General features: G+C 35.8%; 5 protein-coding genes across 6 annotated transcripts; 3 read left to right on the top strand and 2 right to left on the bottom strand.

Annotated features, from left to right (window-relative positions):
• The first annotated feature begins 717 nt into the window (after nucleotides 1-717).
• LOC144964718 (adipose-secreted signaling protein-like) lies at nucleotides 718-18719 on the top strand. The gene is made up of 5 exons (XM_078899258.1): nucleotides 718-845; nucleotides 10280-10402; nucleotides 11293-11490; nucleotides 11720-11848; nucleotides 13518-18719. Exons 2-5 carry the CDS (start codon nucleotides 10297-10299, stop codon nucleotides 13613-13615), a joined length of 531 nt encoding a protein of 176 aa, XP_078755384.1. The 5' UTR covers nucleotides 718-845; nucleotides 10280-10296; the 3' UTR covers nucleotides 13616-18719.
• An 8335-nt stretch (nucleotides 18720-27054) lies between these two features.
• Nucleotides 27055-33739, bottom strand: LOC144964717 (iron-sulfur cluster co-chaperone protein HscB-like). The gene is made up of 2 exons (XM_078899257.1): nucleotides 32773-33739; nucleotides 27055-30866 (listed from the first exon to the last, which is right to left on the bottom strand). Exons 1-2 carry the CDS (start codon nucleotides 33208-33210, stop codon nucleotides 30489-30491), a joined length of 816 nt encoding a protein of 271 aa, XP_078755383.1. The 5' UTR covers nucleotides 33211-33739; the 3' UTR covers nucleotides 27055-30488.
• A 2329-nt stretch (nucleotides 33740-36068) lies between these two features.
• LOC144964715 (uncharacterized) lies at nucleotides 36069-70837 on the top strand. The gene is made up of 19 exons (XM_078899256.1): nucleotides 36069-36154; nucleotides 42470-42593; nucleotides 42912-42977; nucleotides 43491-43668; nucleotides 44224-44357; nucleotides 53653-53992; nucleotides 55075-55405; nucleotides 58045-58106; nucleotides 58605-58665; nucleotides 59520-59582; nucleotides 60678-60883; nucleotides 61383-61552; nucleotides 61739-61876; nucleotides 62600-62751; nucleotides 63261-63417; nucleotides 64148-64339; nucleotides 64848-65075; nucleotides 68504-68649; nucleotides 69582-70837. The coding sequence occupies exons 3-19, from the start codon at nucleotides 42918-42920 to the stop codon at nucleotides 70708-70710; spliced, it is 3747 nt and encodes a 1248-aa protein (XP_078755382.1). The 5' UTR covers nucleotides 36069-36154; nucleotides 42470-42593; nucleotides 42912-42917; the 3' UTR covers nucleotides 70711-70837.
• Nucleotides 37461-41274, bottom strand: LOC144963922 (uncharacterized). The gene is made up of 2 exons (XM_078897867.1): nucleotides 40515-41274; nucleotides 37461-40297 (listed from the first exon to the last, which is right to left on the bottom strand). The coding sequence occupies exons 1-2, from the start codon at nucleotides 41272-41274 to the stop codon at nucleotides 37461-37463; spliced, it is 3597 nt and encodes a 1198-aa protein (XP_078753993.1).
• LOC144964714 (uncharacterized) lies at nucleotides 45528-51716 on the top strand. 2 transcript variants are annotated; one of them, XM_078899255.1, is made up of 3 exons: nucleotides 45528-46234; nucleotides 47244-47385; nucleotides 48045-48204. In XM_078899255.1, the coding sequence occupies exons 1-3, from the start codon at nucleotides 46207-46209 to the stop codon at nucleotides 48067-48069; spliced, it is 195 nt and encodes a 64-aa protein (XP_078755381.1). In that variant the 5' UTR covers nucleotides 45528-46206; the 3' UTR covers nucleotides 48070-48204. The 2 variants fall into 2 exon arrangements, with proteins under 2 accessions (XP_078755381.1, XP_078755380.1); XM_078899254.1 differs by lacking the exon at nucleotides 45528-46234 and having other exon boundaries at nucleotides 47029-47385; nucleotides 48045-51716.
• Nucleotides 70838-72089: the final 1252 nt, after the last annotated feature.

The raw sequence follows: 72089 nt of genomic DNA, 5'->3' as shown, positions 1-72089 counted from the left end.
ATATCTGTATGAAGTAGAAGTATTCTGGACAAAGGGGAAAAAAGTGTTTTATCATTGTGTATAAGTAAAAAAAAAAGAGAGCATTTATATAGCGCAAATTCCACTAAACATGTTCAAAGGCCAGGTACTCATTTTACACATGAGTACCGTGAGAGAATATATGCGAAAAGCTTTTTCCAAGGACTCAACAATGCACCGTTCAGAGCTGGACTCGAGCCCTGGACCTTCCGATCCTAGGGCGAGTGTCAAACCACTAAACAACATAGCCCCACAAAGCAATAAATGTGACCAATAATCTCAAAACGGTATTATGTTGGGGTAACACGGTGTCACAAAGTGGTTTTATAGTAGAATTACATAAAAAAAAAAAAAGGTGAGATTTTGAGCGTTGTCACATGAAGAAACTATGTCTGTTGTCACCACTACTCTCTCTCTCTCTCTCTCTCTCTCTCTCTCTCTCTCTCTCTCTCTCTCTCTCTCTCTCTCTCTCTCTCTCTCTCTCTTTCTCTCTCTCTCTCTCTCTCTCTCTCTAAAACAGTCGCCTTTCCAAACTGGATTTCTCTTTTGTGCACCAATTCACCCCCCCCTCCCCCCCCCCCCCTTACCCATCCCTTTTCCAAATTATGTTCTTTTAGCCCGTCGTGAAACTATCTAACCAAAATTGAGCTAATCACTGTTCAGCACTGCTAAATTTGGCAACATTATTTTTCCGTTTCCGTTCTAATCATTATTTTCGATTTTCCAGTTCATAATTCATTTAGAAAAGTAGGCTGAAATTGGTAAAATACATTAGGTTATAAGCCATTCTAGAGGAGAGAGGACGATTTTTCGTATTTTATTCACAGGTAACTTTAAAATATCGTTAATTACATAAGTTATGTAGATCATATCAATTTGATGGCTGTTTAACTCTCAAACGTTCCACAAATAGAAACCACGATCACCGGTGATCGTGACAACGCCCCCTTTTTCATAATCCCATTTTGCGGTAAAAAATCGCCAGATTATGTGTTGAAACTATTATTTTATTATAAAAGAATGATTTTCATTTAATAATTCATCACAATTATGTTAAAAATGTAAAAAAATGTTACGAAATAATGAGAGATACGAAAGCTAGGTTGCTAACGACTCCATCCGTTACCTTCGATCCGCCATTTTGTTTCGGGAAATCTTTCTACAACTCCAACTCACAATTTATCAAATTTATATTATTTAAACTTTTTGCACCATGGCAAATCTCAAAGAGTCTGAAATTTATGACATCCTCTTCAACGTGGATGTAAGTGATGACGAGGATGATGATGAAATTGAGTCCGAATGGTCTCAAGAATTCGACCTGCCGTACTCGCCAAATATGGGATCTGACAGCGAGAACGACGAGTAAGTATTTTTCAGAAATCTTCTCAAAGTAACATCAAACGATCACATAATGCCCATGATATGTATATTTTATTCAACTTTATTATCTATTTCATTAATATAGTACAAAAAGTTTTTTTTTTTGTTTATAATTGTATTTATGAAGTGCTTGAGTTTGACTAGGACGAGTGAAGTGTTGTGTGTTGAAAATGTAAACAAACACGGAGGTCAGAAGACGGTTAGTTCGGCCACTTGAATGAGATATAGAAATGATTTGTATGTCTTGATTTGATGTGTCGACAATTTGTATAATAAAATATTGTTCTTTTTTCTTTCTTCTAGCGAGATTCGTATTCCGTGTGAGGACTGTGGGAATGAAACTGGGAGACATGCACAAGTCCCTACTCCTACTGATGATACTGACACTGCCACTGCCACAACTAGTTCTGCTTGTCAAAGAAAAAGGTGAGAACTGACCTGATATTTAGTTGTTCTTATAGAGCATTTATATTCATATTGACTGTTTTGTGTTTTCTGATGTATTATTGTTGATATTATGTTATATATTCAGTTTTGGGTCTACAGGAAGATTATTTATAGTATTTTTACTCTACTCAACTCTATGTCAAGAAATATTATTCCAGAACTAGTGTGTGATGTAAAAAAGGGAGAGTGATAAAATATTTTGATATTTTATATTTATATGTGTAATTAATTGCTTTCTCCTTTCAGAATTATTTTTCATTTCCTTTGTTTTCAAAGTACTTCTTTTTATTTTAATTCTTGTTATTATTATTTTCTTCAGGCGTTCGGATCATGATGAAATCCCTGGCCCATCACAGCCGAAGAAACTATGTGTGGATGGTGGTCCCGAGAACAAAGTGCCACCTTTTCTCCCTGAGCGAGTCCCTGGTCCACGCCTGCCTGATACGGTGACTCGCTTAGATCACCGAAAATTTTTAACGCCTTTAGATTTTTTTCGTTTGTTTTTTACTCAAGAACTGTTGTCTTTGTTTTGTGAGTGGACGAATGATTATGCGAGTATGTGTGCGGATTCGAAACCGACGTTGCATAAGAGGTGGAAGGATGAACCTGTGAATGTGGATGAAATGTATAGATTTATTGGTTTGTTGATGTACATGAGTTGTGTGAAAGTGGAGCGTGTTACTTTATATTGGTGTGAGGAGACATTGTTGAATGGTTTGTGGGCGCGTCGGTTTTTGTCAATTTGGCGTTATAAATGTCTTATGAGTTTTTTAAAAATAAGTAATTTTAGAACAGAAAATAGAGATGATAAATTATGTAAAGCTAGATTTATGATGGATTATATTCGTAGAAAATGTATGAAATTGTTTCAACCTTATCAGAATATTTCAATAGATGAGAGGATGGTTAAAAATAAGGGAAGGTATAGCTTTAGAATGTATATGAAGGACAAGCCAACAAAGTGGGGAATGAAATTGTGGGTTTTAGCAGATTCAAAGGCAGGGTATACACACAATTTTGATGTTTATTTGGGTAAGGTAGGGGGTAATACAACAAATGGTTTAGCTTATAATGTGGTTATGCAGTTGCTTGTTGGCTTGTTCAATCAAGGATATCATTTATATGTGGATAATTTTTATACTAGTGTTCAACTTTTTAAAGATTTGGTTGTGAAGAATGTGAGAGCTTGTGGGACAATAATAGTTAATCGAAAAGGATTTCCAGTTAGTCTAAAGAACGTTAGAGAATGGGAAAAGAGGGTTAAGAGGGGGGAGTTTAGATGGCATAGGGATGGTGATATTTTAGCTTTACAGTGGAAAGATAATAAGACAGTTTCATTTATATCTACAATACATGATGCAAATAAGGAGGCAGTAGTACAACGTAGGAGTAAAGATAATGGGGTTTTCAGAAAATTAGATGTTGCACAGCCTGAATTAGTTAAAGATTACAATAAGAATATGAATGAGGTAGATTTGTCTGATCAACTTATTGGGAAATATAATAGTCTTAGAAAAACACACAAGTGGTGGAAAAGTTTATTTTTTCATTTTATTGACATTGCTAGGGTTAATAGTTATATTCTGTTCAAAGAATATAGAGCTAGGCATAGTGATATTGAAGAATTACAGAGACCAAAACAGTATAATCAGTTAGATTTTACTCTGGAGTTAGCCAGGCAGTTAGGCGGGATAGATGATCTAGAGGGTCCACCACTTGCTTTAAATACAAATTGTAATTGTAAATGTAAAAGTAAATCTAAAGCAAATAGCAGGAATAGTGATAATAATGATATAGATGAAGAAATTAAGTTAATCCATCCAATTTTACCAGATGCTTCTTCAAATTCAAGGGGTGATTGTAGGTTATGCTTAGATAGGGGGAAAGTACAGAAAACTAGACATAGGTGTTTATATTGTAAAAAATGGTTTTGTTTACAGCCGGATAGAAAATGTATGTTGTGGTATCATACAGTTCTTGAGTAAATTATTTGATTTATTATTGTATTTTAAAATGCTCTTTGTTTTTTAAATGTTAAATTGTCTGTATATTTTTATTTTATTTTGTTAAGGTACTGTTACTGTGAAATTAAAATATTTTCGCACTCTGCGAATAATCATTCGTTTTCGCTCTTTGCGGAAAAAAAAATACTATTCGCTCTCTGCGAATACATTTACATATATAAATAAATATATATGTATACTGAAGTCCTTTATTATATTTATCCATGTATTATCAATTGTATCAGTAAGAAGGAACTTGTGTATATTTTTGGTGTGTATAGTTCAGTCTTTGCACTAAACAAGTGACACACAAGTGAATTTTAAAATAATTATATAATTTTACTTTTGTAATGGAATTATTACCCCAAAACCTTTTCACCATGTTGAAATGTCTTCTTGTATCATGTGTTTAGGTCTGTTGACCAAGATATATCCAAAATATGCCAAAGAAATGCTGACATAAGCAATTTAGAGACATTTTTGTGAACATGTAAAAATTATTGGATTATGCCCCTTGTTTGAGTAAATGTGTGGATACATTTGAGACCCCACCAGATGCTCAATTTATGCATTACATACTTGAGTTTTGCATAAAAGTTGTAAGACATGATGTATTTTTAGAAAATAAACTTGTTTTGATCATAATTTTGAACAGTTATTTTTTTCCTTCTTGGCATTTGCAGAAAATGCAGTTTTTACTTGAAAATTTGAGACCCTACCTTGACACATAAATCATATTTGTGTCCAGGAAAGTGCCTTGAAATTATAAAAAACTTTAAGAATGTGAAACTAAAACATCTGACGAGCAAATTGATATATAACATGCCAGCATTAGCGCACAGTGAGTGAGTTCAGGGTATCCTAATGTACCTGCACCCCCTCCATTCACAATTTTTGCTCAAAACAGTGGAACGTTTGAGAGTTAAATAGGCACTTTGATAACTCTAGTCCAGTGGCCGCCGATAGGCTCACTGTGTAGTAACTGAACTGTAAGTGTAAGGTGAAACTCGTTTTTTGGAACTTTATTTTTGACCCTTTAGTACTGTGTTGTCGTTATTTGTGAACCTATGTGACTAATATTGGTATCATTATAAAGGGCTCAAAAAAAGCTTTCTAACAGTGTATTTCATTCTTAATTCCTGATTGTATTTCTCAGAAAGCTTTAACTTATGTAATAATATAAAAATTTATAAATTTTTGAATTATAAGAACTTTTTAAATGGATACATTTTAATTATATGATACATCGATAGACAATTAATTGAAGAATATCTCTGCCAAATTTCATCAAAATTGATACACTCGCTCATTATTTTATTTTTCCCCCCACCAACCCCACTTTTTAGGACAAAAACCTCATATTTTTTTCCATTTTAATTTATCCTTAATTTTTTCCATACTTTCCATACATGAAAATGATTTATATGAAAATAAAGCTTATTTTCTGACCAGTTAAAATGATATCTAACACTTGCCATTTATGTTTTTAATTGAAACAAAATTACTGAAAACAATAAGTGGGCCATGTTGACTGCAAGACTCAAGATGCTGTTTTTGAGGCAGCGGTGAGATCACAGATTCTCTCTGTAAAAAAATTGACAAAAAATGTCAGTAGAAAAATATAAATAACTCTGGAACCGTAGGTCGTAGAGAAACAAATAAGGTATCAAATTTTATGTTTTTTCAAGTCCCATCCCCCTGACTGAGTCAAATCAAGATATTTTGAGTTTGAAAATTTTATCACAGTGCCTATAAAAATGCGTAGTGTTTTTATGCACCTCCATTGACAGTATATCTTAACGGATCGTTTTTATACACCTCTGTCACGCATGCGCATCCCACCCAATTTCATCAGCGATGTGTTTCTGTATTTGGACACCTGTCTGGGGATAACAAAATTTCGTTATCCCCAGACACTTGAAACTCCACTCTTTTAAAAAAATTATCCACATTCCAGAATTGGAATGTTTCCAAATGCAAATAGAAATCAGGAAAGTTAATAAAATATCTATAAAAACATAACATTTACCAACATTAAATCAGTTGTTACTACATATACACAATATGCGTCGACTTCGAAGTGGGTGTCATGGCCGAATGGTTTAGTCGTCTGCCCTGGAAGTTTTACCAGAATCGATGTTGTGGGTTCGAATCCTGGTTCCGCAACTTAAAAAAAAACAAAAACTTTCCTTATTTCTATGTGCATTCGGAAACATTCGATATTCTGAAATGTAGATAACTATTTAAAAGAGTGGAGTTTCAAATATGTGTCTGGGGATAACGAAATTTCATAAGAGACCTGTCTGGGGATAATGACAGCCATAAAAATAATAATAAAATAAAAATCGAAATATAAAACCAGAAAATAGAAGTTGCTTTGAAGGTAAAATAATGTTTTAGAAAAACCTTATTAAATGTGATGAACAGTCAGGTGGCTCCGTAGCGCAGTGGACAAGCTGTCAGACTCTAACCTTGAAAGTACCGGGTTCGATTCCCATTGTAGTTGTAGACATTTTTTTTTGTTGTTTTTAAATTTACTTTGTTTTTGTTTGCTTTTTATTTTGTCTTTCTTTCTTTTTTTTTTTTTTTTTTTTTAAAAACTTTTTATCATGTTTTTAAAAAATTTCGATTTTAATTTTCTAAGATTATTTATTAATTTGAGATCAGTATTTGTGCCATGTTTCTTTTTACTTTAGATTTTTAAAATTATTGTTATTATTCTTTAATTTATGGTCATTGTAAGCATATATCGGTAATCACTAAGCAGCGTGCTAAACTACAATCTAAAACTATTTAAACCTCATGGACGTTTGCAGCAACATTTTCATTAATTTACCATTACCACCAACGGAGGTGCATAAAAACTGTGCGTTTTTGTACACCTCCAACGGAGGAGCATAAAAACGCCACCTTAAAAATGGGTTGATGTTATCCACAGTCCACACTACTGGTTTCTGTTCGCAGAATTTAGTTGCACGTTGAGTCTGAATTGTTTAGTATGTTATTGAGGTCTGCATATTATTTTTGCATATTTTCTTCTTTTTTGAATGCATATTCACCTAACCTTGATGAATATTTTTCATTTTTAAAATGCATGAAACTGCGGGGCCAGATATGGTGGGAGAATTTAAAAAAACGGAAAAAATCATGATGCTATTATTTTAATACGAAGTGGAATTCAGAGATACAAGTATAAGGACAAGCAAGAAGAACAAAACCTTGAGATAATTACTGTCAAGTTTGTTTTTAAAAAATGCTCTATTGGTTACAGAAACTATGCCGGTTACACCAAAGTTATATAAAAATCACGATAATACGAGTATCAGTCTTGTGTTATTTAATATTAGATAACAATGCATGCGGAGCCCTCTTTAATACGGAGAGAAAATTATAAACTGGTGATGGAGTAATGGGGGGGGGAGTGGTGACCCACAAACAAATCGAGATGTTGGGCGCAAGGGAGACCATGATACGAGATCAAAAAAGAAAAAGCCGCCGACAATTCCATAAATGAAACCACGGCTTTACTCGGGAGGCCAAAATCATGGTCTATCTTGCCAGAATTGAATTTTAAGAAGAAGAGTACAAAAATAAATTTCATTTGAGGGGGGGGGGGGGGGGGTAGGGGTATGATAATAATGTTAGCTACAAGGCCCAAAAACAAACCAATAAATAAAAAAAAAACAAAAAAACCTTAAAGCAATCCACAACATGAACAGGCCTGTAAATCTTCCGTCTATTGTCGGATTTCCGACAGTACGATTTTGCTCTATAAGTGCTAATATTTTAAAAAAAAAAATAATAGTAAAAATAAAATTCGTAACGTCAAAGAACAGAACCAATAAAAAAGAAAACAAAAAATTTTTTTCCTTGTCGCATCAGAGACAAAACAAAACTTGCCGTCTATCAGTTAGCTATAATATTATCATGCCACCTACACGCTCCGCTAGAGGTGGATGTATTCACTGCCTGGCTACTGTGCCACAGCCAGCAAAAGAGGGTCGCGAAGTTCGCTCGAGTCGTCTTCACACACACACCTAGTCAGTAAATAACGCACGCACAGAAGTGTGTCGAACCGGACCGGAAGGTTTCTCTCTATTTTGCTACGGAGACACATGCATATCTCCTGTTCTCATATCTTTTTCTCTATATTTTATGTTCCGTCCGGATGTAGACGGAAAAAAAATAATGCGAAATAATTATTTTTCTTCGAAATATATATTCTTCTTCGAAAGCTCTCACACGACCGCACCACCTCCTCCTCTTCTTCTTCTTCTTCTTCTTCTTCTTCTTCTTCTTCTTCTTCTTCTTCTTCTTCTTCTTCTTCTTCTTCTTCTTCTTCTTTTTCTTCTTCTTCTATAAGAATTAATGCAAATAAACGAAAGAATCAGTGTAAGCATTTAACACAAACAGGAGCAAAGATACGCAGCTTCCCGTGTCAAACACGAGATACACATCCTTCAAAAGGGTAGGAATTGTTCTCTTCCTTTCATTTTACAACTAGACTCAGACCTGGGTCCTCAAATAATTGGGATTTTTTTTTTTGGTACCATAAAATAAGGACCTCGTTATAAATAAGTAGGGGAAAGTGACATGATTTGACTAGTCAATTAACGTGTCATATCTGTGTGGTGTCCATATGTTTGTCCTGTTGTGTCTATTTTCACATGTTCAAAATGTTCCGACAATTTTTTCACCAACCATTTACAGGCCTGCATGAAGAAGCAGTTCTATAAAAGATGAAAAAGTCGCTGCTTTTCTGACACTATTGGTGTGGGGTGGGGGTGGAGGGGGGCGTGATTATTACCTTAAAAAGAACCATCTCCCCCCCCCCCCCCAACCAAAAAAAAACAAAGTAAGAACAGCAACAGCAACAAACAGGCTAGCAATAAGTAAATAGAATAAAAAACTCGCCTCTTCAACATAAAGAAACAGATCCATTAATGAAAATACAGTTTTACGCCAAGAGACCAAAATCTTGGTCTCCCTAGACACTTCCTTAATTTTTACATAGACAGATAGGCCTTTACAACCTATTTAATATGATACCTTACTTTCAGATCTGGGATAAATGGTTCCAAACTTACGATGATTTTATAACTACTAAAAATTTACGATTGCAAAAAGCTCAAAATCTGTGACTGAGAATTCCCCCACTGGACAACCTCTCGATAAGCTGACTACTGATTGAAACGAGACTTTAGCATGGAGAAAAGAGGGTTGGTCACTTGTGGCCAAAATTAAACACTGTGCTGCCTTCAATCTTGATGTAATTTGACATAGACATAGTTAAATGAATTATCTAGATGCATTTTCTTTTATTTTTTTGCTATCTCAATTTTGAAAAAAATTACAACAGTTTTAAAATGACGTAATTTTCATCAAATCATAATTTTTGACCTAATGTGCCAACATTGATTACATTAAAAGAAAGCTTGATCTCTGCTCTTTAAAATGATACCAGAACCATTCGGACACTGTGAAAAATTATGCAACAGTGGTTATATGGATTTGTGTTCTTCAAAATTTAACCCAAACTAGTGCTTCACTTTTCCAATGGCTAATCGGCACCTGTCTACAGGCTGATATCAGACTACCTAATTTATATTATATTTTAAAAATATAAGATAGAATTAGAATTAAATTAAGGTGGCGTTTTTATGCACCTCCGCCTCCGCTGGAGGTGTACAAAAAAGCACTATTTTTATGCAGTTCCATTGGAGGTGTAAAAAAACGCACATCTTGAAGCTCGAAGGAAAAAATAACGATTTAATTGTTGATTTGTAAGCATCAATTTAGACGGAGACAGATACTGTGGACGTTTTGAGTTTCCCCTTTATCAACAAAACACGATGAAAAAACCACTAAGGACTTATGAGATAGGTGTGAAAGGATTAGTTAAGGTGAATAAACAAAAACAATGATGGGACAGGAAATAGAATACCCCTTTGTAAGGAAGTGCGAATTAAAATATGACAATAAATATTAATAAAATTAATTAACGCACCATTTTTATGTACAGCTGTTGGGGGTGTAGATGCGTAGAGTTGTGTGGCCATTGGAGCACAAGTTCATACAAGTTCTGTAGCATCATGAAATTGATGATAACTGATGCTTGTAACGGAGTAGGACGCTGGTTCATCTCAAACAATAGTAGGAGACAAAAGTTATTGTCTGATAAGGTTATGTTGGTTTAATGCTTCTGAATAAAATCAGGCTCTTCTTCATCATATCTGACTGACTCAGTTAGACTGAGTTTACCGTGTATGCATGAATCGGCAAACTCTAAAAAGTAAAAGACAAAAGTAGTATTCATGGAATACGTATGTTTTATTTAAATTTATTTATTTTAAAAAATTATAATTTTTTTTACAAGAGAATTATAATTGCAATAATAATGTTCTTTTACTTTTCCTGTTAAATTCTAGGTGTTTCAATCTAAACCATGTCCAGTGACAACAACAGTAATGACATTGACATGATGAATGATGCGAATGGGGGACAACATGGCCATCACCATGATCTTCATGCTCATTTCAAAGAGGAAGATGGTACACTTGTCCTCTTTAGATAATAATTTGCAGATTCATGAGTTGCGAAGTTTGATATTTTAAGTGGAAGAGTCATCACAAGATATGATATGATTTAATCTTTTCTCATATGTTTTATTATTGATTTTTTTTCTAATTTGAGGATAAAGTTTGACATTTATGCGGCTTTCAAAATTACCAAGTTTCCCCCATGTACAGTTAAAAAATATGCTTAAAATGACATCGCATTTATAATGTCACATCTCATCCTATTTTTTCCTTGTATATCATAAACAAGGATTGTTGATATCAAGTCATAAGTTTTGACAATCTCTTTCTTTACAAAATTCCAAATCAGGCAGACTCATTGATAACAACAACAACAACAAAAATAATAGTCCCATGAAAACATTAATTTAGCAACCAGTAAATTTAACATTCCTTCTAAGATATCTTGACTGCCGGTGGAGAATCAACTTCTGTTTATACAACTTGTTTGGAAAACTTAGAAAAGACAGCCATTAACTCTCAAGTCCAGTAAGACTAAGATCAAAATGAAAGAAGACTTTGTGATTACACAAATAAGACAAGATATGTAAAGATTTCTTACTTGTCAACAAGCTAGAATCATAAACCAGATCTCAACCTCTAAACTTGCTAAACATTAGTTCCTTGTGTTGCTTTACAATTAAGTCTCCCTTTGTTATCAATTCTAATTATTGATAATTACCCACCTTAAAAAAAAGTTTTAACTATATTTTCCCATCAGTTTATGTATTGATTGGTCATAAAATGACTCTTGGCTCCAACAATATCATTTTGATGATCGTGTCCATGCCATAAGTAGGTTGTACTGTATGTTTTATGTTCCATATTGGATATATGTTATTTTAAAAAATGTTATTCAACAGATGTTCTGGATGCACATGACTCCATTGTTCTTGTCGAGCAATGTGGTGAAAACTGCCTAAATGTCCGTCTTGGATTTCTTCAGGTTCGACACGTTTATGAAATCATGTTCACTGTAGAGGATCAACTTGGAGAAGCAACTTTTGACCCACTAGAAAATCTTAACGTCAAGATTGAATCTACCAATCTCTCAGCAAGTGGTTAGTAAATGATGATATTCATGCTATACTTTTGTTTTGTCTCTGTATTTATCTCTTTTTTTTTCTTTCTTTTTTTCACCTCTTATAAGACATTGATATGATCTAAAAGTGTTGCAAAATTATGATAGAAAGCCTTCCTTTGGTGATGTTTTATTCGTTTGTCTGTTTCTATTTTTAAGGCCATGAAATTTTACATTGTTTATTTCCTTCTCTATTTTGATCCTCCAAGGTCAAGGACATGACATAGTTCTGGTATTTAACGCAGTCAAAGAGAAACTCATGACAGAAACTGTGACGCTGAGAAGCTGTCAAGATGATTCTAAAATGTTGAAGTTGGTTTTGTGTGCCAGAGTTTTAGGTAGGACACAATGCTGCTGCTGCTGTTGCTATTACTACTACTACTAGTACTACTAATACTATTAAACAAATAAACAACCTTGAGCTTTTATATATTGAAAGATCCACTAAATATGCTCAAAGCATTACAAGGGGTCCTTAGCCAACAATAACACTTAACCCTTTCACACGTTCCTCACTGTTATAACGGCGACGCCTTTTATAGTCCATTGCTTGGTTGTATACCAGCGATCAATCGTACTGTAACAATGAAGATATCTAAACAGAGGAACTGTATTGTATGGAGTTATGTATGATCGTAGCCTAACAGGGGAAATATTCTACTTTCAGTTTTAGTTTGTTTTGTTGTTGTATTCATTCCTGTGGCCAAGCTTCAAAGTTTGAAAGCTAGTAATTTTGAGTGAAGAACAAGTAAAAAGTGGAGGTAAAGAGAGTGATAGTTCTATGAAATTGTGTCCATGAAGAGGAGTGGGAGCCTGACAATAGTAAAAGTGACGATGAAAGTGGACTTTCAGTTTCAGTGAATGATGGTGGTGCTAGTGATGTTTTGACCAGTGGGGTGGGTGGTCAAAGTATTCTTTATTTTTAAAAATTCTTTTGAAATCACAACTCATGTGAGCTCTTCATTTTCATCAATTATACTTCTAACCATGCTGATAATGCATAGAATTTATTCCTCTTTAAGAAAATGTAATTTTTTTTGGGTTTACTTCTTTAAACAAAAAATTGAGAATAAAGTGACATTTTGACTGCTGTCTTCTGGGAGGGCCCCATTCTAGAGGGGTGAAATTTTGTGGTTGGCTTCCATCCGAAAGGGTTAATGTAGAATGCATTAATGTAGGAGACATGATACCTGTAAAGCGATATTACATATTTTCTGAGACAACACTGTTTTCCATCCGAGTACGGTGAGAGAATGCCACAAAACCACAGAGCTGTACCACTTCTACTCCTACCACTACCACACTACTACTTCTTTCACGACTAGTACTACAACTACTACCATTACTACTACTACCCTCTACTACTACTTTTGTGTTTACAACTACTACTACTACTACTACTACTTTTCAATGGCTATGTAAACTACTTTTTAAAGTAATATTTGTTTATTTATTTCTCTGAAACAAAATCTAGTAATTATTGTTGGCTATTAAGGTGCTAAATTTATGCAACTCGTATGATAATAAACTAGTGGTTATTGAAGGACAGAATAGCAGACTAAAATTGACATCAGTTTTTTTGGCATTATTTGATTTTTTGTTATGTTTTTACACGTTCAATTGATAAGAACTGATGCATTTTTTGGTATCAGGATAGGCTTTTGCTTTTAATAGACATTAATGTCATCCTTGCTAGCCTGATCCATAATCAAAATTCGGACTCTTATTGCTAACTTAGTTTTTGTGTCATGGCTGTCTAAATGAATTTATATTGAATTTTTTTTTTCCAGGTCAAAAATATGCAAAAATTATAAATTGCCCCACTCTGGGGAAAAATTGATAACATAAAGTTACATGATGGTTGTTAGTTGACAAGTCAGCAATATATACGTCCAAAAATAAAAAAAAAACAAAAATCAGAAGAAAAAAATCAAATTCTAATGTACGTGATTTGTCGACCCATTTCCACACCGATGCTGATATTACACATTGTTTTTTTTTCCATAGGTAAAGGAAAGGGGACCCCTGCCATAAAGAAAGGAATTCGATTGTTGAGGATTGAGGGAGATGAGGAATCCGAGGCCAGTGATTGGCAAGGTTTCTAGCATCAACTACAAGTCTCAGTCCATACCCAATGGCTCATATTACAATACAAATGCCTTAAACAGTAAAAAGATGTTTAAGGGAGGGATGAGGTTTATTTCATCAGTGGGGTTTAAGTTATATAAAATATGGAAGAAGCTGACAGTTTATTCAAATGTTAATTAACTTTCGACATCTTAACCTTATGGCTGTGTTCTTTCATAACTAATGTATAACATCCCTCCTCCACTCTGCAGCGCCTTCCCAAATATTTGAATGTGGAACATTTTAACGTTCTAGAATAACATACAGCTTTAAAATTGCATAGATTAAGCATAGCTTAACACAATGATTTTATTTTTAGAATAGACACCATTAATTAATTTTTTTTTTACTATTAATCTTCATGACATTCTCTGATGTTTCACCCAACTCACTGACATGCATTTTTAAAGAAGATGCTTTTTTTTGGATGATACTTATATATTTCAAAACTTATTTTCATATCCAAATTAATGAAACATTGGTTTCTGATTATGTTTTGCAGCAGACCTAACTATTTACACCTAAGGAGCACTAATTTCAATAACAGTGATGCTTGTACTTAAATTAAAGCTCCAGTTGTAATGCATCTCTTGGTAAAAACAGTAAGGCATGATTTCAAGCTATGACTAAAATTAAAACCTTCCTGTGAAAGAATTTATTTTACAACTGAGAGCCTTGTATGTAAAGTTAGACATTTTAGAAATCACCATACCAAATCCTGCTTATTGACTCCAGGAAACTCTTGAAGGTTGATGTCCTGTACTGTCACCCTGACACTATTCATTATTAGAGCCAAAGTCCCTGTTTCCACCTCATATACAATTTTTATTTGTCTCAGGATATTGACGCTTGAGCCAAAGCTTTTCATTGTGCGCAATATATTCAAACAAATGTGTGATGGTCTGACAAAAGGTGTGGGATGTCGAGACTGTTTCCAAGATTTAGGCAACACAAGGAAAAAATAATACTTGTAAATGAGGGTTTTGTGTACTGAAATAACCTGTAACTGTAAGTTTGTCTCCTTTTATTTTTCAAGACATTACAAAGTTCTTTCCATAAGATCTAACATACCCAGCTACCCAATCGTTGCTGGGTGGACAGGAAGCAGGGGCTCTGGAAAGAAATCTCGACATCAATCTATCTCAGTAGCTTTGCATATGAAGTGCTGTACCAACTGAGCTATCAGGACTCCCACATTTTGTAAGGCCAACACACGAATGTGGCCTATCGTTTACAAATGGTATTATGCCAAAAAGAGATTATAAGGTTAAATTGTAACATTATAGACCTTGTCAGTTGAAGAATTCGTGCTCATTCTCCCCTATAAAACAAAACTTAACCAAAATCTCATATTTTTTACCTTTGAGGCGTTGGGTCACAAATTGTTGTCGGTATATTGGTAACAAACAGTTCTGTCAAAATTCTTGGAAGTGGAAAAGGCAGAGGAAATCCTACCTGTTTCTCCCTTCAGTCATCAGAGATTATCTTTCTTATGCTTCATCATTTTTATGCATGGATTTGATGTTGGTTGTAATTTTCTCTTGATGCACACCCTAATTATCTTCTAAATTGACCCTACTGGTTGTCATTAATCTTGATAATGATAGTTTACTATAATGATAATATTCATAATGGTAATAATAATGATAATTATGATAACAATACATATTATTATTGTTATTATATTAATCATTATTATTATTAGTGTTATTATCACTGTTATTGTTACTATTTTTATGATCATCATCGTAGTTATTTTCATCACAACTATTGCTATTATTACTTTTTAACAAATAATTGTTAACTTTCTAGGTTGTGTATTATTTAACAACGATTTTAGTGAAGACCAGGTCAGTTTGATGGCAAAACCCAATAGATTTTCATTCAACAGAGTCCGGCCAACCCATCATGTACTTCATGGTCAAATTAGAGCTAGAAGTTATGCATCTTCAAGTAACCATTTTTTTATTACAAAGTTGATAATTAACTACTTTGCTGCTGTCAACATGAATTAAGATCAAATATATGTTGTTTGATCACGGGAACATGAGAGTTAACTTGTTTTGTCAGGAGAGTTGTAGAGTGAGGTCGACTTACAAAGACTTAGCTAGGACCATAATATGTCGATTAATCAGATTAACTATTGATGCAAAGGCTCACAGATTATATTATAAATAAGCCCAGAGCTTTAATATTTTGAGATATGACATGTTGTTGTTGTTATAATAATAATAATAATTATTATTATTATATTATAATTATTATCATTAACTAAAATAATTAATAGGAGTATTCCAATATAGGTTAGGTGGCCCATTAAATTGTGTAGAACATTCACACAATTGTTTTGAGATACAGACAATAAAGATATGAAAAATGTGTCATTGTCAGACAAATCTTTACCTTAACAATGTTATATATCAATATCTGTAACCAATAAAGCGAGAACAAGAGGAAACAGTGTCAAACTGCTTGTTATTATTATTATTAATTATTATAGTGCAATTATTATCATTAACTAATAGTTTTTAGGAGAATTCAGAAGGATAACTCAGTTTATTGGATAAAGGTGATTGTGCCAAGAACTTAAATACTTAAAAAAAAAACATATTGACAAATTATTGGAGAAACAAGGAATTGTGTGCATCGGGCCACAATCACCTCACACTATACAAAAGATAACCAGGATTGTGGTTCTTGCAAAGAGTGTCATCAGAACCTGCTATGGAAATCAATGCTGCTAAGGAATGTAACAAGAACTGATACTTTTTTTTTTCAGCTTAGAATTCTATGAGCTCAGACAAAAATAATGTTTCCCTTTCAGTTGTCCTTCATCAATTTGCATTGTTGGTGTTAAGTGGTGCAACAAAGGAAAGTGAACTAGATCAAATGTAAAGCTATGTAAAGTTTCCATAAAAAGCAAAACTCTTATCGGGCAGCATTTGTAGAGAATAAGGGAGCCAATTTTATTGTGATGTAAAATAGAATATCCTGTTATAATAATCGAAGATGATAGACGATTCTGGTGTCGCAGCTATTGTTGTTGTGGAGTTTGGTGATGATCCAGTGTCATAAAACCAAAAAAAAAAAGAGATCTGATATTAGCGCCAAATGTCATTGTTTGGATTCGATTTTTTGATAATCAATTGTTTTTTATGAATTGATTGATAATTGGATTCCTTCATTCGTGTCACAGTCGATGTAATGTGTATTTATTAATCAGGCCACGAAATAAGAATGATGTTTTAAAAATTGAATAGGTTTCCTGTATGTTTGTGTTAATTGCGACACTACTAGGTCATTCCAGCGCAGTAAAATGGAAAGTATTAGAATTGTCAATAGGTTTTGCTATCATCAGTGCCGATGGTGCCAAAAACTGAAAAGGGAGGATAATTTTGAATGATTGCCTTTAAGAACCCTTTATTTTTACAGCATTCACCCCCCCCCCCCCCCCTGGGTGGGGATCCTGACCTCCCATAGTGGGCAGGGGGGTACATACTGTGTCTTCTATCCCCTTATATCTGTTTTCCAACTTGCTTTCTTCTTTGTCTTGGCATGAGATTACTTGGTTTTGTCCTGGCCGGAGGCCTAGATGGGAGGGAAACTGTCAAATGCATATTGTTTTGGGAGATGATATTTTTTTCCTTGTAAATCATCTCTCTGTAATGTATTATTGTTATTTTAATGTATAATGTAGGCATTTGAGTGTATTCCTCTTTGTTGGATTTTGTGCTTGTGTCTGGATGAGACTTATAGATGATCTCAAACTAGGTGCATTGGTGGTATGCTCTTGGAGTCTACATCTGATCCCTATTTGTTCCCAGTTCCCCTATGTCTTACTTTTTCTTGGGTGCTTTGATTGTAATTCTAGAACTTTTTACTGTCCCATTTTCTTCCTTTTTACTGGCGCTGATATAACCTAAATGTGTTGCAAGCGCCGTAAAACCCTTAAAAACATAAAATCAACCCCCCCCCCCCCCACACACACACCCACACATTTTTAGAGCAATTGAGATGATAAACTATCATTGATACTCTAGCTAACTGATATGCTCTAAAGGTGTCTCAAGTGACATCAAACTTCTTGAACTTATGCTTAGAAGGAATTAAATTGACGTCACTCAGCTCTTTGTTATTGTTTTTCTCCAGCCATTTTTTTCCCTTCTCACTAAATTCTATCAGACTATAACCGCTAAAGGTTATACATAGTTTTGTGTGTTGGCACTTTATATCTGGCTGGCAGGTGTTGTGAATATGTTAGATGTCCATGACGACACTATATATCTGACAGGTTGATGTTGGTATCTCGCTTTAACCTTATTGATATTATTATTACTTGCCATAATCATTAAATCATGCTTTGTGATTTTTGTTCGTTTCATATGCAATCTCAAATATTCATAGCTCAACGCTCAACTCCTGTAGTCTAGTTGAAGTAGTGATGACCTTGTCATTATCAGTGACCCTTTACCTTTTATATGTTGACACACTGACATTTCCGTAGTTATTTAATCATTCATCATTCCTCATTTATGTTGTATAATTTATATTCTAGAATTGGATGTCTTTTTTTTCTATGCAGGCATTTAATTATGTGTGTGTGTATATGTTTGCTATAAAAATTTTCACAAATTGTTTTGATTTTTATTATTGAAAGTCATCTTTCCTCGCTTTTTCCTATGGGGTATCCTGGGACAAAGCTAATTCCAGTCTTGATTTATGAATTTGTTACTGAAGTAAGGACTTCATCATAATATCAGACATTGGTAAAACGTTTGCGACATTTTGGTAAAGTTTTCATTTTTCACATGTTAGATACCCTGAGCAGAAATTAAACTTCTCTGTTTCATGTTGTTGTTAGACAAGATTTTACAAAATTTTACTTGGAATAAATTCTATTTCAACTTTATTGCAGATATCTTTCCATATATATTATAATCACTTGTGTTTTAAGCGGTCAGCCTTCTGTGATGTAGAACCAAGCTTTACATAGAGGATTGTCTTCACCTATCTTATAGACTTGACTACTTATGTAAAATGAAATGTTTCGTGCCATTTTCGAATAAAAAACGAAGTTATCAATTGCTGTGTTGTGTCTGTGCTTTAACTGTAAGTAGATTGCATGCAAGTCAAACATTTCAACGATTGTACGAAAGTTGGGGTCCTCTGACCTGGTGGCGGAGAGATAATTTTTGCTGTATCTTTTATCCCCCTTTATCAGTTTTCCCTTTCCATGTTTCTCTGCTCTCTGGCTTTGTTCTGGATCGCTGTTTTTTTTTTGTCATGGCAGGTATCCCTAGCTGAGAGTGAGAGGCTGGGTGGGGTTCTTGACTTCTCATAGTGGGCAGGGAGGTACTTACTACTGTGTCTTCTATCCCCTTATATGTTTTTCAACATGCTTTCTGTCTTTGTCTTGGAATGAGATTGCTTGGTTTTGTCCTGGCCCTGGCTGGATACTCTAACTGGGAGGGAAGCAGTCAAATGTGTAGAGTTTTGGGAAACAACATTTCTTGTCTTTTAAGTCATCTCTCTTTTATGCACTGAATTTTTTTTCTACACGATTTGTAAACATTTGAATTTGAGTGTATTTCTCTTAGTGGGGACTTGTTCTTGTGTCAGGATGAAACATTAAGGTGATCTCAATCTCATACAATGATAGTGTGCGCTTGGAATCAACATCTGTTCCCTATTTGAACTAATTCCCATACGTCTTACTTTTTCTTGGATGATTTAAATTTAATTGTAATTCCAGAACTTTTGACTTTTCCGTTTTCTTTTATTTTACTGGTGCTGATATGACGTAAATGTGTTGCAAGCACCGTAAAACCCTTAAAAACAATCAGCTAATGGGGTTGCAATCAAATGTATAGTTCCTTTTTTGAGAGATGTAAATTTTTTTTTACCTTATAAATTATAAATCATCTCTCTGTGAAGTACTGTTTTAGCTTTGAATATCTTGTATTTCCTTTGTAAGCATTTGAGTACAAGTGTATCCTTCTTCGATTCTTAGCGGGATCCTTTGCTTGTGTCTGGATGGGAGTAATCTCAAAATAGGCACATTGATAGAATGTATGTATATATCCTTGGTTCCCTATTTGAATCCGTGCCCTTTGTCTGACCTTTTCTTTGGTTCCTTTAACTTCAGATCTACAACTTTTCCCCCAAATATTTCCCTTTTCTACTGGTAATGAAATGACATGAAAGTGTTGGTACTGTAGTGCTATAGAATCCTTAAAACCAATGATATATTGTATTTTCTTCGAGTGGTATAATTTCTTCATTGTATGTACTTTGTTGTAGTCTCTGAGACTGAGAGCTATAAGGCTCATGAGGCAGGAGTAAACCTCTGTGTCAGTGGCATAAAAAGACAGTAACAATTGCTTGTTTCTCTTTGTAAATAATGCAAGTCTATCCCAAAGTACAGTGCAACCTCTGGATAACGACATCCCTGAATAACAACAACCCCTGGATAGAGACATTGACCTCTGGTCCCGATTTTTTTGCTATATGTTGTTAGTAATAAATAAAAATAAATATAAAAAATTAAATTCCCTTTATTCATCCCCAAGGGGACATTTGTCTTTAGGGTCTATTCCAAGGGAAGACTGGAATAACCCAGGCGTCAGCTGCAGTGCAGTGCCGCAAAGTGAGCTAGGACTAGCGGTGGGTGATCGATCTTGTTACCATTTGGGTACAAAGCAAAGACCGTACCGCTGAGCCATGCTGCCCCACCTTATATAACGAAATACATTTTAGTAAAACACCTGTTTAGCGACATTGATATAACAATAATTGGCAGTTGATACCTGAGCATTAACAACTTGTACTCTCAACCAAAAAAAATGCCCTCATTTCCTCCCACTGAGATCGTTTTATTATACTGCATCAAAACATATGTTTCTTACTACACTGCATGGAATCAGCACTTCTTCATATGGAACCACAGCAAAAGAAGTTATCAGTGGATGGAACTCTCAGGGGTCCATTAACATTCCCTGTTTGCCTCCTGTAAGTCAGTGAGCTTAACTGATATCAGGCAATGCCGTATCCAATGGGGGCAATTATTGATATTTATGGTCTTATAATTTGTTGGAATAGCCGGGAAAACCATAACAACCTCTTTCACTTTATTATTTTCATTTTTAAAATCAGTTGTCTCGCTGAAGATCAGTCCACATTTAATCTTATTGTGGTTAATACATAGTTTGTTTTTGTTTGTTTGTTTGTTTTTAAGGGTTTTACGGCGCTTGCAACACATTTAGGTTATATCAGCGGCAGTAAAAAGGAAGAAAATAGGATAGTAAAAAGTTATAGAATTACAAATACAGCACCCAATAAAAAGTGACATAGGGGAATTGGGAACAAATAGGGGATCAGTTTGTTTTTGTTTTCTTTTCTTTTTTTTTAATATCGCAAGACGGGAGATCTACTAATTTTTAAGGACTTGTAAATTTGGGTGTACTTAAATACAAATTTAGGTGTTCAAAATTCATCAGCAGAATCGCATGGGTTTGATTTTCATTAAAATCAAAACTGGATGTGTGGATCTGAGTTCTTGTGCAGTACTATCATATTGGCACTTGATTTTTTATAAATTATTTTTAGTTTTGTTAAGCGGTGTCGGGTGCTGCTTACGATCAAAACAATGACAATACACATTAGAGTTAGAGAGTGAAATTGTAACTGGTATACCCTTTGAAAACAGGAGGAATACACATTCTAATGTTGGGACACGTATTCTTTCAGGAACTGGTTCTTGCATCACAATATTATGTATTCACAGGTCTTACCACACCCCCTTTTCTTGCCATTTGGAAAACCCCGGAATAACGACATAATTTTCCAGTCCCGGGCTATGTTGTTATCCAGGGGTTGCACTGTACATACTGGGATAATTAGGGATAAATTTGCCTTTTGAATTTTGGACCATTCAATTTAGTTTTGTGTCAATTATTTACTTTGATAAAAAGTCGTTTTCTATAAAGCTGAAACTATCCAAAATGCTGAAAATTAACAGAGGCAAAAATTGCTGTTAAAGCAAGGTGTTCCCAGTTGACTAATGGCGGGGGGGGGGGGGGGGGGGGGGGGGGGGGGGGGGGGGGGTCAGAACAGTTCTTGCCTGAACACAGGAATGATATCTTGCCCTTTGCTTGTGAAACTGTCCATGTGGGAAGTCCTGTATGTTCGTTTTGGTGTTTAGAGATCAGGATTTGAAATCGCCACCAGGTTGTTCTTTATTTTATACATCATGGTCAGGCGTGCTATTTTCCTCCTAGTTTGGAGTGTCTTCCATTCAAGTTGATCAATCAACTTGCCTGAACAGAGGAATGATAGCTTGCCCTGTGCTTGTGAATTGAAGTGAATGCTACCGGGATCCATTTTATGTAGGGAACACGACCAACATTACCTCTCACTCTCACTCACAACAACTATTTGAAACACTTCTGAATCTGAATCTTCCTTTAATGTCCAACATCACTAATGGAGAGTTTGTCATGAACTATAACATTTAGGTGAAAATTCAGCAGTGATCTAGAAGCTCTGTAAATAAATGTAAAGTGGGTGAAGACGTATCTTCCGGCGGTAAATTGTTCCAATCTGTGATAGTTCTGGGGTAAAATGAGAATTTTCTGAGGTCTTTGGTGGATGTCAGGGGGATGAAATTGTCCATATGGGAAGTTTGGATGTTCGTTTTGGTGTTTGGAGATCAGGATTTGAAATCGCCACAGGTTGTTCTTTATTTTATACATCATGGTCAGGCGTGCTATTTTCCTCCTAGTTTGGAGTGACTTCCATTCAAGTTGATCAATCAACTTGTTGCTCACACTTGATGTTTTATCATAGTTTCCTGAAACAAATCGAGCGGCTCGTCTCTGTAGTGTTTTGTTTGTGGGTCCCAAACACCTCATTGACAAATTAGAGCACCCAAGAAAAGGTAAGACAAAGGGGAATGGGTTCAAATAGGAAACAGATGTAGATTCCAAGAGCACACTATCAAGGTACTTAGTTTGAGATCACCTTAAAGTCTCATCCAGACACAAGCACAGGTCGCAACTAAGAGGGATACAGTCACATGTTTACAAAAGTATATATAATTATAATATTAACTAAACAGTACAATGCATAACAGAGAGATGATTTACAAGGAAGAAAATATCATCTCCCAAAACTCTAACTATACATTTGACTGTTTCCCTCCCAACCAGGGTATCCGGCCAGGGCCAGGACAAAACCAAGTAATCTCATTCCAAAACAAAGACAGAAAGCATGTTGGAAAACATATAGTGGGAAAGAAGACACATTAAGTACCTCCCTGCTCACTATGGGAGGTGATAAGTTTATGTTTATATTTTTAAGGGTTTTATGGCACTTGCAACACATTAAGATCATATCAGCGCCAGTAAAAAGGAATAAAATGGAAGAGTAATACATTATAGAATTACAATTAAAACACCCAAGTAAAGGTAAGACAAAGGGGAATTGGTTCAAATAGGAAGCAGATGTAGATTCCAAAAAGCACACCATCAAAGTACTTAGATTGAGAACACCTAAAAGTCTCCTCCAGACACAAGCACAGGTCTCCGATCCACTAAGAGGAATACACTCAAATGTCTACAAATTATATATAATATGTATACAACTACAACACATAATACAGTGCATAAAAGAGAGCTGATTTACAAGGGAAAAAATATCATATCCTAAAACTAACTAACATTTGACTGTTTCCCTCTCAGCCAGGGCGGGGACAAAACCAAGTACATGTAATCTCATTCCAAGACAATGACCAATGACAGAAAGCAAGTTGGAAAACAGATATAGGGGAAAGAAGACACAGTATGTACCTCCCTGTCCACTATGGGAGGTCAGGAACCCCACCCAGAGAGCTGATAACATGTTAGAACTGATATCAAACATCAGATAAAAAGACTGGACACAGAGACAGTTGGAAAATCTTCACCACAGGAATAAAAGGAACGACCAAAGCTGTGAAGTCGGATGACATCTGCCCGAGACTTCAATAGCCACTCTCCAAGCTGGGGATACAATGACTGAGACAGAAAAGGTGAAACTCTTGAAAATTGGCTTACAGACAGTAAGCTTCAAATTGTCAGAAATGAAGATGACCCAGATACATACTTCTCAAGAGCATGGAAGACAACATCAACTCCAGACCTAACTCTCATATCTGAAGATCTCACCGAAAAAGTCAGTAAACAGGTAAAGGAACAACTGGCAGGAAGTGATCATCGTCCCATTCTGGTTGAAATAACTGAAAAATATGCAAAAGACAGAAAGGCACCACCCCGAGATGGAATTATAAAAAAGCAGACTGGACTCTGTTTTCAAAGTTGACTGATAGATACAAAAGAGATAAACTGTAAAACAAGGAATGTGGAAAAATCAGCCAAAGCATTCACAAAATCAATCATGAAAGCTGCAAAAGAATCAATCCCCAGAGGATCAAGAAAGGACTACTGTCCAGGATGGACTGAAAATTTAGGAAGTCTCAACAGCCTAGTCACCGAACACAAAAAAAAAAAGCAGAGAGAGAGCCAAATGATGAGAATATGGAAATTTACAAAGAGGCTGAAACAACTCTCAGGAAAGAAACAATAAAAGCAAAACAGGAAGCATGGCATGAAAAAAACCAGACAACTTGACTACGACAGAGACGGAAGAAAGTTATGGAACCTAACCAAAGCTAGTGGACAAGAAAACAGATATGCTGCACCATCAGTAGAAGATGATCAGGGGAGGATTCTCAAAAAAAAAACAAGCAGCAAACTGTTTTATGAAGCAGTACTCAAGTGTTGGGAGTATACAGATTAGAAAAGAATGAAACCGAGAAGTCCACAAAGAATTGAGAAAACACAAGGATACACCCAAAGAATCCACAGATGATGCCATGTTCAGTTCGATTAAAAAATAAGAAGTAGAAATTGTCTTGAAATCTCTAAAAACGAACAAATCACCAGGTCCAGATGATGTTACTAATGACATGTTGAAACACCTAGGAACCCTCACAAAGAGGAAAATGAAACAACTGTTCAATGCAAGTTGGAAACAGGGTAAACTTCCGCTCAAATGGAAACAGGCAACCATGATACCAATAAAGAAGGATGGCAAGCCAAAAAATAAACCCGAAAGCTACCGACCAATAAGTTTGACAAGCTGCTTGGGCAAACTGATGGAGAGAATTGTTAATCGCGTCTCCAATGGTATTTAGAAAGCAATAAGTTGATATCAGATGAACAGGCTGGTTTCAGACAATTTCGCTGCACAGAGGACCAGATAACATATATCTCGCAGTTGATCGAAAATGGTTACCAAGAAAAAAACCACACAGTCACAGTTTGGGTGGATATGGAAAAGGCATTTGACAAAGTCTGGACAAAAGGACTACTTCTCAAACTTAAGAAAGCCGTTTCACACAACATGTTTGCATGGATTAAAGATTACCTCACAAATCGAAAAGCAAGAGTCCAATCTCAAAACTCTAAAAGCAAGCTAACGAACATGACAAATGGAGTACCACAAGGCGGGGTTCTCTCACCAACCCTCTTTGTCGTATTTATCAATGACATCTGCGAAACCAAATGCAGAGGAGTAAAAGCAGCCATGTATGCAGATGACCTTGCACTGATATGCACTGAAAGAAATATTGGTACTGCAAAGGCCAGGATACAGATGACTCTTGATGCTTTGAGCAAATGGACAAAAGACTGGGGTATGAGAGTAAATGCTGATAAAACCACATACACAACATTCAGCTTATCAACCAAAAAGCAATCTATACGATTAACTTTGGATGGAAAGATTCTGAGAGAAGACCTTATGCCTAAGTATCTAGGAGTGAAATTCGACCCTCGACTCACTTGGAAACATCAAATAGATGAAAGCCAACAGAAAGGGTACAAGAGAATGCAGCTTCTCCGAAAACTTGCTGGAACGCAATGGGGAGCAAACTCAAACATCCTGAAGAAGAAGACATATCTTGTATATGTAAGACCTGCAATAGACTATGCCATATCGGCGTGGGGAACGTGCTCACAGGCTCAATTTCAAAAGGTTGAAAAAGTCCAAAACCAATGCCTACGCATGATCACTGGAGCAATGAAAACAACACCAATTCACAAGATGGAAACCCACACAGGAATAAAACCTCAAAGAACAACGAAATCTAAAAATAATGACACAATTCTCAAAGATAAAATTCATGGAATCCCAACCACTGCATCCAAGTACAATGGAAGAGAAAGAGAATCGACTCAAAAGGGAAAACTTCATCGCCTTGGGACAAAAACTAGAGAGCAAATATAAAGTGACACCAAAGGAAGATATAGCCCAAATCAATGGCCCAAATCTCAAACCACCACCGTGGAAAAAGAAACAAAAATTCATAACCATCAACAAGAAAAACATTCAAAGCAATAATGACAATGCTCAAACCCTAAAGATGATCGATAAAAAATACCCAATGACCAACTGGATAAGAGTTTATACAGATGGCTCAATTTCCGGCCCCCTCATGAATGGAGGTGCTGGTGCACTCATACACTGGACAGATAAAACAGAAACAAAAATATCTGTATCAGTGGGTTCAATGTGCACAAGTACTAAAACTGAAGAAAAAGCCATCCTCAATGCAACAAAAGAACTATCCAGAGATCACAGAATATACAGGAAAAATGTGGTTTACTTGACAGACTCTGATGATGCTCTCCGGTCTATTGAAAATTACCAGGACTCTGAAGCCGCACACACTGTGGAGGCCCTTGAGGGCTTATCTGATAAAACAGGAAAAATTGTGCTGCAGTGGATTCCAAGTCATGAAGGTATATATGGAAATGAAATTGCCGATCAACTGGCCAAAGAAGGAGCCCAAAAAGGAACAACCGAAGTCGTCAATCACTTACCATCAGCAAAAGAAAATAATAAAGCTAAAAATAGACAAAGAAAGGAATGACACACACCTGGAACACAACAAGCAGGATCCAATCCATGCATTCAGCGAAGTAGCCAAGTCACCCTATTCCGCCTCCGAACAGGACACAATAGACTAAGAGGACATATGTTTACAAAGCTAGGTATTGGAACAACCCCTTATTGCCCATGTGGAACAGACCATGAAACCACTTTACATGTGCTTATGGATTGCCCATTATACAAGGTGCAACGTTCGAACCACTGGGTCACCCCTACAACACTCAACACAAAGCTCTATGGTGAGACTGAGGACCTAAAGCAGACCACAGACTTCATAGCAGATATCGGACTGCAGCCATAGATGTACATCAGAGGAACGAAGAAGAAGAAGAAGAAGAAGAAGAAGAAGAAGAAGAAGAAGAAGAAGAAGAAGAAGAAGGATGACACCCAAAGTGGATGGCTTTAAATCAAATCATGAGATTGCATCTGGGTGGAATTTAGGATTTCTTTTCGTCCTACCTTCATGTTTTATTTTAACAAAGAAAACATTTTTTTCGTTGATCGTCGTTGTAAACGAGATAAAACTAGAAAACCCATTATCTTCTGACTGACTATCATCTCCCTTTTTTTCTGGTACATGGTGCTCACATTATGATGAGCTCTAAGTGGTACAGTTGAAGAAAAACTCAGCACCATTTTCTTTCTACTTTATCAGAACTTGTCATTTGTAACACATTCAAAATCAAATTGGCGGCAACAAGAAGGTAACATTGCCAAAAAGATAATAATACATTTCTATAGAGTTTCTCAGCATTTGACTCAAATTTAGCTTATTCTCTGAAGTAAGATCACCTTAGGGAATTTGTTCAATTTAGGGTACCTACTAATTCAAACAAAGGACAAAAGTTAATGGTGACTCACCAACTCAATCTGGTATGACGTCGGGATGAGACAGATGACTAAAAAGTGAATGCAATTTAAAATGACAAGAATGACTAAATGATAGCTTTTCACCCCTTCAAACAACTATATTTTTTGGCTAGGGCAGTACTGATCAACAGGCACTGTTGGTCAGTACTGAATAAGAGGTGCCACCGCCAACTGATCTTTAGAGAAAAACATAGGGCCTGTTCATCAGTGCTAACAAAGACCTTTTCACACTTATTCGTCACTACTGGATGACTCCATTAATAATAAAATATAAAAAAATCCCCGGCCAACTTATGCCATGACCGTTAGTAACACAGACAAATTATTTAAGGTTAGATGCTGTTGGAGCAATGGAATGACTCTCGTTGTTTTATGTCACCATAAGATTCTTATTTTATTTTGTCCATTCTATTCATTAGTTTTTTTGTTTGCTTTAGTACATTTTCGTTATTGCCAGTACTGACCAATAGGTGCCAGTGCCAGTGGGTCAGTTCTGACCAACATGTGCCAGCACTCCAGATCAAACTCAGTTTGTTTAACTTAATTACTGAATCATGTCAGCGGACACTACATCTTTGAGAAAAAAATAAAATTAAGCTATCAGAATAACTATCAGAATAACTGAACAAGAAAAATGATCAACAAAATGTCTTCACTCAAACTCATTTTATACTCATATTCATATTCTACGATTGAGACTTTGAAGTCAGTTTTCAGGGCCACATCTACTCTGACATAATAAGGCGGTGGGACACAGTCATCCTTTTTTAATAGAAATACACACACACACACACACACACAAATACACATCTATCTGGTTGATGCCTCCAGGGCGTGATTTGCCACGGACAACAGAAAGTCATATAGAAAAGAAACAAAGTATAATAGGGGACGGAAGGAGTCCATTCAGTACCACCTTCAAATCAATTTTACAAAGCTTTAGATTTAGTGTTTACCAAAATCAGACAAATACATATAAATGAAGGAATAGTAACCAAATTTTTGACTTTGCATGATATTTAAAATATCTATTAGTACAAGTATTTTAAAGGCACAAGCGATAAATCAGATTTTAAAAAAAACAATACAGCAGTGGGATGGTGATGAACTGTTCCATAATATCAAGAGTTTTGGCAAAAATGGTAATGATTAGAAACTCATAGTACTCTATACCATTCAGCTATTTATGATTTAAAAAATAAATTATTATAGACACATTAAACTTATGTTCGCTCGATTTTCACGATAGATATTAAAGGGACCATGTTTGTTTTGTTTGTTTTTAAGGGTCTTTCAGCATCTGCAACACATATAGTTATAGGTAATTTCAGCGCCACTAAAAAGGCAGAAAATGGGATAGTACAAAAGTTAAAGATTTACAATTAAAAGCACACAAGAAAAAGTAAGACAAAGAGGAACTGGTTCAAATAGGGAACAGATGTAGATTCCAAGAGAATTCTATCATTGTGCATTGTTTGAGGTCACCTAAAAGTCTCATCCTGACACATGCACAGGTCCCAACTAAAAGGAATACACTTAAATGTTTACAAATCATATGTTCAAAAAAAAAAAATGACAGTAAATGACAGAGAGATGATTTTCACAGAAAAAAAAAAAATCCTCTCCCAAACTATAACTATACATTCGACTGTTTCCCTCCCAGCCAAGGACTCTGGCTAGGGTCAGGACAAACCTAAGTAATATCATTCAAAGACAAAGAGATTCCAAGAGCAATCTGTCAATATGTCTGGTTTAAGAGCATATTTAAGTCCTACTAAGAAACAGCCTTGGAAAATAATGATTTACATTATAGAACAGAGAGATGATTAAACAAAGAGAAAAAGAATTCGTTTTTCAAAAAAGGGGCTGTTCCTCTCTCAGCTGAAGATCTCAGTCAGGGCTGGGCTCAATCAATTCAAGGTAAATGACACATGTAGCAATTAGAAAAGAAAAAACAAAAAAGGACTCCCCCCCCCCCCCCAACCTCCAAAGAGTTATGGTAGACGAATTGATGACAGCAATAGTGAGCTTGCAAGCACACCAGAAAAGCAGCAATCCCAGTTATAGCGGGATACTGTCATATCGATAAATGTTTGTTTTTGTTTTTAAGGGTTTTACGGCGCTTGCAACAAATTAAGGTCATATCAGCGCCAGTAAAAAGGAAGAAAATGGGATAGTAAAAAGTTCTAGAATTACAATAAAGCATCCAAGGAAAGGGAAGACAAAGGGGAATTGGTTCAAATAAGAAACAGGTGTAGATTCCAAAAGCACTCTATCAAAGTACTTAGTTTGAGATCACTAAAAGTCTCATCCAGACACAAGCACAGGTCCCCGCTAAGAGGAACACACTCAAATGTTTTACAAATCATATATAATATAAAGAAAGCATAATACAGTGCATAACAGAGAGATGATTTACAATGAAAAAAATATCATCTCCCAAAACTAACTATACATTCGACTGTCTCCCTCTCAGCCAGGGGATCCGGCCAGGACCAGGACAAAACCAAGTAATCTCATTCCAAGACAAAGACGGAAAGCATGTCGGAAAACAGATATAAGGGGATAGAAGACACAGTATGTACCCCCCCCCCCCCCTGCTCACTATGGGAGGTCAGGAACCCCGCCCAGTATCCATAAATGGATAATAGAACATAAATATCAATAGCAGAAATATACAAAGATTTTCCAATATAAATATTATAAGTAACCAGATCTTCTAATGAAGCATAACACAATCTCTCTCTCACTCTCTCTCTCTCCACCCTTTTGTTTTCTTGATTTTCTCATGAGTTCCAACTTTGAGTCTGTTTGTCTTTTAATATCTCTGAACAACAAGAATCTGTAGATACGAGACAATTGCCTCAACAATCCAATTATTGTGTTATGGTTTGGATGTTTTCTAACTTTTAAAAACGTTAATTAGCTAAATCAAGCTCCTTTAATAATAATATTACCATTAATCACTTGTCGTCCTAAAATATCTTCTCACTACTCTAGGAACTTCATTCTGAATTCTTTAATTCTCTCTTGTATGGTGGTGAAGTATCTCAGCTGAATGGTCAGATTTTTAGCATGAATCAAATCACCACTTGAGAATGTTTTTGACAGGTCAAAAACACATTTGTCTATTCTCAACTCATTGTCTTTTTCTAGTGACGCCACGTCATCAGGACTGTTGGCACAAGAGATCGTTTCAAAATCCTCCATCATGCTCATGAGAAATTCTGGGTCTGAAACGCTGTCGTTTTCTGAGATGGTGATGCCATCAAGTTCCAGGAGATAAATGGCTCGATTCAAAGGTTTTAGTAAGGTTTCATATGATTTGTTCAAAAGGGATGACTGCTCCTCTGCAAAATGCTGCTCTTCCTGTAAAAAAGAGATACAATTTTTTTTTCATTACATCATAAAGGTGGTTAAGGGATTGTACTGTGACCAGGAAGGTGACGGGTTCAAGCCTCTTTCAGCAGTTTCTATTTTTCTCCTTTTGCAAGATTACCAACCCCTAATTTGCTTACTTGGACTTCATGGGTAAATCCTATTGACATTAGATGGTCGTTTGATGAATTATATTTGTATTCCTTCATGGAATGCCTTGGTAGTGGCATCTAACTTTGTCATGGATGAAATCTAAAACATTTTTACAGAATATCTGCTACCATCAGTAAGCACAAATATAAAAAAAGGGGGTGTGTTAGACGCATCACTCCAAAACAGAATGTTTAGCTTTTGTGATCTCCATCCACCTGGTAAAAAACATTGCTTAACATTGCCTGACTGTACTTAATGGTTGACAGTTTCATTGGATTCTGAGGCTACTGCCAAACCTCGCTTGCCGTAGCAAAAGTTTTAATTCATAAATCTTCCTTTTGTGAGACTTTCTTCAGGAGGAAGAAGAAGAAGAAGAAGAAGAAGAAGAAGAAGAAGAAGAAGAAGAAGAAGAAGAAGAAGAAGAAGAAGAAGAAGAAGAAGAAGAAGAAGAAGAAGAAGGTAACAAAAACAAAACAATGAGAACATGGAGTAATCATATACTGAACTGCCCAGGACTGATACTGATTCCTTTGCATGTAAGGTGAGCGTTCTACCAACTGTGTTATTAAGACCCAATCACTCAGCTCTTTTCTTTGTAAATTAAAAAAATAATCAAATAAATAAAGTCTAAGAAATTATGATCTATACTACAGATACACCATTGGGGATAACCTCATGAATAAGTTCCTGGCCTCTCCGTACTGCCAGTAGTGCTTGGGAACTGAGTTTATAAAATTGGAGCGTCTACGTACACGGTAACCGGGCACCTAGCATCTGGATCTACGTACATGATAACCTTGTACCTTGCTTTGGGAGAGAGGGGCGAAGGTGGCATTGAGCTTGGTGCACAGTAACTTATGACCTTGATTTCTTCCATTCTACTCCTACCCCCCCCCCCCCCTTCCACTTTGTGTTTGTTTGTTTATGTGTGTGTTGTGTGTGTGTGCGCTATAGGCAGAATGTGATCAGTAGCTGGGCTGCCCGACGGCCATATGCCTGATTAAATTGGCCAAACAGAGAATCTACAGTTTAGTATTAGACACCCACTACCCGGTGTCTTGGTTTTTATTCCATTAGCCTAGGCCTCGTGAGAGACAAATATTTTCAAACCGAGCTGAAAGTTTCCGTTTCACCGTGAGATGTAAGGGGGAAGAGATGACACTATGACAAGAAAAAGAGAGAGAGATAGAGAGAGGGGAGGGGGGGGGGGGGGGATGAAAGAAACAATGGGTCGCCTGATGATGTAGATCAAAGGGGTGCTAATTTTAAACTCTTAACAGCAACATTGATTTTTTTTTTCATCTAGATAATAGTTTCCCTATTGTTAATGCAGAATAAATCGTTTCCACCAATAAGCTATAATCGCATCTTGTCTTTTAATGATAACATTAAGACTAAGATCTGGTGTTAGGTTAAAGTAAGATTGAATCTCGCTTTTTATGGGTTAAATTGTATTGTTTGATTTTAAAAAATAACACATGCACACACACACACACACACACACACGCATAGAGCGAGGTCCAACCACTGCTTGTATTGCAGCAGCAAAGCAGTTACTGGAGTTAAAGTGTACGTAGATCCTGAGGCAAGATGCTTGGTTACCGTGTACGTAGACACTGCCTTATAAAATTAGTGCTCCGAGAAAACACTTTGCTACTGTCCTATTCAGATGGCAGCAAATGATTTATTCTATTTGTTGTCAGTTTCATTAATAATTAATACATTCGATAAAAGTAGTCATTACCTCAGCTTTCGTTGAGTATTTATCAGGATGAAGCAGTCTTTGAGTGTCTTTGAATTTCTTGCTTAAAACTTTTGTATTGATATCAAAACTACGATCCATTTGCAACAACTCGAAAAACGTGGCACACCTGGCAGGTTTTTGAACTACTCCACATTCACAGAAAAATAATTCTTTTTCTGGGTGTGTGTTCCCACCACATTTCCAACATGATCTTGGGTGAAGTTTGTTCAAATATGGACTGGTAAAGAAATTCCTTGCTGATACAACTTCCATTGTTCGTTTAGCTCTTTGACTTAAAAAATAACCGGTTGCAAAAGACTGTTGAACTCGTCCTACCGTTTGTGTTCTCATTCTTAGACAGAATACCTCTGCAAACGGAATGTCCATGACACTTCTCCGGCATTGAAGCAGCTTGCAGAAAGCTCTCAATCCTATCATTTTCAAAACTATGACTAATTAAACGTTCAAAGCATATTTCATTGCTTTAAAAAAAAAGAAAAAAAATATTTCAAATTTGTAAAGGCTTTACTTTACAGTCGAAGACAGCTGCTGAACAAATACCTATCCGATGCATAAACACAACAGAAGAGACCGCTCACTTGTTTACATGGGAATTATAACAACAGATGATAAGCAGCGATACTCAGTTCATTCATTTTATTTTAAGTATTCAGGAATTAAATGCCATGCCTTTCATAATGATAATGAATGATAATGATAGAATGAAAATGGAGTCGAAATCGTGATTCCTTGTTCTCTCGTTCAGTGGTTATTGATTGAACAAACACTTCAAGGTGCAGAGCCCTAAGAGTACTCTCATTTGTTATATTGCGTTACCATGTAACCTAGTTGTCTTTATCTCTATCGTTGTATAAAGAAATTGTGTTAATGTTTCAATGAGGTAGGTGGTCAACTTTCCTAATCAAAGGCATAGTTTCCATATAGTTAATCACGTGATATAGAAACTGATTCTAAATATAGTATCATTTTTAGCTCACTGCCTGATTGGTTTTTCATGGAGCTGAATCGCGAGGCGAGCTGGTTACATATTGGTGGTGAGGTAGCTTGGTGTAACGATCTCTGTGGCTGTGGGTGAATCATCTTAACTACGCCACTACCACATCATCTCATTCATCTGTGGTGTTTCAATCATCCTGTTTTGTTGATAAAGGGGAAACCCGAAACGTTCATTTGATCTGTTTTTGTAATTAAATTGAAGCTTACATTCAACTTCACGTTATTATTTATTAAGAAAGGAAAGGAGCATTTAACGGCATTATCACAACCTTGATCAACCAATATCTTTAATTAAGATATATTTTATAATTTTCGTTTTATTTAGTAAGCAAAATAGGTCCATTCATGACTTCCGACTTGTCACGAAATAAATAGAGCTCAGCTCTGAGGTGCACAAACTTGAGTCCTTGGGTAAGGCTCATAGCCCTACTATAATACTCTAGTCGGCCATGGTAAGGCTCCTTACTTATTATATTTCCTCACCATTGTCAGATGTAAAATGAGTTCCTTAGTGGTGAGAGCACTATCTCTGTCACAAAAATCTAATAAGTAATTTAATTTTACAGTAAATACTTTATTCCCCGTTTTTCATGTTGTGTTGCTGTTGGCTTAGGAGCACATTTAGTTGACATCGCCCGATTTAAAGCTTCCTTTTTCTACATTGTCATGTCAGAACATAAAGATGGAGCAAGCTCGTTATTCTTCGCATTTCTCTGGAGAAAAGAAAGATTGCGTAGACGTCTAAATTAAAATTTCATTTAATACGCACCTCCATCGACCAATGAAATTGTTAGCATATATATGCTGTGGACCTGTGGATAGTTTTGTTAACTAGCATCTCACGCTTTCTTTTGTTAAGTATTTTCTCCACTCCCCCCCCCCCCCCCCCTCTCACACACTCTCTTTCCCCCCCCCCCCCCCCACCTCTCTCTCTCTCTCTCTCTCTCTCTCTCTCTCTCTCTCTCTCTCTCTCTCTCTCTCTCTTCCTGCACTACTATCAAAACCAATTACTGTTAATCTAAAGATCTGAACAAGTGTGTCTGACAGTTAGGCTAATCTAGCACCTTTACAGGCGACTAACGACAATCTGGTATATCTGACCCCAGCCAGGGTTGCTAGTTTGGCCTCCTGGTGGCCAAATTTGAGAAATTTGGCCTTTTCCCAAGCCATTTGGCCTCCCAAAATTTGGTTTGGCCACTTGGCCTCCTGTAACCAACTTTTTGGCCTCCTCTGACTTTCCCCATTATATCGTTTTACTTTGGTACCGGTAAAACTTATTTTATTTGGCTTCCGGAAAGCCTCACCGGCAATCTAAATATCTAAATGCAACACGTGCTAACGCCACATATTTCATTTGCTAATGCTTCTATATATAGATAGAATGCGCTTGGCCAAGGAGTTCACAACATTGCCATCCGGAAGTATAACGGACCAACACACAAACTCTGTGTAACCATGAACTTTTATAGTCTGGTTAATACAGTTTAGTGAGAACAACTCACAAACGCGGATGGCAAAAACAATAACAAAGGCCCGGGTGACGTCATCTGCATACTATCTATAGAATCTCTGCTATCACGCAATCGCGCCCAAAAGGCCCATATTTGTTTTCAAAAAGCAATGATGTGTGGATTTCTAAGTGACGAAAGAAATGATTAATTTGTTTACAGGTGCCATGTACAACCAGAACGAAGAGTGTTCTTCGGGATCGAGCACATTTACTGGTAGTAGTGAAGAAAATGCTGAGCAATAATGGATTCTTGGTTCGTTGAAACGGGCCTGTTGAATTCATTTTAATTTGTAAAAAAGTTACTTTTGTTGAGGAGTTCTCCAGGTGTGTAGACCTCTAGAATGAACTTTTTATTTCCATCGTGATAATTCGGTTGTATGTGACATTTTTTCTGAGTCTCAAGTCAATTATTCGTTATTTTCTCGTTGCGCTGATTACAACTCAAGAATGTGACCTATGATGTTGTTTAAGTTTGAAAGGAAAAATTCAACGCTATCAACAAATGTGCAGAATCTAGTGACAAATTGCAATGGCGAAATGGTGTTTTGATTAAGGTGAGTAGAGCGAATGTTCCTTTAAATTAATTTTCTTTTTTCTTCTTCAAAAATGGGGGAAATAACTTGTTTAACAACTCTAAAGAGTTTTCGCGAGGCTAAGGTGGGTTTGGTGGTATTTGGCCTACTGCCGAGGAATCTGGCCTCCTGCTATAGCTAGTTTGGTCGCTTACTCAAAAATGATCTGGCAACCCTGACCCCAGCAGACTATTTTTAGTGAAGCCAACAGCCAACAAACAAGTCACACCACAAGTCAAGAAGAAAGAATACGATAAACAGGATAATGACTCTCGCTAGATCCGTAAGGGATTGTTTGCTTATTTTATGTTTTTCAGTTTTTTAAAGAATCTTGCCATTCACCAAGTGTAATTCTTATCGGAACTTATTCTATCATCACTGTTACTGTTACTGGGTTGCCAGCTTAGTTTTGTGAGAGAGTTAATTAGTTCTAGAGATAGGCCTGTCTTCTAATTATCTCTACTCTCTTGTTGATGTTGTAAGGCAGAACTTTGACTTTGAATTTGAAGTTTTTAATTTTGTAAATTTTGAATCGCATGTCAAAATATCAGATTACTTTTCAATGTAGATACCTTTATTTGTGAATTAAAATGTTTTCATAAGAGTGACCTAAATTATACTCTAGAGATCTTCTAGATATATAAAGAAAGGAGTGACAGTGACAGAAACTAAGTTAAGTCTATATCTCTAGTTATACACCGTGGATCCGGTGTCCCTATAGTTTTAAATGGACAATGACAATTGTTTGCTGCTTGGATAGGAGGCTAGATAGAATAGTCAATCACAAAATACTTTCCACATGATCTGATCAGACCATTCCTTGACGTGCTTTTTACTTTTTAAGATTTCATCAGAAGGCCCGTGGCCGTGGATTCACAAGGCCTGATCTATTTTTGGTTTGGAAGAACCGCCATATACAGGCACCACTCAGGAAACACCCAAAATTACACCGAATGTCATAGGTTATTAATAATAATACATCAATGTTTCTTAAACAATAATATACATTTACAATACCAAATGCATATATATATATATATATATATATATATATATATATATATATATATATATATATATATATAGATATATGATACATAAGTATTCAACCAATGGATTCAAGACTTGATATAAACGAGTGTCGTCGTATATATATATTCACTTCAATCGATTCAAAACTTGATATAAACGGGTGTTGTATGTCTCCAATGTGATGGGTCAGTCAAATTTTGAATCTCCACATATATTTACTCACTATTTCAATGTGTAATGTTTTTGACAGTTAAGACTTTTTTTCATAGGGAAGTATAGAATAACCATTAATATAGACGGTCTAGATAATATCAGCAAGAGATGCTTTGAAAGACTAATACCTATTAGTAAATGTTTCCAATTATATTTAAAAAAATATAGTATAGTTTTCCAGCGTATTAGGCGTTTTGTGCCTTTGCTGATCTTGGCATTCAGTTCATCGAGATAAAAGTCAATAAAAAGCCCTAACAGATCTTTTGACCTGTATCTATAATATATAAACTTTTTGATAAATTGAAGGCCCTAGCCCTAACAGATCTTTTGACCTGTATATACGTCTAACCCTTTGATGGGATCTTAATGGGCGGTTCAACTATGCTAAACATGTAATCTGCTAAGTGGCTATCTAAGCTATTTTTGAAGGCGTTGACACTTGGAGCATTGGTCACCGTTTCAGGGAGACTGTTCCAGCGGTCGATCACACGTTGATTAAAGTAGTGTTGCCTAAGCGATGTGTTACACCTTGGTTTATGCAGCTTGTAATTATGACCTCTGGTTCCATTGTTTGCAAACACGAAAAGTTTACTCTCGACTTGATACAAACTGTGTGTAAACTTGTATGTTTCAATCATATCACCTCGTACTCGTCTGTATGTCATGCTTGGAATTTCAATACGTTTCAGTCTATCCTCATATTGCTTATCTTTCAACCCAGGAATTACTTTTGTTGCTCTGCGAAGCACGCCTTCAATAAGTTTCTTATCTTTCTCAAATTGTGGTGACCATACTGAGTTGCTGAACTCGAGATGGGGTCTGACTAATGCAGTAAATAGTATTTTCATAGTTGCTGCATCTAAATAGGTAAAAGATCTATTGATGAGTCCAAGGATTCTGTTTGCCTTATTAACTTGTGTTTCTATATGCTTTGAGAATTTTAATTTAGTATCAACATGTACTCCCAAATCTTTCTCAAGTTTTGACTTATTCAGAGCTGTTCTGTCGCTACAGTGATGCTGTCTCATATCGTAGTGAAAGATTTTGTTTTTCGTTCCAAGATGTAGCACTGTGCATTTTCCAGCGTTGAACTTCAGTTGCCAATCGTCTGCCCAGTTGACTAGATTGTCAATATCTAACTGAAGACTGTCTCTATTTTCTAGATTGTTTACCTTTCTGTATACTTTAGTATCATCGGCATACATTGAACATGAGCTAGACAAAATACTTGGTAAATCATTAATGAAGATTACGAAAAGAGTTGGACCTAAGACGCTGCCTTGTGGCACTCCACTAAGAACTTCTGTCCAATTTGACACTGTGCCTTGCACGCTAACTCTCTGTTTCCTGCCTACTAGAAAATGCTTAATCCAGCTTAGAGTATTTCCTTGTACACCATGAGCTTCCAGTTTGTTTAAGAGTCTTTGATGGGGAACAGAATCAAAAGCTTTAGCAAAATCTAAGTAGATTGCGTCAACCGAAGATCCTTGGTCGAGAAACTCTGTCCAATCATTTAAAGTCTTTAGGAGGTTAGTTGAACATGACCTGCCAGAAACAAAGCCATGTTGGCATTCAGACAGTAACTTGTTGTTCTTTAGGTGAGTTATGACATAGTCTCTAATAATGCTCTCCATTATTTTGCAAACCACTGAGGTGAGGCTAACTGGTCGATAATTGCCCGGATTACTCTTGTCTCCTTTCTTGAATAACGGTGTAACTTGTGCTTCTTTCCAATCGGGTGGAAGAGTTCCTGAGTCAAGTGATTTTTGGAACAGTAACGCTAATGGTTCGGAGAGTTCTTCTGACAACTGACATAATACGCGGGGGTGGAACATGTCAGGTCCTGGGGACTTGTTCATATTGAGTTTGTCTAGTTTCTTCTTTACAGTGTCTTTGTCGAATTCTATATCTGATAGTATGTTGTTTACACTTTTTCTTTCACATGTAGGTATATTAGTAAGATCCTCGTTGGTGAATACACTGCTAAAGAACTTGTTAAGAATATTGGCTTTGTCAATGTTAGATGAGGCTGTCTTATGATCATCATACAAATCCGCAATACCGTCTTTAGTCTTCGTTTTTGTTCTAGCATATGCAAAAAACTTTTTCGGGTTCACTTTAGCCATACGAGAAATAGATCTCTCATAGTCCTTTACAGCAATTCTGCATGAGCTTTTGGCTTGATTTCTGGCCCTCGTGTAATTAATATAGTCTGCACCCTCTCTAGTTTCTAAGTACTTTTTGTAAGCTTGCTTCTTTTTCTTGAGTTTTGCCAAGACTGTAGGATTGATCCACCGAGGTGAAGTTCTGTCTGAACTACTTTTAACTTTTGGTACGCTGATGTCCACTGCAGACATAACTTCAGATTTGATAATAGTCCATGCATCGAGTACAGACAGGTTTATTATTTTTTGTGTTAGGTCTGCAGCTGAGACTAATTCAGAAAGCTGTTTGTAGTCGCCTTTATCGAAACAGTAGCGGGGTTCGTTCGAGTAACATTTCTTTGTGTAACATCTAAAGTCAAAATATAAAACCTGGTGGTGACTCTTGCCTAGTGGAGCCTCATGTCTTATTGAGTCAATCATTGAATGTTCATTTGTAAAAACCAGGTCCAAAATATTTGGGTTTTGCTCTGAACGGTAGTGAGTTGGTTGCTTAACGTGCTGTGTTAAGAATGAATCCCTGACAGCTTCCATGAATTTAGAAGCAGAGTGATCTGAGTCCTTGGGGGATAACTCGTTTGCCCAGTCTACTTCAGGAAAGTTAAAATCTCCCGTAACTAGAACATGTGATTTGCCTTCTGTCATTTTAACTAAAAGTTCATTAATCTTATCATTGTTTTCAAAAGAGCTATTCGGTGAACGATAAACCGAGCCAACTAACATCCTATCATTGTCTCTAAGTGTTATTTCACACCAAACGGATTCTTTGGATGATGACAAGTTGTCTGACAACTTGACTGGTTGAGCATTTAGCTTTGAACGAACCCATATGGCTACACCACGATGACAACTTTTATCCTGAATATTGTGAAAACAATCAAAGCCTGGAATCTGAAGTTCTACCGGCTCGATTTTACCTCTTTGCTGATTTTTAGGTAACACTTCAGTTATACTTATAACATCAACACTCTCAGCATCAATCGTTAATAAAAGTTCATCTCTCTTGTTGATAAAAGAATCTGAATTTGTATAAAAGCACTTTAAAATGTCCGTACGATGACGGTCTAATTTTTTGTACAAGCACTTAAAAATGTCCGTCTGATGGGGGTTAAAAACATTCTGTACATTAGAACTAAAATCGTTGGTTATTTTCTTTCCTCCTCCTCTCTCTTTCTGTCTGCTGGCCTGCCCTGTCTTCGATTGGAATCTACAACTTTCCCCCTCCATATTGTCCACTTCTCCTCTCCCCTTTCTGTATTGTCTCTTCCCTTTTTTTGTCTCTCATCTCTACCAATTTCCTCATCTCTTCCCTTTCTAAAGGGGTGTAATCCTTTTTTAAAAAAATATTTTTATGTATTTCTGATTGGCGGAGTTTACGACCATTTCTCAGAACTCCAGAAGCCTGCTCCTCATTCTTAATTGATATCAGAAGAGGTCTTGTACCAGGGGCTTTGGAGTGTAGGCGTTTACAGGTTGATATGTCAACATCAGTGTCTAAAGTTTCTTTACAAAGCGAGATGAGAAAGGTCTTATCATCTCTAATACGCTGGTCTAGTTCCTCAGCACTGCTCTCTGGGATACCGAAAAAGACAATATTATTCTTCCTCCTATCTCTTTCTGCTAGTTCCTTTGCACTCTCTGCTGTCACTTGGCTAGCTAAGTCTTTTCTAACCTCTTCTGCATAACTTTGTTGGGCATTTGCTGTTGGGTTTCGTGGGACACTCTTATCTCTTTTCAAAGTATCAATTTCTTCCCTGAGATTTAAAATTTGGGACTTCAAATCTTCTAGAACATTCCTTTTAAAATCATCCAGGATTTCATTGCATTTCTGTTCTATTAATTTATCTTTTTTGACTGCTGACATAGCTGGTCGCTCGCACTCCTCACAAAACCAGTGAAACTTGCAGGAATCATCTATCAAGAGGGCATATTGTTCTATTGTTATTTCACTACAAACTCTGCAAACATAGCAATCACATCTGTCACAAATAATCATTTCATGGTTTGGATCACTGAACTCTTGGTGACATACTTTGCACTCATCAACTTCAATAGTAACATTTTTCGATGATTTGTTTTTTCCGCCATTTTGGGTGTTTACAACCTCAGTTTCAGAAGTCTTTCCATTGACTTTTTTATTCTTATTCTTTGACATTTTCACTTCAAAATGATTAAAACTATAAATTTATATCACACAGATAAAATATATTAAGAATTTCACTGAATTTCTCCTCTAAAAATTTGTTAACTTCGAATAATCTGATCACAAAATCCTTGAGAAATCAATGAGCCGCCATCTTGGATAATCTATAACTACTATATAAGATAGAATTAATGTGAAAGGAATTAATAAAATGCAAAGAGGTTAAAAAAAAAAAGAGCATAAAATATTGATCCCTTGTTCTGAGATTTTTGTCATTTAGCAGAATATATGGAGGAAAAATAACCAAAACTCCCCGAAATTGTTCTGCTTCTTTCTGAAGACAGTTTAATACTAATAATATTTCAGCTAATTTATATTGTTAATTTGGTTCCCTTTGCGCGATGCAGATAATATCTGGGATACCTAAAGCTACAAAAAACCTTTCAAAGACAGCCATATCTAAATTTATAAATTTATTAAGGACAAGCTGTTTCTCTTGCCTAATAAATATATAGATAAATATCACTTTCACTCTAGTGAGCAAGTCAGTATATTTACTAAAGTATAAGTGATGTGTAAATAAATATATACAGGTCTGACATCCGAACCCACTTATACATGTGCCTAGTTTAACATTGTTGTAATGGACAATATTTTGCGTCATTTTTTGAGATTTCCATAATTACAACAATGAGCCCATTAGGAATTGGGTTATCAGACATGCAAATAAGTGCATGTCGACTATAAGTCATTGGAGTGGCGCCTGTATGTGGAATTTCAGCCCTTGGGGACTAAAGCTTGAATTAATCAGTATGGTAGTAGTTGATTGCTACCATTTGGATAGGATGTTGATCCACCAGGCTAGTATATTAGTATTAAATCCAGCTATCCAGAGTATACAAAGGGGTAAGAACAAAATAATAAACTGAGTTTGTATTCAAACAAGGTTCATTTGCTTTTTTGCACATATGATTTTAGAGTTATACAAATACATTTTTAAAATGATTTACTCATTTGTTATGCCTCTTCGTCTATTTCAAATTGGCAGGTACTCTTTTCCCATTCGGGTAATGACTGTTTGAAGATGAAAGCTACAAGACTGATAGAAGGATAAATAACGAATTACGAGTGATGTAATTATGTAGACTGATTGGACCTATACCGGGATAGAGGTAATTGTACATTAATTATGAAAATAATCAGCTTTGATACATCAATTCTTCTCTATACAGTTTTGGAATTAATCGAACAAACAGAATCTAATACAGAGTATTGTTTTGCCCACCTTCTCAGTGTATTATTATGTCCAGTTAGATTTCCTGAAAATTGTGTGTGTATGTCTTTGTGTATTAGAGAGAGAGAGAGAGAGAGAGAGAGAGAGAGAGAGAGAGAGAGAGAGAGAGAGAGAGAGAGAGAGAGAGAGAGAGAGAGAGAGTGTGAGTGAGTGAGTTAATTAGTTATCTGACACAAAATTCTTATTTTATTCACAGCTGAAAATGAAGTGTGGATCAGTGGCTATCAGATGTTTTGCTCTTGTGGTCGTCCTGCTCTGTTTGGTAAGTTATTTTTATAAAAAATCTCTATATAACTGCTGGGTTGATGTTAAATTTAATATTAATCAGAAGAGGTGTGTGTGATATAGTGTAGGACATAGCTGAAGAAAAAAAAATCACCCTTCAAAATCCAGCTTTCTTTGACTTAGGATTGTATGTCGACCTCCTGATTACCGATTTGATACGCAGACCTGCTACTACTATAAAAAATTTGTAGAATTACGAAAGTTTGACTTTCAATTTCAGAACTTCATGAGCATCTCTAAGTCTCTATTGAAAATGATAGTTGATGCTCGACAACATAATTTAAAGGATTTTTGAAGTGTTGTGATGTTAAATTGTTGATCTATAAAGTTAACTAGTTCTCATCTGGGTTTATTTTGAGAAAACCTAGAAAACTGGGATGTAAGCTACCGGCTCGAACCCTGGACGGCTCTGTGTAAGAGCAATGCTCAAATGGGCTATCAGAACTCCTACACTATTGGATTTTTGTATTCAAATTGTTTTCATCTCTAGGTGTGGAGGGTCTACGGCAGTGATGGGCTTGATGGCCACAATGCTTGCTCACCAGGAAAGTATTGGACTGGGCAGTGGTGCCAGGCATGCGACCAATGTCTTGGCAAACAGTTTGAGTTGTCCCCTTGTTCAGCCACAGAGAATACTGTTTGTCTGACACACCGACAGTACAAGCTTGGTAGGAATATATTTATTATTTGTTTTTGTTATAGCCCTGTGTGTGTTTGTGCGTGTGTGTGTGTTTGTGTGTATGTACATGTGTCTATGTGTTTTGAAATATATTTTTCTCCTCTTCCTTCTTGTGTTTAGTTTTGGATATAGTAATCTAGGTTAAAGGTATGTTATGTTTGAGGTTTTTATGTTGATGGTTAAAAAATAGCACTTACTTCCATGGGACCATAAGCCATCCAAAAATATGTTTTTTATTTAAAAACCAAATAAACAAAACAAAACAAACTTGTCTTTATATAAAGTTCACTTTTTTATTAATTTTTTTATTTTATTATTTTTTAAATGACATTAGGCTGTTGGCCCTATGCCTAACCTTCATGTTGGAAGGAACACAATAGACTAATATCAACCAAGGCTGCTAATAATAGTCCTTCCAATTAAAAGATAAATGTTGTGTAAATAGTCATTTGAGTTATCTTAGTTTTGCAGACATATCATATATTATTAAGTTCCGTAGTTCATGGCTTATTATTATAATTACATTTTTGATTGACTCCCCAAGGTGTAAAATGCCTTAGTCAGCACAGAGTGAGGCATCTGAGGAAGTTGTTGAATGGAAACCAAGCAGCGATGCCAGATAGGAGGGTGCTCCAGAAGCATCCATGCACGTCCTTGGATTCCAGAATATTGAGACAGGTTTGTTTGCTTGCTTGTCGTAAAGCTACATTTTATGTCATTGATATCAACTCAGCTGCATAATTACAATGCATCTGTTTTTTGCTTTTGGCTTGAATACTGCACTTTATGTTTTGACTACTATCTTGTCAATAATGCTTAAACTTGAGATTTCAAAGAATTGTCAACAGTATTTTTCTGAAGAAGTTTCAGGTTCCAGACTTTTAATTGATAAATGAAGAGTAAGTTTTCTAATTAAAAGAAGAAAAAGATGTTTTGTCATTGTATGATGGAGCTGTGTTGGAACCTGTCTTCTTAAGGGACTGAAACTTGTTTCATGATTCCATTTTTAAAAAAAAATTGAAAAGTTCAATTTCCCTTCTTTTACTTCATAGATCAGTTGATAGGCAGTTTAATTCACAGGTGACAATTAGATTAGCAGAAAGTGATCTTTTGTCATATCTGAATTGTTGCAAGTAAATGTTATGTCATTTATATTAGCTGCATAGCTCAAGTGAGTAACGAAATATGGAACAAAGTTTCCAGTTAGCAGCATCCTGTCCATGTATCCTTTTTATACTCGTACTTTCACAATATGTGACACAACTTTAGACATGGCCTTCTATGTATTTGATTCATGTGGGGAAAGTGCCTTAGGACACATTGTTGAGGCCATTTTCATTGCAATCATTGTCACCTATCCAGTCAATGACTTCATCCAATGTTGCCTGACTTTGTTGCATAAAGAAACACTGCATAGATGCTAAAATTCTGGTTTCACCAGAACAAATTCTGATCTGAAACAAAAATTGCTGGGTTAGGGGCCGCTTCCATAATTCAATGGCCAATTCCAAGGAGGTCATATGGTTACAGATCACCACGTTCACCGTGTCATCTCAAACACCACGGCCTCATCTTCACTACTATCACCACTCCAACAGCCATCATCATCATCATCATCGCCGTCAAAACCACAACCACTGCCACATGCCGACTCCGACTTCAACCACCAATCATCAACTCTACCACCATCACATTATCATCACTACCACCATTGCTACACCTACTATAGTCTGTTCCCGGTCCTGTGGGCATGATATCGCAAATTCCTTCAATTCCTCCATGATTTTTTGCATGCAGGCGTATATTTTAAGTGATGTTACTAGGTATCCCAAACTACCGCTGTGTGGCAGGCGAATTTGCCGGTATCGATCAAAAAGTGGGGTGTTAATATCTGTCTCTCTCTCTCTTGAATTAAACTTTATTTAATAAAAAAAAGGATAATATTATATTTCAATATCTGCTCTACAAGATGAGCTAAATATTTAAACTATTCAAGCTATGTGAACTTTTTAACAGCTATTCAAAAACGCCCTCATAAAGAGATCCGATTGCAAATTTTCGCTGTGAAAACTGCGTACCGATCGACCGAAATTCGGGTCTCGTCACAAGATCTGCTCGCGCTAAAAGCTGAACGGACCAACAGCTGTGAAATCAAGTGTGGGAGAATCTCCTTTTAATGCCCTTTCGTGTGGTGTAATTTTTTCGTTTATAAACACAACAAAAATATTATTAAAATTTAACTGAATTTGCCCTATTTTTGACTGAAAATTTGACTCTCTTAACGGTTAATAAACGGCGAAAAAATTACACCATAAAAATCTGCAGCATTTGAAGGCTATAATATCAAAAATCCAGCATGCTGGCTTGATTCAACACATAGCGCCATCTTTAAAAGCAAAGCCTTTGTTTCCGCTTTCTCTTTCTTTCTCTCCTACCGTCCGACGCGTGAGTTGATACACTGCCGGTGACCGAGACCGATTGTAACGTTTCCAAACAGCCATCTAGAATAGTCAAAAGTGTTTCAATTATGGACATGGACTTACTTGAATTATGTGGTAAGTAAATCTTATTGTTTTTTATTTTATTATGATCGGTGTTTGAGTAGATCGAAGCTTTACTCTATCTTGTCTTAATCTTATCATGATACTGTTTGCTCCACTCACTTTTCTGAATTAATGGATAATGTTTGTATTCGTGTTCATTCATGAAGGCTATTATTATTATTATTATTATTATTATTATTATTATTATTATTATTATTATTATTATTATTATTATTATTATTATTATTATTATTATTATTATTATTATCGGAGCCCACCGATCGCTAAGAATGAACGTGTCATCATTATCACTGATACTTCTAGATGAAAAATAAAATAATAGAAACTGGTCGTGTCAGTGTCCGTCCTGACTGCTAGACTTGTGCTTGTGATTGTGAGTCCTACTTGTACTAGGAAATGGAAAGTATCACACTATCGACGTCTAAGTCTAGTTGTTTCTCAATTTTCTGAAATTTAGATTAATTAAGTCAAGCTCATTCATTAAGAAATTATTGACAATTGGGACGAAATCTGGTGCACATTGTTTGATCTTATAATAATAATCTTAACAGGATTGCTCCATTCTTCATCAGGTGTCATCAATGAGTGGTATCTAACTTGTTTGTTTTTCAATCGTTTTTTTAAGATCCAGTTTCACCCATGCCATGATTGATGGAACTATTACTATTATAATATAGTGACTCAAACTCCAGTTTAAATTTAACGTTTAACCTTTTACTGTATAGACTACTTGGTAGCAAGGCTTGTTTTATTTTGATGCTATGGGATTGACTTGGTGATGGTTGCTTGGTTATAATATCAGTTTTAGATTTATATTAAATTCTTGAATCCTGCCTATTTGAATTTGACAGTTGAGTTTTGATAGATAGTGTTGATGGTAATGAGTAATCATTTAGCGCGTTGAGCTTGTTGAAATACGGGGTAAGGCGGTGTATAGAAACTATTTATTATTATTATCACATCTCAAATCAGTTTGAACATTTTAATTCTCAATTTTCAGATGACGAACAAATGAGTCGTCTCAGGGCTTCATTTTTGATGAAGGGGGAAAGGTCGTATACCTGCACTCCCACCTGTGCAAGTGACACCTGTTTGTCCAGCTTTATCATCTGCGCTTTGAAGCCAAAACGACAGTGTCTGAGGTAAGGTTTCTCTGAATATACGACACATCTGTTTTCGTTGTCACAGGCCACCATTATATTTTTTTGATAAATATTTTGGTTGTTTTTGATGTTTTTTACTGCGCTAATATTATCAGTACAGTGAGGCTAAACCAGCTTATGATTTGATTTTGTTGTTGTAAAACACAAGGTCCCGCTATGGAGCTTTCAGATTCATATAAGTTCATGATGGTTGCGAGTAGATTTTATTGTTAACATGTATGGTTGAGTTTATTTGGGTTTGTAGTTACAAGTGACTGAGTGACATAGACAAGTAAAAGACGTGTTTATGGCTCTTTTTATGATATAATTTAAGCATGCCTGCAACAGTCAGCAATTAGCAATGGGCCATGTGCTGTTGGTATAATAGCACTAGTTGAAAAGGTCTTTACTAGGTTAGACAAGACTAGATGTTTGCTATGGAATACAATTAAATTCTAAACCATCCCTGTGTTCCTCTCTCGAGCAAAGTATATTAATTTTTTCATACCTAATCCTTATCTTTTTTTAAACTTGTTGGATTCTGATGTATTATCAAGGGTTATCTTTTTGTATAAGATTCTATTTTTTTTTCTGTTCTAATATACTAATGCATTAGTTATAAGCCCTTCAATATTTTCTGGTTATTTTTTCCCTTCTAGGTGGAACAATGGTTCTCCATGTTAAGTCCAGACTCAAGTTATCCTGTCAATAGTATCTGGCGAAAAATTTTGAAGGTGGTGAAGGCGGCAAAAGGGAAAGATAAAACGTTTTTGAATGCACCTGTGGATCTTCACCACATCAGTGATGCCCTCAATGCCATTGGTGTAGACATGACATTGGAGAAGAACAATTTTAAAAAGACTGTTGTGTCAAAGGAAATTGCTGTGGACCTCGGCAATTTTCTCCTGAAACATGGACATACTTATGGAGACTTCCATAAATTTCTAGGAGACATATCGTCTTCTCCTGTAATTTGCACGAGAGGGAAGTTGCGAGGCATGTATCTCGCTGCAGAAACAAAGAAGGGGAAGCTGATAAAAAATATCAGCAGGGACCCAGCAGCACTTCAGGCACCACCACCACCCCCACTGTCATCTACTGTTGACTGGCCAGCACTGAGTCCTCAGCCAACCGTTTTATTTCCTTCATCTGTACTACCATCATCGAGTCAACCTTCTACTTCTACTAAGATTCTCAGCTCACCACCACCGTCGTCTACTGTTAACTGGCCAGCACTGAGTCCTCAGCCAACCGTTTTATTTCCTTCATCTGTACTACCATCATCAAGTCAACCTTCTACTTCTACTAAGATTCTCAGCTCACCACCACCACCACCATCGTCCTGCATTTCTACTGTATCTGGTTCTACCCCTCATCTCTCCACGAATATTAATTCTCGGAATGTGTCCACACCTGATTCATGTTCAACACCACTACCATCATCGTCATTCACTTTTGGTTCTACCCCTCTACCCTCTATGTCTGTTTCTACTCAGAATCCAGCCAAACCTGAATGTACCCTTGCATTGATCACTTCTGTTTTATTGCCAGAATCTTTTTCAGAGTCCCACATCCCACTTTCTTCCACAATTGTTAATGTTGACCATGTTAGAAGATTATCAAAGTCTGTCTCTTCCAAAAAATTGTTTTCATCTATAAAGTCGATTCATCAGAATGTAATATTTTAAAGAAAGAAATTTGTAATTTAAAATTAAAGAACGAAACTTATGTCCGATAGAGCGGCAAATATGAAACTTTTAAATAAAAAAATTCATGAATGGCGTAAGAGTGTTTTGCATGATGAGGAATATAGACGGTCTATGTACACATTTTTTGTATTGTAACGTGCATTTTTTGCTTGGTCTATCTAAAGCTGTTGAGAGTGCTGTGTTAGAATTTGAGAGGGATGTAATTAAAGTGGGGGGTTCACTTGGGAGGGACAGTCAGCAAAAGTTTAATCATTTTCAGTCTAGTATTGGTAAAGAAAGTGCAGCCTTACGTGCTATAAGACTAACTGCAGAAGTATTGGGACCTCGGGGGGATGAGAAAAATGGGGCAAGGGAAGAATGGCTAAATTATTCTGAAGCTAATAATATTATGTCTCAGTTTTGCAGTTTTAGAAGTAATCGTTTCAATAATATATTTGAAAATGCTCATGCTCTTTTGTACCATCATAAACATGTTCTTGTTTTCAGGTGACAATTTAAAGCTTCAAAGTATTGTTGCAGATTTGAGGGATAGTAGGGTAATTTCTTTAGTTGCTGCTATTTCACTGTTTAATCTGACTAACACTGGGCCATACTGGGAGTTGATGAAAAGTAAAATTCCTTATGGGTCATTCCCCTCTTATGTCAAAAAGATTGATGTTATTTTTGAGAAATTTATTTGTTAAGGATGATTACTGATGATGAAGCAGAAGCATCTTTTTTGTCAACTGCTGTCAAACGAAGAAGGGTTTCAGATTCTGATGTTGATTGAATAACACTATGAGATTAAATTCAAGCTTCAGTTTAATTACAAAACCAGATAGAATGGACGTTTCAGGTTTCTCCTTTGTCAACAAACAGGATGAACCAAACAGTATAGATGATGTGGTAGTGCCGTTAAGTTGAATGCGTTTGTTGGTAAAGGGGAAACACGAAACATCCATTCTTCTATCTGTTTTTATAATTAAATTGAAGCTTACATTCAATTTCACATTATTTATCGCTTCGAGTAGCAACATTTACATTATATTGATTAATGAAATTATGTATCTATTTCCATCACTTTACATTTGATCAGTGACATGCTTTGTTTAAACAATTGTTGTTTCTCATAATTATGTACCTATCATGTAGCTTTTCTGATTATTACATATGTTTTATTTACTCATCATGTTTAGCGTCAAGCAAGATGGCTTTCTATTATTTCAACATTTTTAACACGTCTGAGTGTACTTAAACACTTTAATATGTTTTTTTTACCTGGAAGTTCGTATTCATACAATAAGGGAGTCCAATATAATGTCTATTTCTATTTAAACATTTTATAGATGCATTTAAAATGTGTATAGTGGAGAGCCAATGATAACCCTTATACTCATACTGATGTTGGGCTATTAGACCATAATAGCAATATTATAGTCCGTGTTTAAATTAATCTTTATCATTTATAGGCTATGTGGATATGATCAGCTTCCAGAGTCCGCATATGTATAATCTGTTATTAGATATTATATTGGACTCCCTGTATGAATATGAACTTCCGGGTAAAAAAACATATTAAAGTGTTTAAGTACACTCAGGCGTGTTAAAAATGTTGAAATAATAGAAAGCCATCTTGCTGACGCTCAACATCATGAGTAACAAGAGCGCTAAGATAGGTTTGCCCGGTGTCTGTGCATTTATATGCATTAAAGCGTGTCCTTATACCGTTGCCTTAGTTATATAAACTAAAATGTGTTAGGGCAGGGCGTTGAATTTTAGGTTGATTGTTGAGGTGTCTCAAAATATGTACTTATGGATAGGTATAAATTTTCATGTTCGTGGGTTGCATTGGATATTGTATGCTTTTGTGTACTGACTTTTTTGTCTAATGTTTTTATTTATTTATTTTATTTGATCGACTGTGCGCCACCAGTAGGTGCAGCATTAACTTCCATTATTGTGTTAGGTCGTGGTATGAATTTTTGACTTTTCCCCCTTTTTGACATATATTTCTGTTGATTTTCGAGAGCTTAAATCTTGATTTCTTCTCATAACTCTGTTTTTGTCATTCTTATTGTGAAAAGGACATAAAATTTGGATTCCCCATCCCTCAAATCATTTGTATGTGAAGTTTCATAGCCATATCTCATCATTTAAATTTTTTGTAGCGGAAACACTGTTTATTTCTCAAAATGTCTTCCTTTGGCGATTTCGGCCTTTTTTCGAATTTTGAGACGTAAAATCTCAGTAATTATTGCCTCTATCTCTCTGAAAAAAATTGGGCTTACTGTCTGGTGCCAGTTCTAAGGCTCAGATAAGTTTCATGCCTTAATTTAGATTACTGACGAGTCTGCAAAGTGCCGAAGATGGTACATCTGGCGATTTCGGTGAAATTATTTTCACGCGGGTCATGTTTTTTCTTGATTTTGATGCTGTATAGTAACTGAATTATACTAGGTGAATATTTGTTTGAGTATTTTTCTTATTCTCTATGTCCATGGCTTGCGATTGCTTGCAAATTATTCAATTTTGTTATTATTTTGTTTGTTTTGATGCACCTTTAACTTGCTGTTTGGTAGCATGTTCTGTTGGTGTACGAAAATTACAAGTTATTAAATAAGTAAAAAATTCGTAACTTTTTTATTTGTTGTCCGATTTTAATCATTTAAAGACTGTTGTTCATGGTTTGACAATCTGTATTTGTTCAATTCAAAATAACAGCAGTTTTCTGCAGTTGAAATTTTAGTTTGGGATACCTAATGTTACGAATTTTGAATACCTTTGATCTTTTCATCGTTTGCTATAAAATATGAATCAAACTTTAAAATGTTTACAGTAGTGGTCTTTTTATTCTCTTTCCCATGCAAACAATAATCATAACAAAGTGGCATTCAGTGGTCTAGCTTAGCAATAAATATTTTTGGGTTGTTTCAAATAAGTGTAATAATAGAGAGCATTTATATTGTACTTCACAGCATTGAAAACAGGCTCACAGCGCTTTATAATTTATCTCTTTCCTGGTGAAAAATGCCCATATAATATATTGGGACGATACAAGCAGCCTGTAAGGTGCTTATAAATTTTTCGGACAAAGACATTGATGCCAAAAACCAAGGGATCCCTCTCAATGTTTACGTCTGTTCTTGATAGTACTTTTACAAAGACATAATCCCCAACGAACTGTTGAGCAAGACAACTCATAAAGGTTGCGTAAGACATGTCATGAAAATCCACTGGTCATCCATCGAGTATGGTACATGTTTGCCATTCTTGAATAATGTTCACTGGGCAACACTTTGAATGTAAATCTGAAATATCACTGAATCTAAACTTCTTTAACACCAAACAGATTCCATGTATTTTTGTTCAGTATAACCTTTCAAAGAAACTGCAGTTTTTAAATACAAGGAATGCATAATAAAAATGGCATAATTATTAATTTGACCTCTTCACTCTGAGTTCCTTGTTGTTTACCATCTGTGAATAGTATTGCTATTTGCTGCATGCCATGAAAAAGAATTCCGCACTTCCACTCCTTGGAGAAATACTTGAAATTCTCAGCCCTATTCTCCTCATTTTGACAATTTTTGTATGTTAAATCCATATTGTTATCAGTTTTTATGAATGTAGCAATCACAACAGGAAGCTACGCCTCTGTTAACTGTAACAATTGATTATGTCAAGTGTGTACAAAGTGTGCTTTTTGCCGTGTCATTTTGAATCCAGGGTGGCAATGTTAGTGAGTGGTGCATATGAATCTCGTGAAAAGTAAACCCCTGGCCAGGCTGTGGGGAGTCCAGTGATCGTAATCACAACAGAATTCACTGTGTAGAATACTGTTATTGTAAATCATCCAACTGTTCACTCATCCCAGACCCTTTGTTTTTTATATACCGTAAAGAAAAGAAATCCCAAAGTATGGTTCTATAACCGATGCAAAAAAAACAAAACAATCGGCTTAATGTCAATAACAATTCTAGTGTCCGAGCCAATTATTAAAGTCCATCAGTAGGTTGTAAAGATATCAACGTCAACACATGGGTGTAACGGACTATACCACTGAATACATTCACTAGCAACACCACCACAACTGCCAACGCATGATCATCATGATCACCAATAGTATAACAACCACAACTTCATCTTCCTCAACAATACCCAAACACTGCAATTATGTTCATTTACTTCTGACCTTTTTGCATTCTATTTGACATTATTTGTCTGTAATTTTTTTTTTTTTTTTTTGTGTGTGTGTGGGGGGTATGCTTAACTTGAAAAAGAAGTGGATTTTGGAAGGTTGCTCACGTTGTGTTTTTAAATTATATTGGCCTGAATAGATTGTCAATTTGAATGCAGAAATTCCTGTTTCACTTCTGACTATGCCACTTATTCACCAACCGCTCAATAATGTGTCATGTATATTCCTCCTCCTCCTCATCATTATCATCATCATATCATATCATCATCGTGATCATGATGATGATGATCATCATCATCATCTTCATTATCATCATAATCATCAACCTGGTCACCCACAGTAATAATACACTTCCCCCTTTCACCCCATGTCCTTACCTAGCTGTACATCAAATTGACCCCTGTGTTCAGATCCAAGGCTGAAGGGAAATGGTTAAAGAGGGAAACCAGGAAAACTCAAAAGCATAGACAGGTGAAAATTACAAAGCGAGATACGTCGGCCATTGACTTCTCCACACAGGCTGATTCTTCCTCATCTACCACCACCACTCTTGTTCCTCCTGGATCCATAGATATCCCAGTGGATGGAGATTTTTTTAGATCAGTGGAACAGAGCAAGGGTCGAAAGAAAACAAGCAAATTTCCCCAAAACAGGGATATGAAGAAAGAGGGATTGTCAAATTTACCAACTCAGATTTCTGGAGAATTTAATTTTGAAAAAGGTAATCACTTGCCTCTTGCCTCAATCTGATATAAGGTTATGGTGGAGCAGTTACAGGTGATCAGTTAATTTTAATGCTAAGATAATCAGTAATTAAGAAATCTATTTTTTAATTATTTTTTTTTTGCAATTCAAAGATGCAATATTTATTCTCCTCAATAAAGCATTTAGATTCAACCCAATTTTCATGTTTTTGACTGTGAATTAAAATTTCAAAGTCTAGTTTGTCCCAAAATAATACCAGATTGACGTACTGGGTCACAATTTATTTAATTGCGAAAGGAAATATTGATCCTTTGCAATAAGATTCTTTTAAATCCTTGGACAAAGTAGATCTGAAAGAATTTTCATGGTTTTTGAGATGTTCAGAAATTTAAGACAGTGACAAGATGAAGTCGTTTCTTTGAAGCAATACTCAGTATTTGTAAATGGAAAGGATCAGATAGATTTCAGATTGCATTACAGGTAAGGATAAACTTTGGACAAAGTAGATCTGAAAAGAATTTTGATAAATATTTAGATCTCAGCCATGCACTGTTTAGGACATGAACCCATGGCCTTCCAATCCAAAGGCGAGTGTCATACCACTAGACCATGTAGCCGCACAACTTGATTAAGTCGTTTCTTTGAAGTAAAATTAAATCAGTAATTGTAAATAGGAGAGAGACAAATGAAATTCAGATCCATTACAGGTTGAATCAAGGATATCTCAAGGGACAGTGGAGCTCATCACCTTTCCTTGTTGACTATACTTCTTCTGATTCACTTTCAATATCTGTAACAGCTCATTGTTACCTTCTCATTTCCTGGAGTTCACTCACCATGACTATTAAGGGAGCAATACGCTGAGGCAGGTTAAGAAATATTGCAGATTTTCAGTGTTTGTTGATAAGGATATTTGAGAATGTTAATATTTTGTGTTTGACTTTGTTTTCCCTATTTATTATTAAAAATGTCCCCTTGTTAGTTTTAAAAAAATCTGATCTACCTTACCAGATACCTTTCTATCTACTTTTATTGTTTTCCAACAGTTTGTCTAAACATTAGTTATTCACTGCATATTTATTTGACCCCATTTTTCAGAGTCCTTAGATAAGAGTATGAACACAAGGAAGGGCTCGCAACCCACAAGTAACCCTGGTATTATGGTTGCTGGCACCGACTTTGTGGCTCCAGGCCGTGAAAGTGGTATTTTTAACAAAAACGACCCACCAAAAAAGACTGCAGGGAACAGTGCTGACTCGCCTTCATCACCATCATCATCATCATCATCATGGTTTTCGGACCACTCAGAGTTGTTGTACAGTTTACTAGCAGCTGGTGCTGTCATTGTGGTTCTTTCAGTATTCATTATTACACGGTTCAATGGCAGAGTCTTGGCTAGAAAGGGACAGACAAGCAACAAACTCAAAATGTGAGTGTCTTACTTGATATATATATATATATATATATATATATTATATATATATATATATATATATATATAATATATATATATATATATATATATATATATATATATATATGGTATGGATGATGTAATGACAATGGTTTATATTGCATCTGGTTTGTGATGCTCAAAGTGAACATAATCATTTTTAAGAACAGACGATTAAAGAGGGAAGAAAACAATGATTAGATTCTATAGATAAGCTTTCTCTCCCAAAAATAAAGCACTTACCATGGTAGAAAATCACGCTCATTTGGCTTTACAGTTTGAAAAAAAAAATCTCTTAAATTTCACAGGGAATGTTGCAAACCCCCCCCCCTTATGCTGATGGGGGTTTTCAACGATTTACAGCTTTGCTATCTCTTCTCTCCCAGTACATACTTAACTCTTTAAGTTTTAACCTGACAAAAACCGACAACGGCCAAATATTCATGGGCGGGGTAGTCAAGACTGGCCTCAGTAAGTAAAATCCAATCGTTGTGAAGGAAATGACAGGCCCTGTCACTGCCGCAGGGTGTTTTCAGCTTTGATTTTTATAAATTTGCCGACAGAAAAGAAAATATGTTTCAGAAATTGCGATTTAAATCCTATTTTATTTGCGGGTGAAAATCATTGACATTGCACTTTGTTTGGTAAAAATCGGTAAAAAATTACGACTTTGGTGATGAAAAATGACTTTGAAGACAATTATTGTAAACTTTAAAAAATATGAATAATTTATAACTCCCTTATTTGTGGGTCGATTTTGTCATTCGAGGTATCAATTTTATTGTAATAAAGAGATAGGAACTTCAGAGTTATTTTTTCTGATGCGAAATTATTACTTTGTAATTTTAGGACCAAGAAAAATAGTCGGTAAATAAATTTGTTACACCTCTTTGATAGCCCGCCAGGGTCCGTTCGTGTAGAATTGTGAATCAAGCGTCTCAAAGTCTTCGACCAATCACAGGCTATCTATCCAGCTGGCCGAAACAAAGATGCTTCTCCCCGTCGATGTATTACGCTATTGTTATGCAAGGAATATAACACCTTATTGAGTAGGCCTAAAAGCTAAAATCTAAAAGTAAAAAATATAATTCTGAGGAGTTTGAAAGTCACATTGCTGAAATCAGCTTGAAAAAAGAAGTACATTGGTCTTTGTTTCATAAAAATCGGTTGAAAACCAACTGTTTTACGAATAAATTTGATTTTAAAAATTGCTTTTGTTTATTTTAGCTATTTTTAGCAACTTTTTTATTTATCAGCCGATTTTCTTGATTTTTATATCATTCTTTATATCTCAAAGAGAAGAGATCAGTGATATACTTTGTTTGTTTCAAATGTAGCTAGAACATAATTTGGCTTTTTTACCTATCGACCATGCCTGGATAATTTATTCCAACAACGTGGCGATGTGACGCAACTATTCCATGGCCGTCTTCCACTGCCTCAACGATGATTCAATTCATTGTTGACGGCTGTTGACACGTGAGCTGCAAGAACGACCAATCGTTGAAGGGTCAAGATGCTCAGTAGCCAATCGTTCTTCAGTCAAAAAACTTAAGAACTCACGAGAACAAAAGTTTGAAATTTGGTGATGGACGGACCTATGAAATCGTTTCTGGGCGGAGTTTAGCAATGAGTGACCGTAGAAAACGAAAAGACGACTACAGATATCAAAGAGTAGGCTTATATCATCAAAGGATATCTACATGATTGACATGGCCATATAGGGAACTCATTATCTACTCCCCCAAAAAGAATCTGAACACGAGAGGGTTAAAACCAGGGTGACTTCATAATTTTAAAAATATCTACTATAACACAATAATGTGTACAAAATATCTTTCTTAAGGGCATACTATTAAAGTGTTCTATGACGGGATTATGCGTCAGGTTGAAGCAAAGGCAGAAAAAAGAGTATAAGAGTTAAAAAATGATTAGATTTATAACATTTTTGTATTAATTATTCTGATTTACAAAAGGTACAATTGTCTACCTCCTCAAAGACATAAACATTAAATCCAAGTTTTATATTTTTGGCAAGAATCAGTTTCAAAAGATATTATACTGTGTTTTTAGACATTGGATCACAGTTTAGATCATGTTGTGAGTTCAAGACCATACTTCTGCACCACAGTGAATTACACTTCACAGACTTGACACTTGTAGGAGAGAAGACAAATGAAATTCAGATCCATTACAGGTATAAGGATATCTCAAGGGACAGTGAAGCTCATCACCCTTCCTTATTGGCTAGAATTCTTCTTGCTGACTTTCAATATCTGTAACAGCTCATTGTCTTTAATTGGTATATACAGATTTTTGAGGAGTCGAATTTGACCAAATTTGAATTTTTGGCAAAAGTTTTGAATTTTCAAGGATAAATTCTAGATGAAAATTTGTGAAAACATGGTTGTTTCGTTCAAAAATGATATACTCAAATTGAACTACAATTACATCAATTCTAAATCATTTTAAAATGACAATTCATAGAAAAAAATATTTTAGTTTGATACAAATTATTTTCTTCCAATTTGGATATTTTTATGATTCTAATGTTTTAAAAATTTACCTTAATGTTTACATTCTATTGATGTTTGTGACACTGGCCTTTGTTGTAGATTCGACAACATGAAACGGGGTCGAGGGGCCACTGAGGGAGAGGGAGAGTACATGGAGATGGGTGAGTAGAGCTTCTTTATAAGCAAAGTAAATCAATCTTGTCTGAAATAGATGCTTGAAATTGCCTGTTAAGTATTTTCCAGGGCAAAAACATAAAATGAGAAAAGTTGAAGTTGCATTCTGCGTAAAATGTAAGACTAAAAAACTAGTTTTGAGAATAACACATATTACTTGCATGGCTTTCATCAATTGTTGAGATACACATGATATGGCCACAAAGACAAGGTAGATCATTATTATAATAAACTATCACCATGCTGACATTTACACTCTATAAATCTTGCCAATTTCTGTTGTACCATTTTTGGAACCAAATATACAAATGTGTCAATTGAACAATCTGACAACTCTCACCTCGGCAAAAATCAAGCTACTGGTATACCTAATACATGTCATAATATTAATTTGTAGGTTAATGGAAACAGTGAAATATGAATTTAGGGATCTGATTGGTTTTGATTTAAAAAAATGTTTTTTGGGGTTTGGTCTTGTTTTTCAGGTGTGGTCGAGTCTGGTGGCATTGTGACAAAAGAAATGGCAGACTCAAAACCACGGACACGGTGAGTCTTGCTTTACTCATTGAGTCTCCCGAAATAGGGGTAATACATACTCAGTCAGATTTGAGGAGGATGTCTTAAAAGATATTTCTTAGACACTCGATAACCTGCACCTTATTCCAGATTTTTCTTTGACAAGCAATTAAAATGCAGTAAACCTGGAAGCCAGCATTTTGACTGCTGTTGTATTAATGAAAGTGCCTCCATTTGATTGCCTATCTAATGTCTCTTGTGATCACACAATTTGCATGGTGGCCTGATAAAACGTTCCACATGGTGAAAACAATTCGAATTCCTGAAGTTATTTCAAATGTACAAGCAATATTTTTTTGGAGTAAAATGCAGTTTTAATTTTCAATACATCTTAATTAAGGACACATTACATCAGTACTCCATTTTAGGGGGTTTTTTTTTGTTGCTAATATTTACCTACAAAATAGAAAGGGAATATCCTCCACCTTTTATCAGACGATCACACATTTGCTTGTCACTCCATAAAGCTACTTTTCTATTTGCATTAGTTTCCCTCTTATAAAGCATGGGATTTAAGCGAAGGTTGCCTGTATCCCACTATTCCCTCCTTCTTTGTGGTTTTCTGGGGTTCTTTTTTAGTCTCTTGTGCTGCATTCATAGTTTTTATTTTTTTTAAAAATGGTGCGTAGGACAAAATAAATTGTTATCTAACAGCTTTGTTTTTGTTGCACTAGTTCAAATAGGCATTGATATACGTAAAGGTGTCACAAGTGTGATTTAACTTATAAAAGTTCAACTTTAATTTTCTACCAGGAAACACTTCATATTAGATATTTTGTTACTATACTTGGTTTATGTCATGTTTCTGTTCTGTATTTGTTTAGAAAACTATCCACGTCTTATGAGAGTGATACAGAGACATCTAAAAACAACAAATTTTTATTGAGGTAAGTAATTCTGATCAATAACGACCCACTATTGTACATTTGATATTAAGCAGAGATGTCTACTCCCAGTTTTGTTAATGTTCTTAAAATAATCATGCCAAGATTATAAAATTCTGATATTTCTCCTTGATTTTGTTTGATAATTTTGTGTTCCTGATACAGTAAATTAACTAATCAGGCTATCTGACATATTTTAGAGTCTCTAGTTGTTCAAGGAAATTTGGGTTGGATCCGATAATGCCCTTTAAATTCTTAATGTCTTACAATTGTAATGATAATGGAACAATTTGATTAACTAGCACTCCCATTTCCTGAATTTAAAATGAATTTTAGTCTACATTTAAGAGATGGAAAAGTTAAAAAAAAAGAACATAATTTCTTGAAAAAAAAATCATGATTTTGAATTGAAAATCCTGCTTTTAAAGAGTCTAATCCCATTTCCTGTGTTATAGTTTGACAGCTTTAGTATTGTGTTAGGGAGATCAGAAGCTGAAAATTAAATTCAAAACTAGATGTATATAATTTGTTCTTAATTTGATATTGATAATATGTGAATATTGTCTCTCAAACATAGAAAACTAAAATTTCGTCATTCTGACCATTTTGACTTGTGTTCAATTTCTGATGAATTCGACATGGGATCAGACAAAGGTGGTTGACCACAAATGATGTTTATGGTTTATTTATTTAGATTTGAATAAGCAAAATGTTTGAAAAAGATGTTAAACCAGAGCATTAAAACTGTAAAATTTATTTATTGATTTGAAACTCAAAAACTTGAGTGAGGTGAGATGGCTGAGTGGATATGGCACTGGACTAATGCCAGAAGGATATGGGATTGAGTCCCATTTTTTCCTTGACTAAGAAACTTAGCACTTATTTCTCACTTTACTGTGCTTCACTAGGGTTGAGGCTTGGGTTATCTCAGTCTAGATAGATGGGGTAAAGAAATTTTTTCCAGAGAATGAATATAGGGAGTTTATTATATTTGTTTACCTCTGCAGTTCATACTTTAGACGTATAAATAATTCAATGATTTTTTTTTGCATAATGGGCAGTTCTGTCAATAATAAGTTAATTGTCGTTTCCCATCAGCCACTCCCAGAGTTCCAATCTAGAAATGGCTAGCAAATCGAAGGAAGAGCCATGGCACCAGGCCCTGAAATCAACAGCCTCTATGTCACGCATGGACTGGCTTGCAAAAGATTATGATGTCATGACACATAACGACTTTGGGTCTTACCATTCTGAGGCAGAAACCCAGACAGATGGAGAAACTCTCTCTCACAACTCAAAAACAGGTCTTCTTATTTTCCACTGTGAAAAAATTGATTTTTGTTTTCTAAAAGAAAGACATTATTTAAAAAAAAATAATAATTTTGTTTTTCATACTTTGAAATATCAGGTAATGATTGATTGATTGGTTGATTGATTGTGGTGGGTTGGGGGTGGAAATCGGTTCATACCGACGCATATATTATCAGGTCTGATAACCATATTTAATTATGAGCTTGATTTGGTATTGTGGTAATGGACAACATTTTGTGTTGTTTTGAGAGTACTTCCACAGTACAACAATAAACCCATAACAAATTTGTTTATAGACTTGTAAATAAGTGTGTGTTGGTCCATAGGACAGCGTCTTCTACTTGTTCGGGAATGTAAATGAGGGGGACAGCTTATATTTTAAATAAAAATTTCACTCAGCAGGCTTTGCAAGTGGGTTTTTCATTATTTTCCCACTCTCAAATAACTTTACAAATGAAATGACAGCTCACTGTTTCTCTTTTGTCTGAATAGTGTTTGGCACCAAGTGGCAATTCAGTGGTACGTTTTCCAAGGATGGAGGTGTTTTAGAGAGGGAGAACTCAGATGTGACCTTGGTAGTGGGCAAGGATGCAGTAACCAGTGGCCAGTATGTCACTATACATGGAGCCATTTTCACGGATGCCTCAGAAATCAGAAGAAAGGTATGTCTTATCATTTTATCACAATGCAGAAATACCTGATTTGTAAAGAAGTTTTGCCTAAAACTTTCATAACCATTTGTATCATCTTTTTCCAAGATTGTTAAGTTTTAACAGTTATTTGAGAAACATTGACATCGACCCTCATCTTCCCCTGTCCCTCAACTACATTCCTTTGGTCTCTTTCAGTTTACCCTGGCGTCCAACGAGATGTTGATCACCCCCCTGGTTGAGTACCATGCCCAAGACTCGTACCACTTTCAACAACACGTGTCTGTCAAATTGCCCCATGCCTTGCCAGACGATTTTGATACCACTCTCATCAAAGTAGGTTTGGTTTTTGGTCCCTCCTAGTTCATTTTCATTTCCTGGCAATTGACAGACAGCAAGCAATGTATAGATAGCTGTACTAAAAAGAAATCTGGAGCTTTTGTATAGCGCAATATCCATTAAATATGCTCAAAGCAATTCACAAGGGCTCCCAAGCAAACAGCAACACTTTAACATGTAGGACAAGACATGACGCCTGTTTGGCGATATTACATTTTTTTTTTGAATAGAGACAACGCTGTTAACGACTAGGTACTCATTTTACACCTGAGTACGGTGAGAGAATGTGAGTAAAGAGCCTTTTCCAAGAGGCTCGAACCCAGGACCTTCTGATCCGAAAGCGTGTGTCGTATCACTAGACCACATCGCCACACTGAAAGGTTGATGTGTGTCGTACATAAAAGTGAGGAGAAATATATGTTGCTCTTTTTTGACAAGCAAAAAAACAAAACTTGTAGAAGATTCTCTGGGCAACCTTTTGATGTGAGTCTTTCATTTTCTGAATCCTTTTTCTATGTTTAAATCAGGAAAATTGATAGAATCCTCTTCCTAACCTTTCTATTGTAATATTTTTCAAAATAAGTTAGTATTTCTTACCATTCGTAATGACAATGTCATTTATCTCAGTCTCATATACTTAATGTTTAGAAAAGCGTATTAATCTAAAGCTTGATAATCGAGGCTGTTCACAAGTATGAGCCTTTTACACTGTCATTTCAGTTCTACACATTTTCTGTTGATGACTGTGGGAATGTTGTGTTAGAGGTGCTGCCCCTGAAGTCCAAGGACAACACGAGTCATGATGAAACTGATGCATTCTGGGAAATTTCTAATCAGGGGCGCAATTTTATTGCCAAGACTAAACACTTCAGGTAAAGCTTCCATGATTTCAATCTTTATCAATGATTAGAATAGCTGTTACCATAGTGAGACTTGGAACAGATTTGTTCTGAAAGCATTAGTGATACATCTACAAACTTTGTGAAAAATAATTCTTAAGACAGTATGTATTGCTTTGTGATTAAAGGGAATAATCATTTGAGTAATTGGGAAATGCAAATTTGTTTTATGATACTACCTTTTACTTAAATAACTATAGGAAATTGAATGGAAGCATAAATTTAATCAACAGAGACAAATAGTGTGGATGTTTCAGGTTTCCTCTTTATCAACAGAACACGATGAATGAAACACTAAAGACAAATGAAAGATGTGCGAATGGCATTTAACAACATTTATGCATCTCTCATTCATTTTTAGTGCTTCATTCATCAAATATTTTGTTGATAAAGGGGAAACCCGAAACGTCCACATTGTCTGTCTTCATTGATTAAATTGAAGCTTCCGGTTCAAGTTTTAAAAAATCTCTATCCCCCACCAGTGGGTATTTCTGCACTACTTGTGAAAGCAAGTCCAAACTGCCATCCATCTACGCCAGAGTCTTTGGCTCCCACATCCAAATCAAGTCTAGTAGACGTGAGGTCAGATTAATCCTTTATCTCTGGGATCGACGGCTCAACATTAAAGATTTTATTGAGGTGAGATTGGGCTATGCTGATTTGTCTTTTTGTGGGTGGTTGGTTTCGCTTTGAGTCCATTTTTGAGTCTCTGCTATTAGGCTCTGTTGTATGTTTTGTTAGATATACTAGTAGCGTGATTTTAGCTGAGATAAGAGATTGTTGAATTGAATCCTTGATAAAATTAGTTATGAAAACTAGGTCTGTAACTGATGAGGTTGATTTGAAAAAGTAAATATAATCATGGTGATATTATTATGGTAAATCTGTCCTCTTGTCATGATTAGTAAAGTGAATCATTACTGGGTTTTTTTTCTCTTATTTTAAGGGCTTTTTTGATGTCAAAACTCAGGCAATAAAAAACCTGAAATATGAAACTGGACATTGCCATTCCCTACAGGTGTCTCTCATATTATATTCCTGTTGTAATAGGAAAACTCCACTATCCTTTATTTATTAGCCCCTAACTTATATAGAATTACTATGTTTCTTTGTAAAGAAAAACTAGACCATCATCAAATGCTCATATCAACACACGTCCTGTCTACTAAAAAAAGATACTGATACATTTTGCTATCTTGACCATATTGACAATTCCTGGTCAAACAAACTATGTTTGCCTTATATGATTGTTTGATTATCTTAGAACTTTTTCATTGTGTTAAAATTTTCGTAGCTGCTTCCTCATAGATGTGCAAATGATTAGTTTTCATCTCCAGATCAATTATATGTCAATGTTAATCATCTTCAGGCCATCCGTCAACAAGAGTGTGACATGGACAGACAGTTACTGGCAGATGAGCCTGTACCTCTCCTGGACAATGCCAGTTCTGACTCTAGCATTGTGATGAGAATGGAAACCCTAGGCGATCCAGAGGACCAGCTACTCTGGAGACATGTCACACGTTCCAATGCTAGTCGGCCTTTGTTCAAGCCTTTACAGGTACAGCCTATCTGGTCACTTATTTCCATTCATTCTTCTTAAAAAATTTGATTCATTCAAATTGTTAAAGAATAATCAAGTAGAGGGATTGTTTATCTTGGTACAATACCAAATTTTTGCAAAGTCAACCCATTTACTCAGGCCACGTCTGTTATAGGTTATTTTCACTGTTATATTTTGAAGGAGGACATTTAAAAAAATAGAATTCATAAGTTAAACCATTTAGAATTGAGGAAAAGTTTTTCTTTTTGTATTCTATGGTTGATATGATGGAAGCTGGTAAGAATGTCATTGTATCAAGATAAACATTTTTCTAATTACAGTAGACTCTGGATAAGACAATGCGCAGGGGAACAGAAAAAAACCTCGACTTATCCGAAAATCAACTTAACCAGAGTGTAACCAAATGAGCAAAAATGCATGTAAACAACGCAAGTCAATCTAGAATAAATATGGCCCTTCATGTTGCGCTTTCCACTGACTTTGCTTTCATTTTCTCTTTTAACAGGTGCGCAAACTTCGGCAGATTGTCCTTTGCTGCCAACAGAGTGACCCAATGCGGGTAGAATGGGCAATGGAAAACGTTTCGAGTGAAACCTTTCCCAGCAATGTGTTCCAATGTCTGATTGAAATGGTGCATATCCCAGAAGGGATCAGCAACTACGAGGAGGCATTACAAGATGCTGAGGAAGAAAATATTAGAACATTTTACGTCAGGAATTTGAAACTTACACAGGTAAGTGGTCTTTTTTTAGGACTATAACATTACGAAGAAACTCATTGAGATATGAAGTGAGTAGAAAAGTGCCAGAAGACAATAGAGAATAAAATTTTTTTTTTTTTTTTTTTTTTTTCGCGGCGGTGGTGGGGTTTGAACCTGCGACCTTATTGGTACGACAACTCCGCCTGGCAGGTGAGAGCGTGGCTCTACCGTGTGAGCTATCCACGAACACAAAAATATTCGTTTCAAACCCAAAGTCATTTCTAGATCCCTCTCTCACCCACTTCTTGAGATCGCCGATTCGTTCACCACCATCGCGAAGTAATTTTGACCAGCAGTTAAGCCTAATAGCCAATATTCTCATCACAAAATATAACATAGAAACGATTGAGACATTGAGTATGCTCCGGTGTATGGGGTGAATTTTTAATTCAGAAAAGTGAGTGGAGCAGGCACTTATGTTGGTAACAACAAGATATGAAGTGAGTAGAAAAGTGCCAGAAGACAATAGAGAATAAAAACTCATTGAAACCCAATTATTGTATCGAGAACAAATTACATGACCTCTAACTTCAATTCACATTGAGTTTATAAACCATATCCAGAAAGTCTTTTTATTACAAATTATACTATTGTGGTCACTCTGACCATTGTTTATTAATGTCTTTGCAGATTGATAAAAGATAGATTGCGCATCGGGGCGCCAACGGGTCCCGTTAGAGATAGACGACGATTGGGATTGTTTGGAAGCTTTAACCCTTTGCCCACTAGTCATTATGACATCCGAAATGCTATCGCCTTATATGAAATTCTGAGTTTTTGACCAATCAACGATTGCTCTTTTGATAGCTCGCTTGTCAACATGAGTCAGCTCAGCCCTTGATTTATGTAAAGGCATCACAGGCGGTATATGTTGTGTAACTTCAAAGACCACGGTTGAATGGAAGCCCTACTGTGGCGTGGAGAACGAGGTCTTGTATGTATAGTTACGTCATATCTCAACGCTCGTGAATTCTTAGTACGGCTGGACTCACAATCAAAACACGAAATCTGTGTTTTAAACTCTTGAATCAATCGAGTTACATCAGTGCGTTCGTCTCATTGAGAAATGAAAAACGATATATAAATCAAGAACATCGACCGGAAAACAAGGAAATTATCATAAAATTATAAAATTTGAGAAAGCTGTTTTCAAAATCAAATCTATTACAAAAAAAGGTTATTTCTAGACCGATTTTTATGAGACAAAGACAATTTTTCTCAACTTTTCAAGCTGATTCCAACAATGAGGTTTTCAAATTTATCGTGATTAGATTATTTGTCATTATTTTTTTTTAATACCCAATTGACTCCTCAGGAAATGAATACGTAATCCTTGGCGGCTAGCGAGTAGGTGTTAAATTTTGCTTAACCTTTCCCACGTAGACGCACACACACACACACACACACAGACTTATCGTCGTCTAGCATCCTATCGTTCGGCTCGACGATTAAAAGGGGTTCGTATCGTCGCTAAAATAATTACAAAATACATATATTTAAAATATATTTATAGTAATGTGAATTAAATATTTTAATGCTCTAATATATCAAGAATGGTCATTATTATGATTTATTACGGTGTGAATTGAATTAGACCTTTAAAACTGAAGTTTAATCTGACACCCTACTCGCTGTTATCATTCGAGTCTAAGTTGTAATAAGGCAACTTTGGCCAGAAGTGAAAGACATACATTGTGTGTTCAGTCTGTGTGTGTGTGTGTGTGTGTGTGTGTGTGTGTGTGTGTGTGCGTCTGCGTGGGAAAGAGTAAGCAAAATTTAACACCTACTCGCTAGCCGCCAAGGATTACGTATTCATTTCCTGAGCAGTCAATTGGGTATTAAAAAAAATAATGACAAATAATCTTATCGCGATAAATTTGAAAACTTCATTGTTGGAATCAGCTTGAAAAGTGGAGAAAAATTGTCTTTGTCTCATAAAAATCGGTCGAGAAATAACCTTTTTTGTAATATATTTGATTTTGAAAATAGCTTTCTCAAATTTTATAATTTTATGATAATTTCCTTATTTTCCGGTCGATGTTCTTGATTTATATATCGTTTTTCATTTCTCAATGAGACGAACGCACTGATGTAATTCGATTGATTCAAGAGTTTAAAACACAGATTTCGAGTTTTGATTGTGAGTCCAGCCGTACTAAGAATTCACGAGCGTTGAGATATGACGTAACTATACATACAAGACCTCGTTCTCCACGCCACAGTAGGGCTTCCATTCATCGCTTTCGGTCAACCGTGGTCTTTGAAGTTACACAACATATACCGCCTGTGATGCCTTTACATAAATCAAGGGCTGAGCTGACTCATGTTGACAAGCGAGCTATCAAAAGAGCAATCCGTTGATTGGTCAAAAACTCAGGATTTCATATAAGGACATAAGTTCTTGAAAGCGATATCCACCCACCTGTCAGTGGACAGAACTGATATGATGAAATTAGGGATCCATAAAATGTTATATCATGGTAGGCTTCACCCTCTATTTCTATTCTGGCGTAGATGTAGAAGGCAATAGCATTTCGGATGTCATAATGACTAGTGGGCAAAGGGTTAAAGCTTCCAAACAATCCCAATCGTCGTCTATCTCTAACGGGACCCGTTGGCGTCCTGTCGCGCAAACTCAGTAAAATCTCAACAATTACCGCTGCCTAAGATAGTTCATTCAATATTTTTTTTTTATCAAACGCAACAAGGAGTCAAAGTTAGCATCTCTGGTAAATTAAACAGCGAGACTGAATTCAAAATGATGGAATGACTGAATGTTCTTTCATATTTCTCTACAAAAAGCATTTGATTTATTTGAAAGTTCAGAATTTAGACTTCTAATTCAATGTCCAGTGGCTGATTCATCACATCTTGATACCAGCTTAATGCAGTAGGTAACAAATTTAAATGATTTTTTTTATAGTTGTTTTGTTCGGTTAAAAGGGTTCATTTTTATATATAATACAAATGATTAAATTTAACAAATGATGGGATAAATAACTAATTATGAAAAAGCAACAAGAGCATTTATATAGCGCAGTATCCACTAAACATACTCAAAGCGCTTAACAAATGAAATTATTGACATGCTTTAAGGCATTTGCAAGTCTTGAAATTAGATATTTAGATATATATATATATTTTTTTTTTAGAATTCTGTCTTCCTCTCTTCATATAAGGTCATAAGAGGGAGAGACTATTTATAGACTAAAAGAAGTGTTCGCAGATAGAAAAAAGAAAAATAACCATGACCTCAGTCTTGTCCAGCTCTCTGCTTATAGTGTAACAAATTATGGATTAAAACACTTATTCGAGGGAAGAAGTTTCCTCTCTGGATATGGTCTACAGGAACTTTATGTATTTCATAATATTTTATATACCTCTCTAATCTGTCTGTATAGAATATCCAGGAAACAAGTGAGGACATTCAATCCAAGCAAGATCTCCTCAAAAAGGCAATGTCTCACATTTTGAATATGCGGGACATGGAAGAAATTTGTCAGGCATTTGGACTCAATAAGAAAGACATTGGAAATTTCAGCAGAAAGTATGACTTATTTTGGTTTTACCTTTTTCTCATCATAGATAAGCAATTGTAATGGGACTCTGAAACATTTGTAGTCTATCTTGACGTGTGTAGCAGATGGGTGACAATAACAAACTTTGGATTTGGTGTTTTTTCCTTTGACAAGGCTCTTCGGACAAATCCCACCAAACTTTGATGGAATTAAGTACCCGACTACAGGCATTGACTGATAGTCTTAAAGTCATTTTATAATAAAATTACACATTCTGTATGAAATGGAAAATTTATACCATACAGCTTCCTGGGAGGATAAATGACGCATAGTTTTGCACAATGAGTTTTGTGTCAACCAATAAAATGTACTATACAAATATAAATATTTACTTACCTGGATATCGATTGTCAAACCATAACAGTTTGGAATTGATTTTACTCTTACTTGACATCAGTACTGATGGTTTTCCTCGGATCCGCGGAAATCCGTGATTTTTGTGTCAGAGGAGGTATTTCCTCTTTTTAAAAAAATGACATTTTCCTCAATCAAATTTTCTGGATTTGAGAGATTTGAAATGTGGTGGAACAAACTGGTGCAGTTTCCCCCACTATCCAGAAGATAGCTAGAGTAGTTTATCATCTCAATGGCTCTAAAAGTGGGGGTTAGTGAAGTAAACATGTGGTGTAAAGAAAATTATTCATAATTTTCCTCCTTTTTCCCTTTTCGTCACCATCAGCACTTTACATCATATCTTACTCTTTTTGATAGAGGGTGTGGAAGGTGGGAGGGAGTACCTGTGATGTATCAGGTTTCAGTTAGGCACGAGTCTCATAAATGTGTCAAGGGAGAAATGGCTGGATTTGTAGTTAAAAACAAATAAGGAAATAATATATGGTTGTAAACAAATTCAATCTTGCTGGTAAAGGGTTAATGTTTATTTATTTCTATCTCCTTAAAGGTTTGAATCAGATGATGCCTTGAAGACTGGTCTATTGGAAGAATGTTCCAAAAAATGTGGTATGGTTAATTTCCTCCAAGCTCTTCCCCACGTCTTACGGCAGACACAGCTTTTCCACGTCATCAAGTACCTTCAGGACCGTGATCTGCTATCAAATCTGTCAGGCTCCATGCAAGGATCCGGAATTATGGGATCCTCCTTGCAGCAGCAACAACAAGCATGCTTGAGGCAACTCTCTGAGAGTACTGTGTGCAAATCTATAAGTCACCCACAAATTGAGCTAGAGTCCAGACAGCATCAGGCAGATAGCAGCTGCACTTTTTCAAACTCCATGAACTCGAGCTGTTCTATGACAGGAGGAGAAGTTGGAGTTGTTCAGAATCCATTACGACTCCAGATGCCTGCCGGCTCATCTCTGAGAAATGAGGACGGAATGCAGGTGAGCCCGGATTCTGATTACAGCTCTCCCTCAGTCATTCCTCCCAGAAACCTCATCAACAATATTTATGGTAATGAGTTGGATACAAGAGACTGCAATATCTCTGTACCTCACAGACCTATCCATAACAAAAACAACAGTAATAGCAACATTAATGACATCCATGATTCTCACCCATCAATGTTGAACACCAGCAACAATACATCTTCATCATCGAGTTACAACCACACCAGACCTAATGGATCATGTTCAAACAGCTACAAGTCCTCTTCAGACGATTCTGATTTTGATGACAGTTGCCTGGCAACAATTGATTCTTTGGACCTGAAAGATTCTGAGAGGATGGGGCTGGACAAGCCCTCGCTGTCAGATTGGAGTGAGGAGACGAGTCGGAAAGAATTAGCTATGTTAGGGATGCACCAACAAGCTGAGGTGAAGGGCACATGTGTGGCTTATCCAGAAATTCCTGAGGAACAGTGCACATCGTGCAATGGGCCAGGTGCTATATCTAAAAAGGCTGGTTGTGGTATTGGTAAGGGTTGTGGTGGTGGTTGTGTTAGTAATGGTTGTGTTGATGGTGGCAAACAGAGGGACAATAGACATAATGAAGAGATTGTCCCACCCTTATCGAATAGTGATCTGTGTAGGGACTTAGGAGATGACACGTTTGTTAAAGAGACTTATATCTAGTTGAAGCAAAAGCCCAGGGTATCTAAATTGGCTTCCAGTGGTAATGGTGTACCTTTCTTTTGTGTACTTTTATAAAAAATGTTTATAATGTGTATTGTGAGTACATCTTATTTTAAAAACATTGATCAGTGCTACAATGCATATTGCATATCTTAGGTGAGAGGTATACATATATATATATATGCTTTGTTAATTCTTTTATTATTTTTATACTATAAAAATTATTCTCCATAAACGGGTACATTGAAGGTGAAGAGTGAGAGATAAGCAGCGGCATGCCCCTGCTCTGCAATTGGAGGATGTAGGGTTTATGCAGCACTCACCACAGTCTGTGGCCTTGAGTAAGTTGCAATGCCCTAGCTCATGAGTTGTTTTCTAACGTTGACCGAAATTGGATTTTATCACTTAGAGAACAATATTTCTCAAAGGAATGAAAGGATTTACCAAAAGAATATTTGCTTAAATCATTCATATATAATATGTATATATTTATGAGTGTTGGTGGGTAACTTGTAGGTACGAGAGTGCTGGATAATGTTGGTTAGAGCATAAAATAAATAAGGTCACTCACTTTTTTTCTGCCAATTGTTTTAATGGCTTCCATATCGTCAGTCGACAATTATCCGCAGTGTCTATCGATAATTGTCGACTGACGATATGGAAGCCATTGAAACAATTGTATTGGCAGGAAAATGTGAGTGACCTTATTTATTTTATATTAGATATATACATATGATCTCTCAAATGCTTATGTTTAAAGCTCAAAATATGTTTTCTCTATATGTCACTATTAAACCAAATAAAGTTTATGATTTTTATTTATTTTTGTGATTCTTAATCATCAAGCGGCTTATGAAGGAAATACGTTCTCTAAGTTGTGCAATTTTATGAAGTCTTGATTTTTGTTACTTGAGCGTAAAGCTTGTTGTTCCATGAGAGCATTGGGAGTTGATTGGAAATTACTGTGAACAGTAGGTTTATAGGAACATTGCAGATGTACCATTTAAAATATTTGGAATGTATTGATTGGAAATTACTGCAAATTGAAGGTGAGTATTGGAGATGTCTCATTGAAAGTATTTGGAAAATTTCACATTGCAGGCTTTTTTTTAATTTATTTTTTTTTTTTTGATAGTCAAAACTTCATGATTAATGTGTGATTGTAACTTTGTATACAGTGAGAACCATGTGTCACTCTTGGCATCAGCACGTTTGTGATTCTTTAGGTGGTGTCTTATTCCATTCTTTCCCTCATATTTCCCCTCTGTTGTTGTTCTTGTTTTCAGCCACTCGTGACTCATAACCCTAAATAAGTGTTGAAGACTTTGGTCAAATCTTAACTTAACTCTCCCTCTTACTGTTTATTAAATTTCTTTTAT

The sequence above is a fragment of the Berghia stephanieae genome, chromosome 2 (assembly GCF_034508935.2).
Source record: "Berghia stephanieae isolate SIO BIC M18660-M18661 chromosome 2, UCSD_Bste_1.3, whole genome shotgun sequence".
Lineage (NCBI taxonomy): Eukaryota > Metazoa > Mollusca > Gastropoda > Nudibranchia > Aeolidiidae > Berghia > Berghia stephanieae.
The sequence above is the reverse complement of the archived record's forward strand: the minus strand, read 5'-3'. Positions and strand labels throughout refer to the sequence as shown.

Bases quoted from the DNA above. Each gene is read 5' to 3' on its own strand.
- LOC144964715 (XM_078899256.1), top strand. From the start codon at position 42,918: ATGAAGTGTGGATCAGTGGCTATCAGATGTTTTGCTCTTGTGGTCGTC. The intron at 59,583-60,677 runs GTAAGTAATTCT...GTTTCCCATCAG, and splicing joins AACAACAAATTTTTATTGAG to CCACTCCCAGAGTTCCAATC. The intron at 60,884-61,382 runs GTCTTCTTATTT...TTGTCTGAATAG, and splicing joins CTCTCACAACTCAAAAACAG to TGTTTGGCACCAAGTGGCAA.
- LOC144964717 (XM_078899257.1), bottom strand. From the start codon at position 33,210: ATGATAGGATTGAGAGCTTTCTGCAAGCTGCTTCAATGCCGGAGAAGT. The intron at 30,867-32,772 runs GTAATGACTACT...TCTTTTTTACAG, and splicing joins AATACTCAACGAAAGCTGAG to GAAGAGCAGCATTTTGCAGA.
- LOC144964718 (XM_078899258.1), top strand. From the start codon at position 10,297: ATGTCCAGTGACAACAACAGTAATGACATTGACATGATGAATGATGCG. The intron at 11,491-11,719 runs GTTAGTAAATGA...TGATCCTCCAAG, and splicing joins TACCAATCTCTCAGCAAGTG to GTCAAGGACATGACATAGTT. The intron at 11,849-13,517 runs GTAGGACACAAT...TTTTTTCCATAG, and splicing joins TTTGTGTGCCAGAGTTTTAG to GTAAAGGAAAGGGGACCCCT.
- LOC144963922 (XM_078897867.1), bottom strand. From the start codon at position 41,274: ATGATTATTTGTGACAGATGTGATTGCTATGTTTGCAGAGTTTGTAGT. The intron at 40,298-40,514 runs GTGGACAATATG...ATACAAATTCAG, and splicing joins ACAGAAAGGGGAGAGGAGAA to ATTCTTTTATCAACAAGAGA.
- LOC144964714 (XM_078899254.1), top strand. From the start codon at position 48,063: ATGTTAAGTCCAGACTCAAGTTATCCTGTCAATAGTATCTGGCGAAAA.